This window comes from Boleophthalmus pectinirostris, unplaced genomic scaffold, assembly GCF_026225935.1.
Source record: "Boleophthalmus pectinirostris isolate CB_2022bp ecotype Guang Dong unplaced genomic scaffold, ASM2622593v1 HiC_scaffold_20, whole genome shotgun sequence".
In the NCBI taxonomy this organism is placed as follows: Eukaryota; Metazoa; Chordata; class Actinopteri; order Gobiiformes; family Gobiidae; genus Boleophthalmus; species Boleophthalmus pectinirostris.
This window is the reverse complement of record NW_026571153.1, coordinates 20,655,958-20,728,046: the sequence shown is the minus strand read 5'-3', so window position 1 is coordinate 20,728,046 and position 72,089 is coordinate 20,655,958. Positions and strand designations below refer to the sequence as shown.

The following is a 72,089-nucleotide window of genomic DNA, read 5'->3' as shown; positions in this document are numbered from 1 at the left end:
TCCATTTGAGAAAAGAACTCTGAATTTGCTGGATTTGTGTGTTAAACATGTGTGAATCATAAAAAGTATACACACATCAAAGCTACTATAGTGAACATAGAAAGTGAGACAAAGCTTATACTTACTTCCAAAATGCTTTTAATGGATGACGTTTTGATTAGTGGATCTTGTCAGGTCATCAGGTTCTCTCTGTCACTCCCAAATATACCTTCTGCCAATCCAAAAGTGAGCCATAGGAGATGTCCATACAACACAATAATATAACACAGTATACATTGCACACCATATAACATAAATAACCATTGTTACTCAAAGACCGGGTTGAGACCTTCAGGTGGGTCGCAAGAGATTATTTTTTGGGGTCGCCTTGTCACAATCTGCATGTAGGTCTGCAATATACAGTTATATGTGTGTTGCACTCTCCTCCTGCACCCCGGACTGGAACACGCTATAAAAACGCAGAAAAGGTCCATCTATCTCACTAAAAATGTTGAAATGTTAAGACGTGTTTTGTATAAATTTCTAATCTTTCTGTAATTACTTTATTGACTATTTTGTTCCAATGTTGCTGGTTCAGTTATTGTTTTTCATTGTTTAAAACTTGAGCAATACTAATTGTTCAGAGAGACAAGATCACTGAGTTAACAATAAAATATCCTCATTAATGTTCAATAATGCTCAAATCCACCTTTATTTTGTGATTTACCAAAAATGTCTATTGACTTGGGTCGCAAAGGTTTGTGACTTTTAAAATATCGGTCCCCAGAAAAATTTTGGGAAACACTGACATAAACTATCACCCAAGTCCATCAATCATATGTTATCATCAGGCAAGTAAATCACATTAGAAATAAATATAACATTATAAGAAGTGTTTAATGTCATATTCTTGATTGAGGCAAATAGGGTCCAGCGTTTTTAAAGCAGAGAGGAGAGGGATAATGGTCTTTCTCTTTGTAGGCGCAGCCTGTTAATATTCCCTCCTCTTCTTAGGAGCTTCAGCCGCTCTAACCCAATATATTTAAGGGAGGAAATGGGTGCTGCGCTTGTGTGAATGAAACAAAACACACACACACTTCACATATGTTTTTCGTGAGGAACCAACATCTGAAAATAGTGTTATATGGGCCCTTTAAAGGTGCAATGTGTAACTTTCTGGTAAAGGGTCCATCATCTGTTTGCCTTCATGGACATATTATTGCTTTATCTGGAATGTCCTACAGTATGGCATTAAACTTATCTTATTTCCATGGAGACAAGCCCAGTGCCTCCAGGCCAAGTTACACTTCAGCTCTGTGGAAAGACGAGCTCACTCACTGTAGTAAGGTATGTTTTTGGTAGTATTTTTCAGCATTAAAACACCTGTAACTGAATAAATGCAACATCGATGCCATACTGTGAAACATTTCAGGCAGAGCAATAATATCTCCACGGAAACTTGATTGTTGCGGACCCCCTACTAGAAAAGTTACACATTGCACCTTTTAAATGAAAATAGCTCAGTTTAATTTGGTTTTCGATTATAGTTTAAGACAACCTATTTCAATCTGTTTCTTCTATTGTAGCAGAAAGTTTATACTAATTTAAACCCAGTAGGGGATTCCATACAATTTTCTATTCTCCAAACACAATTACCCAGTACTGTATACCCATTATAGCCATTGCCACAGACACACGTTCATATCTCAGGTACTATGAGCTATGTCCCTTCACCAGGTGTAGAATAACTGCTCTAGCCCTGCGCTTGTAATGACCGGTCTCCACAGCCCTCTGCCCACCTTTGACTGATTGTTTTAATTTCAAAATAACCACTGTGAACTATTTATTTCTGCCTTATTTATTTCACTGAACAAGCTCGGGTCGGTGTCTGGCAGATCTCACAATTCCAATTTCCAGGAAGGCCCCAACAGCCAAAATGCAGAGAGGAGAGGGATAATGGTCTGGCCGTCTGCACGTAATGTACTTTTCACTTTACCCTTGGTGCTCTTTGTAGCGGAGGGGGAGGTTGTACACACAAGTGGTTGGCATTTAGTTTTTTGGGGGGGTGTTCAGAATCATTTAAGATTAGGATCAGTCTTTGAGTGATCACTGCTTCTGCCAAGGTAAGGGCCCCACACTGCGCTATTTTTTGATCTCTGTTATAATGTTGTCTCCTCATCACAAACATGCCAGGAGTTGTGTTTTGTTTCATTCACACATGTTTAACACACAGACTCTGCACGTTTAGGCTGAGTTTTCCTCTCACAGAAAACACTCTGTTATGTGGTAATTAGGAATGTAACAATAACCGAAATATTGTGATATCGTATCGTTAAAGTTCTCACAGTAATATCGTGGACCATCACAATATATTGAATTACAAGTCTCTTTGCTTAAATTAAGAGTTATGGTGCAGCAATAGCTAAAAAAAAAACTGCAAGAACTACATGGACGATGATTCTTTTTTCCATTTCAGTGCAGACTACAAGAAGAAATAACACTTCTAATCACTTTTAAGTCTTAGTTCTTTGGATTAAGTCTTGTCAATGCATTTTAAGAGGAAAAAGTAGCATATTCACAGTTTTGTTAGCTCCATAAAATATCGCGATAAATATCGTACACTGAGATGTATATCATGAAAATATTATTTCAAGAGATTTGAATATTACAGCCTCCCCACCATATCGTGAGTTTTCCCACGATATCGCAATAAATATCGTACCATGAGGTTCGTACCGTGATGATATCGTATCGTGAGACCTGGATATCATTACACCCCTAGTGGTAATACAGAAACTGCTCCACTGTCTCAGAGTTTGCTATTCGGATTCATGCAGCTAAAACCTGGAACAGTCTTCCTGAAGGTGTGAGACAGACCTCTACTTTGACACTGTTTAAATCCAGGCTCAAAACAGTTCTGTTTAGCTGTGCATATGACTGAAAGGTTTTCTTTTTCATTCTGCACTCTTCTCTCTAATTTAAGGCCCTCTCTTTTAGATTTTATGATGATTATTTATGTTTTGATTTGTTTGTATTGTGATTTTAATGTATTTCTTATTCTGTAAATCACTTTGAATTACTTTGTGTACGAATTGTGCTATACAAATAAACTTGTACACCTTCACCATACACCTTCACTAGAATCATTTGGATGATTACAGTTCTGGAAATGCAAATCATTACTGAACAAAAGGTAAAAGCTGTGGTTGTTAACATGAAAACTACCACTTCATGGCATCAAAAGGTGGATCAGAGCATCTTGAGCTTTGGTTATGTAGACAGACTCATAATAAAAGATTACTCAAATGTGTAAATGAAACCCAACACAACTCCAGGTATGTTTTTGAGGAGGTCACTTATAGAATGGTCAACAAACAAAATGCAACTGATTTCTTGTCAACACAAGAAATGAGCCGAAATCTAAAACTTGCTGTATGAATGATTACACAGAAACAATTGCAAGATTCTTCCTACGACTTGGTGCAGACTAGCAGTGTTTTACAGTCAGGAGGCAACCATATTAAAATCTAACTACATATGAATCATAAAGTTGTAATCACCATCATTTGGGGTTAAGGTTAAGGATGGACAGCAGGCTCAATTTCTGACTGCAGCAACTGCCATATGTTCCATGGCACTTGCTGCTATTTTCTGTCACCTGCCAATATTAGCTGCATCTGACGTGGCACCTGCCAGTATTTGTGGCACCTGACAAGGCACCTGCCAGATATTTTCACATTTTCTGTTGTAACCAGTCACAATTTCTGGGGGGATTAAGTCAATTTATTAGTTGTAGTTTTATTTAATCATCAGAACACGAGACACCAGAGCCTGAAGTCTCACGGGAATATGAGATACAATATTCGTCTGTATAGGCTCCTTTTCTACAGGAGGTTTCAAAACTCTCTCTTCTCTCTCTCTCCTGTCACTGCCACAGCTCAGCATCATCTCTGCTATAGGAGGATAGGATATGAAAACTTATATCTGCACTGTGAGACAGTGCTGGCTGGATTTCCTTATGTTTTGTGGAGATGCAAGTATAACTTTTGTATCTCTGTGAGTGTGGTCCTGAGGAGGGCCATTGGGCTAAACAACAGGTGCCCTAGTGACCAGATTTGTAATTCAGAACGATGGGTCTGAGTGCACTGATCCATGGCGGGACGTGCACATAACAATAAATCCTCAGACATGCGGTCACTAGGGGGCAGTAACAGTGACGCAAGAGGTTTGGACTGCAGAAGTCGTAAAATATAAATAGTGCAGCGTTGGTAGGCAACAAAATTCAGTGACCAAGAGATAAAAGTAAAAACTGGGGGAAATTATAGAAAGCTTTGACTAGATCTGCTGCTCCCATGCATCGAAAGTTGCCAGTTGAATTTTGATGGTTTTAAGTTTCTTTTTGCCAACATTTTGAATATTTTTTTCTGTATTTTTCTGTATTAATAATGAATGGATTGTTAAAAGTTTCTAAATACTAAGCGGTGGACAAAGTTGTAAAAGTATGTACTGTATTTTAATGACAGAATTTAATGAAAACGTAAACATTCACACTTTACAATGCGAATCAAATTAAAAAAATACCATGCATGTTTCCCAGCACGCAGTTTCACATAAGTGTCCTTGTATATTTTCAGATATACCATTATTACATCTCATGGAGCTGAACTCTCCCCAGGACCAGGCTGGAGTCATTTCCTGAAAGCCCCTTGAGTCTGGGGGTATAAACACACATACACAGTGCTGAGTCCCTAGGCCCCACATACAACGCACAGGCTAAGTGAGTGAGCAGAGCAGCCCATCAGGCATGAAACAGGAGTCTGGAGGAAAAGGCTAAGAGCTGGAGAGGGAACGGTCTATGTAATGGGAAAGAGAGGGACACTGGAGGAAAGGGACTAACAGTGTTTACAGTATCCACAAGCTCTTTTTAGCTCAGGAGTGGCACTGGGAGCGTTAGGTGTTGAGTGTATGGATGAGTTTAATTTAAAATAATAACACTCATTTGCAATACAGCTTGTATTAAAAGTGGCTTTATTAATAGTTTTCTAAATCCTTATGACCACTCTAAGTCTGCTTGCCCAACAGATGAATGCTGTTGTTGTGCCTTTGGGCTAGACACTTAACCCTCCTCGCCTCCAGTGTCTGCGTACACTGGTGTATGAATGTTTGTGTGAGGGTGTGAGTGCTTTCTTGAAGTAATGAAACTATATAAAAATGTGAGCATTTACCAAATAAATAAATAAATAATGCAGATGACAATGACAGGGTTCACATTTACCAGCCCTATATTGGCCTACTTCATCTGAGGTATAATACTCCCTACAATGGAAGCATAAGCAGACTGGACTGGATGTGACTTAACTAGAAGGTCTCTGGGTCTCATCCTGATGGTAAACAACAGAGGTGGGACGAAGTCCTTGTTTTACAAGTCTCAAGTAAGTCTTAAGTCTTTGACCTCAAGTCCAAGTCAAGTCCCAAATCAAAGACAGACAAGTCCAAGTCAAGTCTCGAGTCACTGGCCCATAACATTTTAAATAAATAATGTCTCTATAGCCTAGCTGTAGCCGGTGGGCCAGCTATGACTCGAGTCAAAGTCACAACTTGTAAGTCCCAACCTCTGGTAAACAAACTTCTCCTCACTTCAGCTACTTTGATTTTTCTACAACAGACACCAGGTCTTATACTGTACACCACAATAATACCTCCCCCTTGTGGCTGGAGTGAGTATCTTTGGCCCCATCTTACATAAAACCATGCAGAAAAAAATTTAAACATGTATATTACCTGCTTCCCTGAAAGCATTTTCTCTTTCTCTTTACCTGTTCCCTGCTGGTGCATGACCCAGGCATGAAATACAAAAAGAATCCACGATAAATGGCAGCGCGTGGCTCCTATACGGCTGACATTTCAAAGGTATTATCACACTAATGCTGTATCCTAACGTATGGAAATGCAATGACCTTCTCTTTTGTTATGCTTTAAATCCAAACAAGATAGCTCAAGGTAGAAATGTTTTTTGTATTTTTCCGACTATAGTTTTATTCCACTCACGCAAGTTGCATAGATGTGATGTGAATGTTTTAAAAGATCGTAGCAGAAATTAAGCTACTTTATCTGTAATTAGCATTTAATCAGCGCTCATTAAATGCAAAGTCTTTGACCGAAACCAATTAGTCGCTATATTTCATTTTTAATACACCATGTACTATTACATCTGTGAGTACCTCTGATCTTTATTTTATATTGTGTAGCAGGTGTAAAGGACAAAGTGGACCATTAAGTGTAACTATGGGTCAAAAAGGAAGGAGAAATACAGGCTTTAAGGTGCACTATGTAACTTTTTGGTTGGGGGTCCGTCATCTGCTTGTTTCTATGGATATGTCATTGCTCTGTCTGAAATGTTTCACAGTATGCCTTACATTTATTAAACTGCAGATCTGTGGAGAGTTGGCCCTATTCACACATCAGTCAATCTATAAAAGTGCTCCCTTTCCGTCCCCTCAGTCTCGGACCTCACGCTCTTACTTCTGGTTTCCCATTGTTGACACCGTTGGGTAATATTCCAGATTCAAAGTTTAAGATTCAATAAGGTCTGTAGCATTGATTACTTGCTTTTATTTAGTGCTTACTGCCATGGGCCAATATTGCTGCGGAGTCTGTTTACAGCCCATCTTGCCGGCTAGCGGGTGGCCTGGCTGTTTGGGTTCTGTCCTTTGCCGCCCTCATCCAGCGACTAATACAGGTGTGTGTGCGGAGTAACATCGGACCTTCAAAACTATCGCTTAGTTTTACAGTTGGGGGTAATGTGCATTTTACTTTATAGATCTTGAGCCGTGGAGTTGAGTGCACTGCCGCCTCCTTGCCTTTTCTTGCCATGTCTGTGTACCAGTGTTATCCGGAGATTTGAGCTCAGACTGGATTTAGAACAAACCGTCTTTGGAACCAAAAGTCATTGAGTGAACTGTGTACTGAATTGTCCTAACACCTGGAAACATTACTGTGACAATGAACAAATTTATGGAAAATTTATAAATAAACTGTATACTTTTGATAAATGTGAATTATGCCTCTGTTCATCAACAACAAACCTATGTGCCTTTTATATTAACTGGTCCTGGGCCAACTCCCAGGTGGTGTTTTTGGCTCTTTTCCTCTAGTTATGTGAGAAATTGTTAATGTAATTGTTAATTCTTGGTTCAGCCAGTAGTTACCGCAAGACATCAAGGTAGACCCGCTCACTCACCCGCCCATCAACATGCTTAGATGGATATTCACTGTCATACCATGGAACATTCCAGGCAAAGTGTTGCACTTGTCGTCCACTCCTGGTTTTGAAATACCTATACATATATATATATATATTTTTTTTTGTATGATTGAGTCAGACAGATGGCAACATTCCTGCTAAAATAGAACTTATCCTCTGAGCCTCTTATTGTTGTACCTTTGAGCTTGATAAATGCCACACACTACAGACACAAGTTCAAATCCTACCCCATTCTTCTTCTTCACTCCCTTGTGCGTCTAATCGTGATATGTGTATTTCTGTGGCCTACATTATTGTCTCCTCTCTCCTCTGCTCGGTGGACTAATGGTTCTGAGGTTAACGGTGCAATCTCTCTATGTCACTGCCCCATTTTTTAAAACAGCGTAGAAGTCTGAAATTGTATCTGCGATGCAACAAAACTGGCAAAATGCAAAGAGAGAATGTTTGTGTTCATGAAGAAGATGACTTTGATTTAATGGATTAATAAAACAACTGTGAATTAGACAAAAATACAACTCCAGGTATGTTTTTGATGAGGGGACAGTATAACATGATTAAACGTTTTAAAAGTCAATTTTGCAACTACACTCAGCACCAACCAGATGGCCACAATACTTACGAAGTACATAATGATCGCAATCAATTACAATTTCCAAAAGTCCTATATTACACAAAACTGACTCTTGTGCACATTAAGTCATGTTATAATGTTGTTACCTCATCAGAAACATACCTGGAGTTGTTTGAATAATTCTGCATTATTAATCTAAGACTACATTCAGACTGCAGGGCTTAATGCACAGTTCAGATTTTTTTTGTGAAATCAGATTTTATTGCAAAGTTGTTCACATTTCCAATCAAATGTGACTTGTATGTGCTCTCCATTGTGAAATTTAAACTTCCCAAAAGTGTCCCGCATGTGCATAGGAGGACACGTCGACGTCACACTCAGCGAGCGTGCTCAGCTTGTCTCTCAAAATACGGTCCAGTTCTTCGTAAAATGGAGAGGTTACACGTTCACAGCCGGTTCGTTTGTTTGAGTCTTTAGCCTCCTTGTCTTGCAGGCTTTTTTTTTTTTCATTTCAAAAATCACCCAGTTCCCTCCAATTTGACCTGAATACAGCGATCCGCCCAAATATTACTAAACTCACTAACCTCGTTTTCCCTCCATTGACTAGACTCCAAGCCTGACATGTAGGTGGGATGAATGCATTCAGACTGAAGTCGCATGTCAAAAAATCTGATATGTATCGGTTTTAGGAGGACATATTCAAGTGGCCTGGGTCACATTTGAAAAAATCAGATCTGTGTTGTTCAGACTGTCATTAAAAGATTAGATACAGGTTGTAGGGGTGAAAAAACTGGAAAAAAATAGGTCACTTCAGGCTGCAGTGTGAACATAGCCTAATTAGTCTACATCTCCAAAGCTCAAAATGTTTCGTTACACCTTGTGACATCATAAAGTGGTAGTTATCAAGTTAACGCCTTTCTTTTACATTTAGTTCAGTAGAGACAGGGAATTCCCGCGCTGAAATCATCCAAATAATTCTGCTGAACGTGTATGAAGTTTAAAACACAGTGGAGACTTCCTGTTTCACTACATGACATCACCAGGTGGATCAGAGAGAAGAACTCGGCCTAAATATGCAGGGTTTTTGTGTTAAACATGTGTGAATGAAACAAAACACAACTCCAGGTCTGTTTTTAACTGAAAACATTATCACAGCATAGTGTAATATGAGCCTTTTAAACAGCCTCTTGTACACTTTATCCAGCGTTGACATTTTCTCGCTTTGATTGTATTGTCAAATGTAGCGTCACATTCTCATTTGTCATCCGCTGCATTTGCACACGTGCACTCGGACTCGCTGTGTTATTGTGAACATGCTAACAGGCTAATCTACCGTGCTATTGCCTTAAATGGACACGCAGGAAGGACTAGAATGTAGATATCCTCATGGGTGGATACATGAGAGCTAAATGACCTCGGCACGGCACACTTCTGAAATTGAATAGGCCTCGTGAATGATTTAAGGGCCAGCGTTTATGGGAATAATGGAGAGAGAGAAAGGTAATATAGAGCAGAGGAGGAACAAGGGGCCTATGATAAACACGCGTGTGCAGATTGGTAAGAACATGAGTGTGAGTCAACACAACCAAAGCTTTGATATGGAGCTCTGTGGACATAATGAGTCTCCTATTCCGATCCTCTTGTCCTCTGCTCATCCTTCCTTCCTCCTCTCCTCCTCATCCTTCTCTCGTCATCTTCTCTCCTCCACTGTTCCTACACCTCTCTTCTTCTCCCCTCCGCCTCTCCTCCACCTTGCTCCTCTTCTCTCCTCTTCTGCTCCTCTTCTTTTCTCTTCTCCTCCACTCTATCCTCCTCTTCTTTTCTCTTCTCCTCCACTCTATCCTCCTCTTCTTTCCTCTTCTCCTTCTCTCCTCCTCTTCTCCTCATCTCTTCCTCCTCCTTTCCTCCTCCTCCTTGTCGCTTCCTTTTCTCTTCTCCTCCACTGCTCCTCCTTCTCTACTCCTCTTCTCTTCTGCGCCTCCTCTTTCTCTCCTTGTCTTCTTTCCTCCAACTTCTCTCTTTCTCTTCTCCTCTCTCCTCCTCTTCTCCTCATCTCACTCTCCTCCTCTCACTTATGGATCTGTATTCATGTTGACATTGGCTGCTGGTTTAAATGTGCTCTGTCAGAAATGATGGATATCAGGCAAAAGCAGGTCATTAGGTTTAAAGATGCAAGGTGTAACTTTTCTGGTGAAGTCTGTCACCGTGCAGCTTGTCTCCATGGAGATGATGTTGCTTTGCCTAGAATGGAGCCAAGCCACCATCACTCAGTGTTTGCACCCTCTGCAAATAAAATGAAATATATAAATAAATAAATAAATAAAGCTGCTGTAAATGCCCTTTTAAAATTCAAACTTTTACCTAAAAATATTCACAAAATTTCAGCTAAAAATTGCCTCTTGACCTTCTTTGGGCCTGAAAATTGCAACACAAAACCATATTAAACTAGGCTCTAAAGCTGATCATATGTACCGTATTTTCTGCACTATAGAGTGCACTTAAAAGCCTTTAATTTCATCAAAAAACGACTGCTCGGCTTATAATCCAGAGGACCTTGTATATGAATTTATTGGGGTGTCTTAGTACGAATTTAGTAAACTACAAAGCCGCACCACTTGCAGCATTATGGCTCCCGTAGTCAGGAGCATCAGGAGTAACACATACTGTGAGTCCTTTTAATATCAAAATGCACCTGTCAAGAGACACGCTTACAACGCCGACTTTAAACTCAAGGCTGTTATAAAGTTAAAGTGCGAGCTGCGTGGGAGCAGTGGATAAGAGAAGGCCGAGACACATTCACCAAGACAGGGAGACAGCGCCGAGCGACTTACACCACGATCTGCAGATGGATCGTGGACGCCTGGGCTAAGGATCAGTATCAACTGTGGTCCGAGCTTTCACCAAGACCAGAATCATCACTGAACTGCCAGGGAACAGTAACCACACTGACTCGGATAATGATGAGAGGGATGTGGCCGTGCTGGACGCCGTAATTGCCCAACTGTTTGAACAATTATGAGTTATTGTGAATACGCAACAATTTAGCCTCTCAGACAGTTTTTTTTACACGTTACAATTGAACAAAGTTGAGAGTTACTGTGAACACGTTAAATAAAGTTTGACTGACTTATCTAACTGTTGTGTTTCGTTTAATGCGCCTGATAGTCCGGTGCAGTTTATATGTGAAAAAAGTTTGAAAATAGACCATTCAATGACAGTGCGCCTTATAATCCAGTGCTTCTATAGTGCGCAAAATACAGATAATCGTTCAGTACGATCTGTTCAGTGCTGTTTTCTTATCAAAACACATGTGAACCATTCATATTTTGGCTCAGATGGAAAACACAGAGCATTTTGAGCTTTGGAGATGAAAACTGACTAACAATAAAGAATAATTCAAACACGTGTGAATGAAACAAAACACAACTCTGGATATGTTTTTTATGAGGTAACAATATTATAATATGACTTAAAAATCACAACAATCCTTTTTGCGTGTAGGTTTAGGGCCTGAGGTACAGTCAGAGTTGGCCCTCTCTCCCCCACACTCTCCTGTTATAACTTATATACCTTTAATTTGGAGCCAACCTGCAGTTTGGTCATAACTGCGCACTTTCTTTCTGCAGAGAATTTAATTGGAGATTTAAATTGGTCTTATTATCATCTTTCAGTTTTCAAAAGCCTATTCCATTGGCCTGGCGTCAACTCCTTACACTTTTTTTCACCCCTTTATTTTGTTAACAGTCTGTACAACTACCCATGTTTCAATTGTTCATTTCACCGTTACCTGCAGTGGAATAAACCCCATGAAACATCGCGTTTGAAATGTTCCAACTTAAAGAATATAATAAGTTTTTATTTCTGAGCAGTTCAAACTTTTTCCATGGGGATAACAACATGGTGGATTGCAGTTACAGTCAAAAGAACTGCTGTAATTGGTGACAAGCTGTGAAAGTGTAATTTTAAATATGTCAAACCTGTCTCAATTAGAGCTGCAAAAATATATCACAAACATGATTTTTTCAAAACTAAATGCAAAGCTTCTCCATCTGACAGAAATCTACCATTATAATTTAAATATACAAAACAAGGCAGATATTAGTCATGATTTAGTTGTAAAGGAGCTACGATTGTTTGAAAATGAGATAACACCTAAACTCCGCCCACCACATTTCAAATAGAGCTAAACTGTGACCTGAAGAAAACAGTGAGAAGAGAGAAGGGGCGGGGTCTGTGGGTATAAGGGACAATGTGATTGGTCCAACAAGTCTCAACACTCCAAACTCCACCCCAGGTCTCTGTGATCAGAAACAGCTGGCTTTCATCATTGCAGTCCTGTGTGATGTCACATAGTACTTAAAACTGCAGTGGTCACTGAAGGAAAGTTACCTAGTTTGCACTGAAATTGCAAAAAAAAATTACTAGAAACAGTAGACAATGCTATTTACAGGTTTAGCAGCAAAACAGAAGTAGATGCTGTGTTTAATGCCACTTTAATGTACATGAACGCATGGTCAGGGTGTGTCAAGGGGTATTACACTTCTTTGGGGGTATGTTAACACACAACATATTTAGATCACCATATTACTTTTACCGTATTTTCCGGGCTATTAGACGCGCTCTTAAGCCTCTAACCTCATCAAAAAATGACCACGCGCCCCACAATCCAGAGTGCCCTATACACGAATACACTCGGGCGTCCCAGTACGACTTCAGTAAACTACAAAGCCACATCACCCGCAGCGCACGCAAACAGGCACAGAGCAGACAGCGACCGCACAGCGAAAAACACCCACAGTCACACTCATCACTCCACACAGACGAGGAATGGAACGGAGGAATGAATCGAAAAAGTGAGTGCAATGTGCCACTTCTAGACACAACTGAACAACTGAGTCACTGTGAACAATCCAGCGGCCCCAGACAGCACCCTCCCTACACGCCACAACTGAACAAAGCCCAGAGTCACCGTGAACGCGCCAAACAAAGTCCCACTGACATATCAAACTGTTGTGTTTCGTTTAAAGTCCGGTGTGGTTTATTTGTGAAAAAAGTTCAAAAATAGACATTTAATGACAGTGCGTCTTTTAATCCAGAGCGCCTAATAGCCCGGAAAATACAGTAATTGTTTTGAAAAGGCTATATTCACCCAAAACAACACTGATATTTTTGATGCTACTCACTTTGCTCTCCTCACTTTGTCAATGTATTGTGGTATTTGTATATCGGGGTGTGTGCACATGTGCGTGCATTCGTGCGTGCATGTGTGTGTGCGTGTGTTTTCTTAGTTTGTGTGTTTTGTTTGTTTGTTTCACTTTTATCTGAAGCACTTTGGTCAGCTGAAGTTGTTTTAACGTCATATCTCGTCCAAGCCTGATTTCGTCAGAGCTCAGAAGTTAACTTGGATCTGGTTAATACTTGAATTGGAGACCTCTTGGAAAATCTGTTGCCGCAGTGAGGCGCCAGTCACAAAAACGTTGTGTTGTTGTGTCCTTAGGCAAGGCATTTCACCCACATTGCCTAATATGAATGTGGTGTGAGCGTGAATGTTGGTGGTGGTCGGAAGGAATGGTGGTGCAGATTGGCAGCCTCGCTTCCATTAGTTTGCCCCAGGGCAGCTGTGTCTACAATATTACCTTACCACCACCAGGTATGAACTGAATGAATAATGCTCTGTAAAGCTTTGAGTGTCCAGAAAAGTGCTATATAAAACTGTTGTGTTGTGTGCTGTTGTTTTAAATGTGCTATATCAATAAAGAATTACATTGATAATATATAATAATTGCTATTATCTCCTCAGTTCTTTCTGGTTTTCTTTAAAAGTAAACCCATTTAATATTTGACATTTACATCACCACATCTTTGACTTTGATTTGTTATGCCTTATTGCATAGTTAGTATTTTCTGTTTAGGAAAAGTAAACTATACTGAACAATAAACATGTAATACATAGTTTGTCTAGTGGTTAGAGTTGAACAGTTGTGGATACATTCAAGTTTAAATTGTTCTCAGTACATATTTTTGGACCAGGACTGTGACCAGGCTGTTGCTACTGCATATTTTATGACTAGACCTCATGATTTCCACATATTTATCTTGCACAGACTGTTCATTCACTCACGTATGCGCTGGTGAACTGATATGAGAGGGAAACAGAGGAGCAATACTGCCATCTAGTGGACAATGTGAGATGACAATGATGAAAATGTTGAGGTTTTGAGATTCATCAGTGGGGACTGGGGTTGTAAAAAAGTATCGAAAATGAGATACTAATACTAAAAACTAATTTGAGAATGTATCAATATAAAAAAGTCACATTCACAGGACAAAAATGAACCTTTCCAGAATAGCTTTAGAATGATCTTGAGTTGCATTAGAACAAGTAAAAAGAAAGTACTATGATTTCATGTTGAAAGTCTAAAAAAGATGATTGTGGTATCTGAATCGGTATCAAGTCTATTCCTTAGTATCAAAAGCTGGTTGAAATATTAGTATTGTGACAGCGCTAATAGGGACCACCTTAAATATTACAAAAAGTGGGAGTTATTGAATGTGATGGGACATGGAGAGATAAACCCATTAAATTTAAAGACGATATGCTGTATAAAATCCACTTTTATGAGCTTTTAACCATTTAATTAGCTCATTGTAGTTTGATTGATTCATGCATGTTTGAGTAATCCAGTATTGTGTTACATTTGAGGCTTGAGTGCTCAAAAGTTTCACGATTTCACCTAAGCCCTATCTCTGCCCACAATATTGTACTAAATTACAATTATTTAAAAATGTAAGACTCTGAGTCATACATGTAGTTTTAACATTTCAGGTATATTTTAAATGTTTAAAAAAAAGTCTAAATCTAAATCATGACCAAATTAGACTAAATCAGGACTAAACTGGGACTAACCCAAAGCTCAAAATGTTCCAACTTATGATGTTATGTAGTGGTAGTTTTCAAATGAACAGCTCTTTTTAGCTTTAGTTCAGCAGAGGTTGGCAATTCCAGGGTTGAAATTATCCAAATGACTCTAGTGCAACTGTATGGAGTTTAAAAAACACAGAGCACTTCCTTTGTTACCACAAGTTGGAACCAAGGGTGTAGGTTTGCACAGGGACAGTGGGGACATGTCACAACCAATATTTGCGGAAGACAAAATTTTATTTTAATAAACAAAAATATGAATTTATTCTGATATTTTTCCAAACTCAATAGTATTAATTTAACATGTTTTAGTTCACATTTTGTTTATTCGACGTTCTGAGATGTATTCAATGATATCCAACGCTATTTCATTGGCTGCAACAGAGTGATGTCATTATTGGAGCCAGGAGCCTAAATTGGGGAAGCGGCAGGACAGGGCCAACACCTGAAGATAGCTGCATCTTCAGCCAAACTTGCCTTATAATGCGTCGCTGTGGAAAAAGAGCAACTATCACCACAAGGACACCTCCCAAACAGAGCCCTACTCATGCACTGTTAGCAGCCCGACTCTACTGACAATATTCCATGGAAAAATGTCTGGACATATCTGGACATCTGGATATTTGTGAGGACAAATATCTCATCACCAACAAGCAAAGGGGAATCTGCTACGAACTTCTACATCGCTGTTATCCGCTCAAGAATCATCTTAGAAGGGCAATAGACACAGACTGTACATTTTGCGAACTGAAAAATTAAACCATCTCTCACTTTATTTTGGACCTGCCCAAACTCTGTGTTTTTGGAAATAACTCATAAAACATCTACGCAACTTCTTATCACATTTTACCCTTTCTTATAAATATGTGTTGTTTGGTTTTTGCAGTGTGCATCATACAAAAAGTAAACAATATTATATAATTAATCTGTTAATCAAGTATCAGTTAGTTTCATTTGAACTCAGTTGTGTTAAACATGTGTGAATGAAACAAAACACGATGATTTTGATGAGGAAACATTATAACACAGATCAGAAAATAATACTGGCTGCATTACCCATGAGCACTAGAGTAAAAGACAGTGATGACTAACGGAGGGATCTTATATTAAAGTCTATATATTTTCTTCCATGACTTTACCACCTGCTTATGTAACAGTTCTTAAAGATCTCAAAAACAGTGCACTGGAAAACCCCATGTCTCCGGCTAATTTAACCCTGGGAGTCCTATTATAATGAAATATGCATGACTCCTGGATTAGTCTATATGGATACGCTATAGCTCCTACACTGGTCTCACAATCCTGTATCCAATTCCACACATGGCAATGGGCATGTTGGACCAAATTGAAAAACCACCATCTCTTCTCTAGTTCTCAATAGTTTTAACTTTTTCATTACGGTGAGCTTCATACCTGGGTCTATCTTTAAAAGTAAAAGATATAGTATAGCGGGTTTGAGCTGGACTTTTCTCTCAAAGGGAATACGTCGCTTGATAAGTCCAACATCAGGGGCGGCCATCTTTTATTCATGGGAACAAAGCTGCGGTGTTCTTTGTCTGAAGGATCACTATGGCACATGCTGTAGAGGGATGGATAATAAAAGAGTATGAAGGAGCCTCTGCCGGGGTTAAAGGTGAAATATGAAATTAAAAGTTCGGAGTAGTTTGTTAAAAGTTTCAAACTGGATTTTTTTTTTTTTCTTTGAGGTACTTATGGGTCAGTCTTGTGTCTTGATTATAATTTAAACTTAAGGTGCACTTTCTGACTTGTTGAATGGAAGTGTGCCACCTGCTTGTCTCTTGAGATGTGTCTTGCTAAAAACCTGTAGGAATAAATGCAAAGTGAGTTTAACATCATACAGTGGAACAATCAGATCATAGAGAGAAGCAGGGAGTGGATCTGCTGTCCTAAAAGCAAAATAGACTTGTCAAAGCTTTTAACCATTTTATAAGAGTTGAAGTTGTACTTGGAGTGATTCGTGCACGTTTCAACATTCTTTAATCGCTTATTTTCAAGATGCCGTACTGCAGATCAACCATCATTTTTCACCTGTACTTCAATTTTGTTTTCTTAATCGGTATACATCAGCCAGTTTCACTTCATGGAAACCGCCTGACCTCGTAACATTAGTTCACTCGACAGTAGGCAGGTACTTTTTTTATTTACCGAATTGCTGCTATTTGGTCGTGATATATGTAAAGCACCACTAATGGGGCTAACTGGTATATTAAGCCAAATCCTGCAGGAAGAAGAGCAACAACGTCTTTCCCCTTGTAAAAATTCACCAAACATTCTCTTTGTTCTAGCGTTAAATCCTCGATCTCGGGAATCCTTGCCAAAACATAAAATGTATGACTCTTCGCTGATTGGCTGGTGCCCGAACTCGCACTTCCGAGGTTTTTGTGAACCGTCTAGTGTATTCTGATTCCTGATCTAGTCGCTGGAGAAAAATTAAATTTAGAAGAGACATTAGGTGGCACCAGCCTGACTATAGTCATTGTGCTACAAATGTAAAAAAATCAAATCAAATCATGTGATCATGTTTATGTCAGACTTGTTTCTTTTATTGAGTCATTTTAGATCAGTATTTCAATTTATAATGTGCAAATTATAACACACTGATCCATGGATGTCATAGATAATAGCACAGTAGGGTTTCTTTAAATAAAAACAATGTATTTAGTTGATACAGTATGAAAAATGAACGAGAGTTGGTTGGCTGTATGCACATCACCAGCACATCACCATTTTAAGAATATTAAACTAATTTATGAAATCATTGTTGATTTAACATGATAGATTATTTCATATCAAAACATTCTTAAAAGGAAAATGTTCAATCTATATCTCTTATAGACTCATTTTAAAGATGGAGTACCTGAGTTTCAACTGGGGAAAGGTAGGTTGTTTTCTCACCTTTCCTATATGTGACATGAAATGCATCAGCACATGCTACAGAAGTTTAAAAAAAAACTTTTTTGATAAAAATCTGATACAGGCTTTTTATAAAAGATGAAAAAGATGAAAGGTTATGTTTTATTCATGTAATATTGTTCATAAGACTGTATTGTAAGTCTGCTCTTCTGGATCCTGTCTTTTCACAATGTAATGTTTTCCACCCAAACAATACATTTTTGATGGAAAACATTTTTGGCACACTTTTATATATTTTTCTTTTTTTTAAATCCCAATTCCACATTTTCAGTGTCTCCCGGCTCTCCTCATAGCACTGACCTTGGCCTCCTGCTGCGTCTCTCGTTTTGTTGTCACTCCGTTGTCTTTCTTCCTCTGATCTCCCACTGTCACGGGAATACTGATGTGTGATTCCGAAGAGGAGAAGAAGACTGCGGATCACATCTGTTTTGCAAATTTGAAAATGTTTTGGGATGAAATTTTGACACAATTAGATATTCTCCTTCCATCATCTTGTCATTTTTTTTGTCCTTGTTTTTTCTTCTCTCACTGCAGTGTGCTTGAGATGATTATGTGTTATGAATTCTTTTGGTAAATTCAGGAAATGAAAAATAAATTGAATTGTGAATAGTGAATAGTGTGCGTAACTCAAGGAAATCTGATGTTTGTGTCACTATTTTTAGCCTTTTATTATTTGGGTATTATTGAGTCAAGAAACAAATTTTTTGTGATAAATACATCTCTTTTTTATTTGGAGGAGAAAAGAGAGATGTATTTATTTATTTATTTAGACACTTTGCTAGATCACTTGTACGCAAAATGACTTTACAACAGCTGTATTGACTCCATATTTTTATTAATTTTATTACAGTATTACAAATATATCCACACACACAATGACAAAACCTATGAGTCGTAAACATTCACTGTCTCCACTTCTTCTGTGGTGTCCTTCATTGTGTGCTGTTCTCTTCAGGCAGAGCCCTCGTGTCTCGTTACGCTGCACTGCCCCCTGGTGGCAGTGTGGTACGAGGCCGGTCCAGATGAAGCAGAAGGATTTGGCAGGATCACAGTGAAGCAGAGCTCTGACATCAGGCCGAGAGCTGCCCACGGGAGCGGATATTGCACGGGTCAGCTCCAGCGTAGTGTGAGGGGGCAAGCTCAGTGTTACAAGAAGGGTGGTCAAAGTATAAAAAATCTGATACCAAAACTAGCATCAAAACTAGATACTCATTTGAACAAGTATCAACACTCAAAAATATTACATAAAGGTGCATTGTGTAACTTCTAAGGTCTGCTAATTGCTTGTCTCCATGGAGATTATTTCTTTGCCTGGAATGTTCCACAGCAGGGCATTAAACCTTGCATTCATTCAATTTCTAATAGCTCAATAACACCTTAAAAACATGAATCCTTAGCTTGATTCTTCATAGATCTGACCATTAACCTGTCTTCTTTATTTCCATACTGTGCAATAATCAAGGCATAACAATATCTCCATGGAGACCAGTAGGTGGCGGAAAAGTTACACAGTGCACCTTCAAGCTGTCTTATACTAGCGTTATCAAAACTAGTATAAGACCACATGGTAATTATTATTTTGTGTTGGAAATTCATTTCTATTGCCTAGAAAGAGTCATACTGTTATCATTGTGGTATGGAAATCTGTATCAAGTATCGAGCCTTATTCCTTAGTATCGAAATCGAGTTTTAGTATCATGAGAGGCCTAGTTACAAGCACCATTTTAGGATATCTACGTCTTACTATTTTAGATCTATGGTATGTTCAAAAGTAAGAACTGACAACTCTTACAGAAAATACACTTGCTTTCCTTGTGTACACAACTATTCAAAAACATGGAAGTCCGTGGTGCTGTTCTGACCTAAATCGTAACAACCTCAGTACTCACCTCACTATGTACTACAAGGACAGTTTTTTTTTTTGTTTTTTTTTGCATTTGTTTAATTTGCTGTCTCAGTTGCAGAGTTGCCACTTACTGTCACAGCACCAAGCCCAGAGTCAGATACAGTGGTTTTAACAACTTTTTACTGTGATTGCATCAATAAAATGTATTACGTTCCCCCTCGAGCACTGAACAAAGACACAGCTTTTATCTAGTGCTTGATTTTAAATGTAATTCCTTATTGTGTGAACATTTGTCCAGACTCTGGTTGTAACACTGAGTTTGAAGGGAATAGGAGCTTAAGACAAAAATGGAGGAGATATGGCTACAGGATGCAGTTAATCAAGTAGTAAAGGTCAGCTCGATTACATTGGACGTAATGTACTCACTGATTGGTAAAATCTGCATATTCAACAACCTTTAGCTCATCACCAATAAAAATCTATGTAAAACATCTAAGAACAAAATGTAGTGAAAACAAAGTCACTAGAAGTCTACAGAGAGGAGGAGAGGGCAGGGGGCTCCTGTCAGCTCCTCCAAACTTCAACTTTCCCAGAAATCTGGGATAGCAGTAGTGCAACAGACCTTTGTTTCAAAGAAATGAGTCAAGTACATGAAGGCCACGGCGAAACACTGGACAATACAGATCATTGAAAAAGGGTGAAGAATAACTTAGTAAAATAATTCGTCATCTTTAAATCTTTAACAAACAACTCCCCACTCATCCACAGTCTCTGCAGTAAACACCATTCGACCCAACACAGTGGCTTTTGGTTCAAACTAAATCAACTGAACGTGTCTTGTGCAAATGTGACCCTTGACCTTTCTTTGACACTAGTTTGACCTTTGCAGGCTCTCCCTGTGAGGCTGAATGAACGTAATCAAAGGCAATATTAAATAAGGCCGTGAGTGTGGGGCTGCTCCACTCTGAGCTACATTCATCTCTGATAACCAAGAGAGCATGTTGAGTTTTACAGTGACCGCGTCCCTCAAACATCAGTGCTAACACCTCCGCCCTGTGAGCGCCGTTATTTCTTCTTTTTAAATAAAGATTTGATTTTGGATGAGGAGCGCTTGATTTTGTCCCCGTTGTCGCAGGAGTCCTGGGAGGAGGTGCTGGGGAGCTTGTACTCTCGGCCCACACTGCGGCCCTCTGAGTCCAGAGAGGTGAGGGAGGGGTAGCGGCCCACGGGGGGCAGCATGCTGGGGGGGAGCTGGCTGAAGCTGTACGACTTCTCCAGCATGCCGTTGTACAGGCCCTTCCCGCTCTGGGTGGGAGGAGCACTGTGGGACTCTGGGATGATGCAGGTGAGGTCGGGGGTGGGGCTCTGTGCAAAGGGGTGGTGCTCAAGAGCGGGGGAGGGGCTGGTGGAGGGGGGGCCGGAGGGGCTGGTGGCGGGAGGGGGGGTGGAGTCCCTGCTGCTGCTGGACGTGGGGCTGGACGCTACAGGCTCCTGGCTCTGAGTGTACAAGAGCAGCTCCTCACGGGAGATCTTCCTGTATGGGGTCTCCGAGCCCATAGAGCAGGGGCACTGGTACGGCTTACGTCCCATAGAGCTCAGGGAGTCTGTGTCCGAGCTGCACTCTGGAAGTGCCTCCCTGTACACAGAGGAACAAGGGTTACTATGGACGCAGAAACCACAAAACCAAAGTCAATTTTATAGCTAGTCTCAGAATCAAAGACACAAGAAAGAATTAATATCCTCTTTAAATTGTTAAACATTTAAATAAAACATATGCTGAAGACACAAGGCTGTAGAGCAGGGGGCTTCAACCTGTAGCTCAGGAGCTACAACCTCCTTCCAAGTAGCTTGCCAAAGGGACTTCTGAATCATACGTATTGTGCTGAATAACTCAAATTTGATTAATTATCAAATTTATGAATCCCTTTGGTGCCTAATGTTGTGCAAGAATAAATGAATAATGGTTTGTGTTTTATAGGTATTTAACTGTACCCCATCTAAGGCTGTGGCTCTTATATCAACTCATTTTCTTGCAACTGCTAAAATGAGTAGCTCTATAACATATTGGTAAAGGAGCTCACTGGGAGAAAGAGGTTGGAGACCCCTGCTGTAGAACAGTGATTGCAGTTAAGAAACCATTTCCACAGACAAAGAGTTTTTCATTTTATCAATAAATAACCATAAAAGTAAAATTTGTCTCTCATTTTAACTCTTTACACTGTATTATGAACTGCTGCTGGAACACTAGTCCATTTATTTTAGTAGTTAATATGAAATTAATAACTGTATTAAATCTAAATCCCTTAAACTGAGCTAACGATTGCACTTGTAGACACTAGCTTTAAGTTCATCAACAAGAGCACTGTCACAACAGTAGACCAAGCCTTAATAAGTGGCACCCTCTCAGACCAAATATTCAGCAAATGCTGAAATACTTTAGAATATGTTCATCCCCAAATCCCTTCCAAAGATGTCCATCTCATACCACCACCACCAGAGTGGTCACCACATGTCACCACAGCACAGGCTTCTGCCACCTGTGTGTGATCCAGTGAGAAAAAGCATAGGACCTGGGTTTGGAGGACGAGGAGGGAGCTACATACCCTCTCCTATCTGTGCTGAACATGATGTGCTCGTCTTCGGTCTCAGGGTGATAGGAGAGAGTGGAGCCGGCCATGGAGAGGAGGTCGGGGTCGGGGGAGAGGAGGGAGGACTGCTGTGAGGAGAGAAGACTGCGACGTGAGCGACACACACTGCTGTTACGGGTCAGAGGAGGGCGCATCATACTGGGAGCTGCAACACATAAAGGTACAATTAGACTTAGACTTATGTTATAAAGTTGTTTCCTCATCACAAATACACCTGGTGTTGGAGTGTTTTGTTTCATTCACACATGTTTAACACACAAATCCTGCATAATTAGGTTAAGTTCTTCTCTTAAACAGAAAACACTCCATACACCTTCATTAGAATCATTTGGATAATTTCTGCCAATCTCCACTGAACTAAAGGTAAAAGGTAGCTGCTAACATGAGACTACAACTACCACTTCATGACATCACAAGGTAGAACAGAGCATACTGAGCATTGGAGATGTAGACAAACTAATAAAGGATTACTCAAATGTGTGTGACTGAAACAAAACACAACTCCAGGTCTGTTTTTAATGAGGTAACAACTTTCTAACATGGCTTAATGCTCACAGGTGTCAATTTTGTGTAAGATGGGACCATTAAACTAATTTCAAACTGGATAAAAGTGTGAGGTCATTCTGATGCTACAGTATATGGATGCTTAAAAACAGCAGATTTTTTAAATTGAATTGAATTTGAGCAACAGTAAAAATGATAAATATACTGAAGAAAGTATATTATCAACACCAACTTTTAGGCCTGTCACGATAATTTCTATATCGACTTATCGTTCAATACATGATAGATGGAGCAGTTATTTTTGGGGTCAATATTTATCGTGGCTGCCTTTTCTTTGTACTTTCTGTACTGATAATATTTGAGTTGTGTAAGGTTGAATAAATCACTTCTATGACTCAATAAGTGTTGCAAATCAGATTAATGAACAATACTGTACATAGAGAATCGTTTTGGGGGAAAATTCTACTTTAGGGTTGTCAAGTCAGTGGCATAATAGCATTCAGTATTATCATTTATAGTCTATATTTTCTTCAGGAATATATCATACTTACCAACCATCACTATTATTATCTGACCCGAAAATGGTGCATCTGTTAAGTTAGTTTACCCAGAGTTCAGCAGGTTTGAGACTAATTTTAGAAGACGCAGCATTTTAACTGAGTTAGAAAAGGTTTCACAAAGAGGTATCTGGATGTTTTTGAAGAAGTTTCAGATAGAATTTCTACAGCCTTAAGAAAAGGACAGCTGGTTTAATACTGCCATAGGGAAGAGGTTTACCCGGAAACTTGCCTTGGATTTATTTTATTGATGCAGATGAAGTGTCTTGATTTCAAAAACACTGTTCAGATCACTTCCTTTGAAACCTTTTCCATCATGGATACTGTAGGACAAATGAGGGATTACATTGACCAGTATGTTATGTTAGCACTTCCACCATCAGCAGGTTAGGGTTAGTTGGGATTAGATTAATGTCACTACTATTGTTACTGCTCTAGATTAATTCAGAAAGATAATAAGAAGCCTCCACCAGATTAAAATATAATGTTTTTAACTATCAGTGTTAGCTGGAGAAAAAGGGACTCACAACATTGCCTCTGCTCCTTTTTTTGCTCCTTTTTTTGCTCCTTTTTGTCATTGACTTTGTCTGTTGAATGTATAAATAAATAAATTGTAGTATTTATGTAATAAGATGTTTTAGCATTATATTTTCAATAATTGTATGGAAACATTACAAAGCAAATTGTGAATGAAGCTTAACCACACAGTGCATGATTAGAATACAGTTGTGTCCCTGTGACTCACAAGTGAACTGCTGCATGATGGGGGGCGTGTCTTCGTCCAGATCATCCACACCGCCTGCAATAGGATAGGGTGGCACAGACACACGGGGCATTACCACCCAGCTGTGCTCCGAGTACAGGCTGGCCGTCAGACTAGGCAGACCTGAGTTATTCACCACAGGAAACCCACACAGCTTCTCTATCTGCTGCCAGCGATGGAGACGCTCACGGAGACAGGCTGTGACCTCAGACAGGGCCTTCCTGCAATGTGCAGTTCACATTCAGTGCCTTATTCATTCTTATTCATAAAAGCCCCCCCCACGAAAAACTTTCTGGGGGTGGAAAGTCACCTGCTTCCATGAAAATAGAAAGTTAAACCACACTTCAGAACATTCTCTGTGAAAATAAACAAGTTTTATGTCATATTGCGGAATATTATAACCAATGGAACAATATTTGTTGTCCAAGGCCCTCCTTCAGGCCACGTCCAAGTCCATTTTGTGGAGATGCAAGCCCACTCAGAGTAAACATGCATGTTTTTCAGCGTAATAAAAATATCTATAATGGGGAAAAAAAAAATCTTTTATTTTAGTCTATGTAACTTTTCTGGTGGGGGGTCCATCACCTGCACCCAAAATGTTCTAGTGTGGCATTAATCTTATCTATCTCCATGGAGACAAATAGGTGACATCACTAGGTCAAATTACAGGTCATATCTGTGTTGAGGCATCCATTAGGTAAGTGAGTAAGTATGTTTTTCACAGTATTTTTGAGTAATAAAAACACCCATAATTGAATAAAGTTACAATCAAAACTCCATAAAGACAGAAACTTACTTTGCTTCTAAAATCTTATGATCGACTTCATCCAGGGATGAACTGTGCGCCACGTGAAGAGTCCCAAACACTGAACCTCTTTTCTTTTTAATTTTCTCTGCCTGAAAATGGAAACACATTGGTCATACAATGGATTAAGAGTCATCCATGATTCATAGTTTTAAAAGCCTTTTTAATTTCACTCCACAGTCGGTGGTGGTAAGCTACTAATGTAGCCACAGCCAATTCAGATTTTTATGAGTACTCTGTTCCCATATTATTTTTGTGTGAGCATAAAGCAGCACTGAACGGAAAAGCTATGACAATTTCCCCCCAAAACAGCAGATTGTTAAAGGATCCAATTAAACGTTATAAGACTGTTAACTAAATAGTCCAGTGAAAGCCTCCAGACAGTACCTCGTCTTTGGCCACACAAAGCTGGAACTCCGCACTCTGTTTCTTGATGTTGTAGTACTGCACTTCCACCTCGTGTGTGAGCTGGAGCCACTTCTGCAGAGCTTCTGGGACTGAGCGCTCAGACTGCATCTCCTTCTCCGCGCGCTTTAGAGCCTTCCGCACCTTCACAGCACCAAGACCACATGTTAGACTCTAGTGTGGGTACACAGTGACACACAGTCAAGCCATGCACCAGCACAAGGAGCTCTAAAAATGTAGAGTTTTGAATTCATGAAGCAGCAGCAGTAGGTCTAGAGCAAAGTCTCAGCAAAGTTGTTCACTTGAGTTTGACCTCAATATAAGGTTTCTTTGTCAAGATCCCTACAAATTATTTTAGAATCCAGTAATCCATAAAGAGTATTTTATTGAAACTGGGTCTTAAGAGCGGTGCTATTTGAATCCGTACACTCAGTCGTAAAAGTGTGTGAAGTTTATAATGTGAGTGGTTTTGGACAGAGCCCTCTTGAATCTTCCAGTTTGTGGCTCACCTGGACGAGCTCTTCTTCTGCGTACTTCAATCGGCTAAGCTCACACTCGGCGCCCTCTCTCAGCTCTCTCAGACGGTGCGCTTCTTTTTTCGCTCCTGTGATCTCGTCCCTCATCTTCTGCTCCAGGTTCTGCTTCTCCACAGCCACAGTGCGATTCTCCTCCTGGGCCTTCTCCAGCCTGTACCACCACACACACAGTTCAACTAAGAAACTAAACTACTGTCTAATAAAGAGCTGAGATGTTAATTCAATCAGAAAGTAGGGCTGGAAATATGGTAAAAAGGAAGGAGCCTCCCACTGATCATTCATCATTGAAGGTGCATTGTGTAACTTCTTTAGTGGAGGGTCTGCCATTTGCTTATCTCCATGGAGATATTACTGCTTTGTCTGAAATGTTTCACAGTATGGCATAAACCTTTCTATCAGCATGGACACCAAACCAGACCAAGTTACAGGTCAGATCTGTGGAGAAGCAGTCCCACTCACAGTCAGAATGGCTTAAATTTTGAGCAATAATGCCACCGGTAATTGAATAAACGTAAGGTAGATCTGTTTAACATTCAAAGAAGAGCAATAGAAACAAGGCGATGCAACCGAAAATCAACTTCAGATTTTTAAAAAATTTTTTAATAACCCTATTTATCCCTTGAAAGTCCAAACATTGCACCAAACTACTGTACATGTTTTCACTGACAGACGAATGACCTAAATCTGGATCTAAAATTGTATTAACTGCACAGCACTACCAGAAAGCATAAGCTATACCACCACTACCTCATAAATACTCTCCCTTCATTGGCTCAGACTTTTCTACCTACAGATCCATTTTATAAACTCTCCCCTCATTAGTCTGTCTTATTTTAGTCTTTCCTGTTTCAATCCTCTATGACACAATAACACATTTTGAAGTAGGATAACTGCTGAAGGAAATATAGACAATAAATGATAATACTGAAACTAATTTAAGTACAATTATCCCCCAAAAGTTTCTAAAACAGTAAATTAAAATAAATAATAAAAAATAAATGGCAGAACAAAACATATATTTAGTCATAGTACTTATTTATTCAACACTCCACAGCTCAAATCTAATAGTAGTACAGAATAATAACTAAAGGTTCTCTACCTCTACAAAGAAAATCACCACAATAAATATCAAACCCCCAAAAATTATTGTTCCATCTAAGATATACTAAACGATAACTATTTATGTATGTATTTATTTGACAGGGACAAATAAATCTGGTCTGTAGTCCCAAAGTGACAGTATGTAGGTATGTCATAAAATATCCCATGTAACATTTAAAATACAGCTAAAAAACACACACCAGTAATTATTGTGACAGGCCTGCTTTTATCATCTGAATAGTAAATGTGAATAGCTCGTGTCCATACCGACTCTGGAGATCGAGGAGGCTCTGCTCGGCGTGCTGCAGGCTCTCCAGGTCCTTCATCATCTGAAAAATGTGCACTTTACTGGACTTGTTTTGCACATAGGCGAACCAGCACCCGCCCACTCCGATCACAATGGAAAACATCAAGATAAAGTCCTTCATCCAGTTGTGTTGTGGGCCTACAAGGAGTACACAGAAAAGGCAGTTAAATTAGGAATGATGTAACTGACAAACTGGACTAGAAGCTGTGGAGTACTTACGTTGAGGGGGACCAAAAAGCACAGCATCCAGCGCTTTTAAAACTAACTTTTGTTTATGCCGTTGGTCTATTATCTTCAACTGCATCGATAAAAAGGACGGTTCATTTGCTGCTAATCTACAATAATGACAAAACACATTAAGCGTAGAATTAGTATTATGTAAGAGATATAAAAAGGTACATCAATGTTATTTATGGAGAAAAAAATCCATGTTTTTACTGTCCGGTTGCTGGTGTTTTGTTGCTCATTTTTATTGTTTTTTTAGAACCAACATAATAAAATAACTCCCAGATAACATTGTCAACCATCCTGCTATTCTCCATGGAAATGTCATGGGTCTACCTACAGTATTCCACAGTATGACATTAAAGTTATCTGTATGTCACCATGAGGATAAGCATGTTAGTCTATGGGCCAGACAAATTTTCAGTATCACTCTGATGACAAAGTTCCATATCTAAGCTTTATATTTTGATGTGATAGACTTCCCTGAGCTTTTACAGTATTGGAGTTATCAACCTTTGAAGTGTACAATCTCTGTGTCAAAAAATGCACTTTCACATTTGGGGTTTGGCCCATGGACTATGTGGCAGTTCGAGGCCAAGACCAAGGCCTGTTTATCTTATTGAACATTCCATTCAAAACAATCTCCATGGAAAAAAGCAAGTGTTTCCCCCCTTAACAGAAAAGTTACACATTACATTTTGGCCATATAAAATCCAATTCACTAGTATGTAGGCCTGTCATGATTACAAACTTTGAAGCAGAATATACTGCTGTAAAGTAAGTAAATATAGACGATAAAATAAAATATTATTTTAAAAAAAAAAAGTTTATGCAAGTTAAAGGAATAACCCAAGAGCAGATTTAAACCACAGAAAATATGCAAAATCTACAATATGGTCTGTATTGGGTCTTAGAAATTATTAACTGAAACTTCTTCAGCTCAAATTTTATCATATAGCCAAAAAAGAACCACAAATGTCAACTATTGCAAAGAAAATTTCAAATAATAATAAAAACTGATTTGACCCCCAAAAAATATTGCTCCAGCTTTCATATATCAAATGATAAGTCACTTTAATCATTATCGTGACAGACCTAATAGTATGAAGGTCAGCTTGGTGCATGTAATACACTTATTGTCCAGCAGTGGGAAGCATTGTACAGACTACTGAAGCACAGACGAGAGGATGACGAGAGGTACAGACCGAGGTAAGGTGTTCCCAGTCACTCTGAAGTCCCTGAAGTTCTTCTCATATTGAGGCAGCTCCACACACTCCTTCAGCCACTGCACTGTGTCCTGATTCGTCCAGTTATGCACTAAAAGAAAATAAAGATTAACGTTATACTAGCATAAAATGAGCACTACAGCTAAAATAGTGTAAAAGTGGCAATATTATTTATTTGAAAACTTAACTCAACCAAGTGATTTTTTGGATATCTCAACTTAAAGGTCCTATATTACATAAAATTGACTCTTGTGAGCTTCAAGCCATGTTATAGCGCTGTTTCCTCATCAGAAGCATACCCAGTGTTGTGTTTTGTTTCATTCACACTCATCTTAAACACAGCCTATTTGTGTGTTAAATATGTGTGAATGAAACAAGACACAACACCAGGCATGTTTCTGAAGAGAAAATAATATATTATAACACAGATTAGTATATAGGCCCTTTAACAAATGTACAAACCCACACAATAAATTACATAAATAAACTACTATGTATTAATAATGTCCTTTGCAGTCCATAAGGTCTTATATAGACATAACCTGTTTACCCTGTAGTTTAGACCTATACAAATCAGATGTGAGATGCATGTGATTCTTAGTTTAGCTATTAAAGCTCCTACATTACACAAAACTGACTCTTGTAGGCTTTATACCATGTTATAATGCTGTTACTTTATTAAAAACATGCCCAGAGTTGTTTTTTGGTGCATTCACACATGTTTGAGTAATCCTTTATTATCAGTCTGTCAACATCTCCAAAGCTCAAAATGAAAATGAAAACACAACAGAGTTCTCCTTTTACTACCACATGACATCACAATGTGTAACAGAGTGATTTCTGTTTTCAGAAAATAAATACGCAGGATTTGTGTGTTAACCATGTGTGAATGAAACAACATTATAACATGGATAAGAAAACAGTGTATTATGGGCCCTTTAATATAGCAGTAAAATATCAAATCTTTAAATGTGATCCCAGTCCTTGCAAAAAGTCAGAACAACATTATTTTCCAAAACAGTTCAGCCCAACCCGCTTTAGTTAAAAAGCAGTGACCTGAGCAGATCTTATTTAATAACAAAGCGTGGATGCAAAACAGCATTTTGGACCAGCTTGCATTAACCAGCCAGGTGTACCTTCCTTTGTGCATTTCAATAGAACCACAGGATCTACTGTACACAAACCGTAAAGATAACAAATAATGGATTATACCAAAAACCAAAGAGATAGGAGAGGTTTGCAACATATGTGGGTGTTGACGGCCAATCCCTAAAAAAATAATCCGGTTCTTTCATTATTATATAATTTAAGACGTACCACACCTGAATCTTGTGACCCTGTTTTATTACGCAACGTTGGCTAATGTTGCTGAATACTTACAATGGCTGTCATAACAATTGGCCTGATTGTTTTTGGGATTTGCAGCGGCAGAGTGGGCGACAGTAGATCAGTTGGTTGAGTGTTCTCCGCTGATCCAAGGTTGATGGTTCAAACCCTGCTCTGCTTTCTTAAGGATTGACCGTGAACACCCATATATGTTGCAAACTTCTCCTATCTCCTTGTTTTTTGTCATAATGCATTATTTGTTTTCTTCACAGTCCATGCACATGTAAATGTTGTTGTTCTATTGAATTTGACTCACAGGTTGGCAGTGCGATTCCAGCTCCCATAGATGAATGTTGTTGTTGTGTCCTTGGACAAGACACTTACAGGGTATCCCCAGGTTTGACTACCCCAAATTTAAGAGTTTTTAAGACCTTTTTAAGACCACTTCAATGAAAATTAAGACCAACATTGCACCCATTATGTGAGTGAAAAACACCAGATCCAACAAATCAACTGCTATTTCTAGAATCTAAGAGCCGCTGTGGATTAAACCTATACTTCCCCATGATCCATCCAACATCTTCCACTCTACAGATTGTTTACTCATTGCCACTGGTGCCAGAAACCAAAGTATTGCTTGCCCTTACTTCAAATGAGACGTTCATTCACATTTAACATTGTGGGTTTTTTCCTTCCTCCATTTAACATTGCACTGCAGCCCGTTGAGTATACAAAAAAAAAGGCTAAAGAAATTTAAGACCTTTGTGAAAAAACAAGACTTGGACAACATAATTTAAGTCTTAATTTAGGAACATGAAATTTAAGATATTTTTAAGGCTTTTAAGACCCCGCGGTTACCCTAACTTAAAAAGCCTATGACAGGTTAGACTACTTATTTGACTAAAACACACTTAACAACATATTTCAGATTTCACGAAAAATGCCAAAGAGCCTTGAGGTGCCTTGAAGCTGGAAAAATGCTAAATATAAATATGCGACCATTTACCTTCTGATATCTTCCAAGCTCTCCACAGCTCCTCCACCGTGATGTGCTGATCCTCTCGGTGAAGGACGCTATGCTTGTTGGTTTGCTGTTGCTTCATGTCTTCTCTAATGAACTGGAAAACAAAACATCACAACATACTAAATAAGTGTGTCATATATGATAACTGTGAATCTTTTCCGTTTTTATTTACTGGTATTTTTGCTCTCATTTGATTTGACAAGTTATTTTCTTAACAAGGGCTTGAACTTTATTTTATATCCCTATTGTATGTTTTAATATGTACTGTGCAGCACTTTGGAAACTGTTTTATTTATGAAATGTACTATATAAATAAAGTGGATGAGAATGGAAAACAATGAGATTATATAATGACCCACACATAGATCAATATTTGTACTTATGGGGGTTGAGTCTTGAAATGTTTGCTGTGACCAATAAAAATATATAATCCTTTGTTTACTTTGTTTTAAAACAATTCATGAAGATTAAAATAACATTAAAGAAGAGGTATGTTACTTCTATGGGGTATTAATTGCAAAGTTTTAACATATTTAGATCATCATGTTACCTTTTATGGTGTTGAAAATGCTATAATTGCCAAAAACAACATATTCAAATGTTTTACTAGTTTGTCGACCCCCCGAAATCCCTTCCCCTTGCAGTCATTGTCCATTCTGCTAATGAAGCTTCTGCACACTGGATCAGGTTTGTCCAGTTATTGTGTATTGTTATATATCCTGCTTGTGTTGATGAAAAATTGCTGTGCAGGAGCATGGGTGACGTGGGCTTGTGGGAGGAGCGTTGAAGAAGATCATACAGCTAACAGCAAGGAGGGCTCAAATAGCAAGAATACTCAAACGTGCATGGATGACATCTAAAACCTCTTCAGGCATGGTCTTATTGTAACATGGTAGAAAGCTCCAAAAAGCTGATTTTGCATAATACTCTCTCTTTAAATGTTTTGAATATCTGAATTTAAATTATAACTAGCTTTGCAATAAAAAGTAAATGATTGCATTAGCCCAAACTGCAATAAAAAACAACAGTACAATTTATGGTGAAGCCCCAGTTTCAGGATTAGCATTTTCCTTTGAGTCCAAACTTGTGAAAGCCGAGAGAACTGGCTTTGAGGTGACACGCACACTCTTCTTTTCTTCCTTTTAGGGACTTTTTGAAAAGAGGAACAGAGAAATGGAGGGGGCACCACTTCCACCTGTGAGAGTTGTTTGCACTCACCCTCCTTCCCCTCGCTCCCCGCCCTCTCTCCCCCTTCCCCTGTCCTCCCTCTCTCCCCCCTTCGTCCTAGAACTCGGAGCCAGAGAGAAATCCCCCTCCACCGCAGCCACATGAGTGAGACAGAGCTGGATCGATGGCTGACCACCAAACGCTTTCAGAGAGGCCTGGGCATAAACTAGAGGCCTGTCCAAGTCTACACTCAAAAGCCATTCCCACCAAACCAGGTCAGCCTGCCATAGCAATTGGGGAAGCTGTACACAGGGTTTTCTTTGTGCGTTTGGTGCTAACAAAAAGTAATACATCTCTTTAATTTAAGGTGCTTTACAGACCTTCCTGTAGCGTAATGGTGGCACAAAGAAAGCACAAGACATCTTCTTTCATTGGTGAATTGCTTTTTTTTTCTTTTTTTAATAAAGTAAAAAAAAAAAAAGGCCAGTGAAATTACGTATTCAACAACAACAAATAGAGATGCTCATTAGATTATCCTTGTTAATAAGTAAATAACGAGTTTAAAGGTGCACTGTGCAACTTTTTTAATGACATATGCTTGTTTCTATGGAGATGTTATTTCTTTGAGTGGAATGTTTCACAGTATGACAATGAATGCATCCAACTTGCATTTAATCAATTAAGAATAACTAAATGAATGAGCAGCAGCGCAGACGCTCTGGGCACCAGGCAACAACTGGACAAACATCCTCTGACACTTCTTCATCAGAAAATGGAGGGAAAAAAATCCACTGTTTTAAGTTGGAAGTCTTGCAAAATATGTATTACTGTGAAAAGTGTTTCTTCTCCGCGGATTTGACTGGTAACTTGACCTGGTGGCGTCGCCTGCTTGAATCCATGGAGAAGGAAAAGTTTAGAAGCATATTGTGGAAGATTCCATGTAAAGCAATCATAACTCCACAGAGACCAGCAGCTGGCCTACCCCAAGTTACATAGTGCTACTAGTGTTCATTTCTCTCCAGCGACTAGGTCAGGAATCAGAACACACTGGACGGTTCGCAAAAACCCCGGAAGTGCAAGTTCGGGCACCAGCCAACCAGCGAAGAGTCATACATTCAGTGCTGTCAACGATTCCCGAGATCAAGGATTTAAAGCCAGAACAAAGAGAATGTTTGGTGAATTTCATCAAGGGAAAGACGACATTGCCCTTCTTCCTACGGGATTTGGGAAAACCTTAATATACCAGTTAGCCCCGTTAGCAATGCATTACATAGGTCACGAACAAATAGCAGCAATTAGTTAAATGATAAAAAGTACCCGCCTGCTGTCAAGCGAATGAATCCTAACACTGCAAGTTCAGACGGTTTCTACAAAGTGAAACCTGCTGATGAATCAGGCTAACATAGTGCACCTTTAAAAACAAATATATTCTGCCAGCCTACATCTAAATGGAGAAATTTCAGTGACACAATGCACATTGCAGCTTGTCTTTAAACTGTTTAGTTGGTGATTAAGTGAAAAAACTATTGGTTGATAGTATCTGGCTCGTGACTGTGATGTTATTTGAGAGAGACTTGTTTAAGAGCACAAATCGGGTCAACTGTTGTAGCTCCAACTAAGTCAGCTCTGTCTGCTCAGATTGTGTTAAAAGCACAGATTAAAGTGTAATTTGAGTAACAGAGCTTCAGACAGAGCAGTGCCTACAGTTAGCATCACACCTCTAGGGAACGTTGATGACATCAGCTGCAAAGTATCAAGAGATTTATCATGTATACAAGCGTGACAATACACTGTGTTAATGTGATTACTGCTAGTTCTTTAGTCATTCTTGCAAGTAGCTGATTTGATAAAGCTCTAAGAAGTGGACTGATAGACAAAGTAACAATGAAAAGTTGTTTAAATCTACATTGACATTATTTCCTGGTCTGAACAACAGCTCGATGTCAGTGTGGATGAGCTCACTGGGCACATGCCATATGATAGCATTGTTTTCCTGATAAAACAATAGTAGCATTGACAGAGGCAGGGGAGGGGATGTTGCTAACTTACAATTGTCACTTTTTGCTGCGAATGCATTGAAATAATAGATAATACGAACAATCAAGTGTAAGCAAAGTGTAGCACGGTGTGGTTGAGTAGTGTTCAATGTTCAAAGTGCTAAGGCTGGCTACTACTAACTGTCTTTTGTCTGTCATACAAAGATCTTTCATTGATCAATATGGCATTTGAAAAAGTCCTTGGAGAAAATAATTGCGCTTCATAAAATAACACATAATATCTCATTCACTGTCAATGTCACTGTCACAATGGGAGATTCAAGAGCAAGCTGCCCTGGTTTCTACCTTCTTACACGGAATCCTTTTCTGTATAATTTTCTTCGCTATGACGGACACAAGAGCAACATTTCTGAGGAAGACTACAACTACAGCGACAGAAAAGTCATTACTAAAGTCAAAGTATGTCAAAATAGGCAGGTGCTACCAGGTGAGCAGGGACTATTTCACAATTCAGTCTGCAAAAGCTTATATGGATAAAGAATGTTTGCAGAAGCATCAAAAGGTCATACATGAATACAGGTAGGACTTTGCGACATGGAGAAAAAAAAAAGTATTCATAATATTTTCACTCAAATTGGCCGATATGATTTTTCAGTTCACTTTTTACTTTTCAAAAATAAAATTAAAATGGTTGTCATGATTGATTTCATTATCATAATCAGTACAATTTAAAGGTCCAAGATTACGCAAAATGTACTCTTGTGAGCTTAATGTAATTTTACGATGTTACCTCCTCAAAAACATGCCAGGAGTTGTATTTTGATTCATTCACACACGTATAAGTTATCCTTTATCATCAGTCTGCCTACATCTCCAAAGCTCACAATGTTCTGTTCCACCTTGTGATGTCATGTAGTGGTAGTTTTCAAGTTAACAACTACCTTTTACCTTTAGTTCAGTGGTGAAATCATCCATCTGATTCTAATGAAGGTGTATGGAGTTTAAAAACACAGTGGAGCACTTCCTGTACTCTCACATGGCATCACAACGTGGAACAGAGTATGTTTTGTTTGAGAGAAGAACTCAGCCTAAATATGCAGGGATTGCGTGTTAAGCATGTACAAATGAAACAAAACACAACATGTATGTTTGTAAAGAGGAAAAAACAGCAAGCGGTGTAATATGGTTCCTTTAACACACACACACACACACACAAAAAGAAAAAAACTAATTTCTTCCTCTAAAGTCTGAACTCTGCTCTTAACCACAAGCTTTTACTGACAGGGGACTGGCTGAAGATCTCTCCATTAAAAAGACTCAAATAAATCAAATCTACACCACTAGTTTCTATAAATTGTGTTCTCTCTCATAAACTGTGTATCATGTTAACGGCATCCATTAAAGGATTACGGATTAAAGGAGCATTAATATTATGCTATTCTCTGATCTCTGTTGTAGTGTTGTTCCTTATCAAAAACAGGAAGGGCTCCACTGTGTTTTTAAACTCCATACCTCTTCACTAGAATCATTTGGATAATTTCAGCCACTGAATTGCCAATCTCCACTGAACAAAAACTAAAAAGCAGCTGTTAACTTGAAAACTACCACTTCATGACATCACAAGGTGGAACAGTGCATTTTGATCTTAGGGGATTGTGTGAATGAAACAAAACTAAACAAATGTATGTGAGGAGGTAACAACATTCAAACATGGCTATAATCTCACAAGAGTCAATTTTGCATAATACGGGACCTTTAAACACTGCTTTTCTACACAAACCTCGTAGATTTGAATTTCTAAACACTTACTCAGCACGTAATAGTTCTTGGTACGTGACATATTCGCTTTCCGGACCATATAGCCCATTTGAAGGTCTACTGAACCCGGACAAAGCGCTGCTAATCGCCGTAACACACCGGGACTCCTCTGACACAATGCTAATGCTAATGAGGCTTGGGGCTGACGTGAAGCCAAGAGCCCAGTGTCTGCTGAGTCACTGGAGGGACCACAGCGCCCGCTCAAGTATGCCAAGTCCTGCCTGCACAAAAGGCAGCTTCAAGGACGTTCACAGTGAAAGTATAGTGCATATTTTCAGGTTTAATTTGATTTGACTTCTGTTTTTTACACATTATCAGAAGAGATAGCTGAACTTTGTGCTGTAAAATCTCACTGTACAATATTCTGTTCATTTCTTATCATTGTAAAACTGTATACAGAGATGTGATAATGTTAGGGTATGTTTTCATTATTAAAGGGTCAGTCTGGAATTTTGGACATCATTTCCTAGTTAGCCAGAGTGTTGGAGACGTATAGAGACACTTTTTTAAATATTGCATCCAGTCCTTAAATTTGCAGAGGTCGCTGGTGCTAGGCTAGTGCATGTCAATGGCCATAGTTAGTCTGCCACTAAAAACAGTCTTACCCACTCTGCAAAACACCCGAAACAAATCTAATATTACACCAGACTGTCGATGTAAATGTCTGTGTTGATAGAATAATGTTTGAAATAAAACTAACCTCACATCGCATGAATCGTCGCATGTTGAGGGACTATTTTCTCGTATATCAGTCCGCCACTGCCAATCTTTCTATCAGGAAGTACAACTCACTGCTGCTGCTCAGATTCAGGTTTTACTTCTAATATTATTCTATCAACACAGGCATTTATATCGACAGTCTGGCGTAATAATAGATTTGCTTCGGGTGTTTTGTGGAGTGGGTAAGACTGTTTTTAGTGGCAGGATAACTATAGCCATTGACATGCACTAGCCTAGCACCAGTGACCTCTGCAAATATGACTGGATGGACTATTTAAAAAAGTGTCTCCACACATCTCCAACACTTAACTAGGCAATTGGTCTTATGTCCAAAATTCCAGACGGTATATTTAATGTTAAAGATTGGATATTACACAAAATTGACTCTTGTAAGCTTTTGGCCATGTTAGAATGTTTTTACCTCCTCAAAAATATACCTGGAGTTGTGTTTTGATTTAATCCCACTTGCTTGAGTAACCCTTTATTGTTACTCTGTCTACATCTCCAAAGCTCAAAACGCTCTGTCCCACATTGTGATGTCATGAAGTGGTAGAACATTTCAGGAAAATGAACATCTACATGGACTCAAGCTAATTTTGGATCCTCTAACAGAAAAGTTACACATTACACCTTTACGCATTAAATATATTAACACGAGTGATATGTATAAGTAGCTGTAAAGTATATCTAATGTATAACATGAGGGACAGAAACATGAGAAGTACATGATGCTCGGTTACACTCTGACAGCAGTCAACAAAGAGCCGCTTGTTCACTTGTGATTTCAGATAGAGGATTATTTCCCATGATCCTCTGCTCTACAGTGTATGTATTCAAGCCTGGCATTTACAGCATCTGTCCATCTGTTCACAGTTTTTTCTCGGTCCCAGACTTATTAAATTTTTTCCATAATTTTAAGGGCAGCCACATATACAGTCACTTGATCTCTGTGGACTGAAAATATACCAAAGAGTGAATAGTTTAAAGGGCCACAGTTAACAATTATTATTATTATTATTTTTTTTTTCAATTTGTTGAAAAATCAAGCTGTTATATCTTTTGTACACTGAATTATTCTAACAACTCTATGCACCAAATAAATATGGTGACTGAAGGCTTCTAAATCGAGAATATTATAAAAGTTTAATATTGATGAAAAGCTGAAATTTGTTTGATTTAATAATTCCTTTTGGCATGTGACTTCGGTTCAGATAACAGCAATTATCAAAATACAATTATGACTATTTTAATAGTCCATTTGTCACAATTATTCTGATGAGCTGTTATGGCCTTAATCATTTAGAATTAGCTTTGCAAGAAAATGACATCGCAAATAACATTTAAGAAAAAGAAGGTCATATTTGGTTATAAAATGCAACTATGTCAAAATGGATTTCTATAAATGGATTTTAATAAATCTGCAAAGATTTATCCTGGTCATAAAAAGGAGACGGATGGAACCCAAAATAAAGAAGCCTGTTGTATGAGCAAAATAGAGAACAGGAGAACAGAAGCAACAAACATAAGGTCATAGGGTCATATTGTTTAAAACTATGCAAAGGCTGAAAAACCTACAAAATGGTATTATTTATGCAAGTGGGTCAAACATTCAATTTATATTCTCAGTTGTGTTAATAAAATAATAACCTTTCAAAGCAAGAGGGATTTTCAAAATATTTATGAGTGAGCCAATTTGAACCAAAACAAACATGGAGACGCCGACATACTTCAGCCTATTTTAGCATCAATAAGGAGTATTTTAGTTGGTGAAAAACACGCAGAAGATAAGAGCTTTGTGCTTTGTGGATAGGGAAGATGCCTGTACTTTTGTCTCAACTGGAATTAACTAAAGTTTGATTTTTCAGCTTGTTCCGATATTGTGACACTTTGACCAATCAGATTCACATAATTGTCATGACGTTTTGCAATTTCCTGTCGTTTTTGAAGAGGGCCATGCCAGATTGTTGTGTCAAACACCCTGTTCTTTGTCCCCCCAAAAAATGCAGACTGCAAAGTCAAAACAGAAAAAGCAAAAAAAATATGCAATACATATTACCCTATACTGAAAATCCATGATGTGGTTAAAAACAACACCATGAACATTTCATATCACAAGAAAAGTCACAAATAATCAGCTAACAGCTCACTGATGATGGGAATCGTTGCCTGGACCTGATCACAGCTTTATGTAACATTTGGGGAACTGACACCTCCATGACGCTCCTTTAAGAACATTTCCAGACCCCCACGCAGACCTCTCAGGATTCTTTTCTTTCTATAGACGAGCAGAGAGACCCATGTGCCTGCTCGGGTTACCCTGTCCATGCCAGGCAGAGGTCTCCTCACACAGATGTGCCGCTCACATGCACAACCTCTCTTTACACTCAAACAGTCCAACCACAGCCTTGTTTCAAACCTGGAGCTGCTTCTAGCTTCCCAAAGCCATGCAACCTGATCTAACGTCTTCTTGGCAGCGAACAGCTCCTGAGAGGACACCTGCTGTCCCCCGCGACCGTGATTTGCAGAAGAGGCACAAGCGCGTCACTCAAAACTCCCTGACGATGAACAGGCTCGCCAACCCACACAAGATTAGTTTTGTCACGATACTGAAACTTCATACTCGATTTCAATACTAAGGAATACACTTGATACTCAATACCGATTCTGACACCACAATGAAAAAATAATAATTTCCACATTATGACATAAAATAGCTCTGCCTTAATTTTTTTTTTAAAGCTCAAAAATACCTAGAAAAACAAGGCATTCTGATTGTAAGCGGGGTTGCCTCTCCACAGATCTGACATGTAACTTGGTCTGGTTTGGTCTTCATGAAGTTAAATATACTGTGAAACATTCCAAAGTGCATGGAGAAAAGCATTTGACGGACCCTCCACCAGAAAAGTTACATAATGCACCTTTAAATAATTGTACTTTATTTTTACAGCTCAAGATCATTCTTAAAGCTGCTCAGGAAAAGTTTGTTTCTCTCCTGTGAATGTGACTTTTTCAGTATCTGCTCAAATGATTATCTAGTTTCGATACTAGTTTCATTATCTGCTTTTTGTTTGCCAAACCTACCAACATTACGGCTAGATTGGCCCCTGTAATAAAATTCCTCATTGGTAGTCAAATTACAGGAGCTGAAGGGTGGATTGTAAAAAAGTGATCGTTTTAAAGACTGCAGAGCCAAAAATAGTTGTGCCTCCATTTCCCAAGAGGCCATGTTTATTCTCAGGGAAACTCATCTGACTGCAGAAGTACCTCCTGGCCTTTTGCTGTTTATCAACTCAATGATAAAGACTTGATGTGGCATATCAGAGAGGCACACAACTTTAAGTGAGTATGACAGATCTATAATTCCTAAATATTGACTTAATTTGGTGGGATTATAACTAAAAATATATATATAAATTATAGTTTTACACCAATCAAGAAGCAATTTGTGAAGAAAAGTTGAAAAATATATTGAAAATTACAGGAAGTAGAGTAAAAAAATATTAATGGCACCGCACTAATGAGAATTCTTATCCAAAATGTATATACATATATGATTTGACATGATCTCAACAAAATAAAGGTGTTTTCTTATATTTGTATTTGTCAGTAAATCATTTCTGTGTACATTAGAAGAATTTTGCTAGGTAGCAGGAAATTCACAATTTCAAATCAGGAAGTAAAATTTTAAACTAAAAAAATGGCCAAATTGAGAAAACAAGTGTGAAAACTTTTGCAAAAATCTTAAATATAATGATGTTATGTTTTATTATGCTTTAGCAAAATGAGAAGTCTAACCTGTCATAGGCGCTTTAAAGTGGCACCACAGCTTCCCTATTTGAGATGTTTACACGTGAGTTTAGTGTCTTGTAGTCTTTTATCCATGACGCACGCTCCAAATCGTATTCACCCAAAGGTAAACAAGAGGTATTTATAATTCATTTACAGCAGACATTTATTATGTTTACACTGTGTGTGAGGTGACGGACAAGGTGAGGGCGTGATGCACTTGTTGTCTGAGGACTTCCCCAGGGATCGATTCTTGCAGCATCACTGTGCGTCATTTCCTTTTTATTTTTTATTTTTACACAGAATAGATTAAATGTATCATGAGGGAGACAAGCAGGTTACAGCACTATGCTTTTTTTGCTTTTATTACAGTTCACTACTTTATGCTACTGACACAATTAAAATAAAGCAGGATAATCCCAGTAAATACATTTTGAAATAAACTGCATCATTTTAAGGAATAGTAGAGATATTGAGCCCTAAAATATATTGTTCCAGCATTCATATATTGAACAGCAAGTCAATATAGTAAGTATTGTGACAGGCCTAGTAATAGCCTTTTTTTTTTTTTTTTCAACTCAAAATGATGTAATATAAAATTGAAAAAATATCAAATGCAACCAGTGGTGGAATGTAACAAAGTAAAAGTAATAAATTATTGTGCTTAAGTATAAATTTTAAGTATTTGTACTTTACTTAAGTAAATTTTAAAGTAGACTTTTTTACTTTCTACTCCACTACATTTCCAAAATGGACTGAAAAACAAAAGTAGTTTTCATGATTGTGTGAAACTTTTTAACACAATTGTAGTTTGAGCAAACAAACTGTGTGAAATACTTTTAAAAAGACTTTTTAAGAAGTCCTTTAATACTTTAATTTCAGCATATTTTTATGTGATTCTTTTACTTTACTTGTTTTTTTTTTTCCAGTATTTGTATTTAGTTTTACTTAAGTAACAAAATTGAGTACTTCCTCCACCACTGAATGCCACTATACAAAAGACTAGTAAAAACATACACTGATTCTGTATCATTAAAATTGGGTCCCACAATCCAATCAGTCGGAGTCATCATCTATTTCCTGGAGAGTATGTCTGACATGTACACAACATTGTTGAGTGGCAGACCTTATGTCATCTTTTATCAACCACCAAACAATCTCTGCAATGTCTGTCATGAAAAACAAGATGGCTGTAACATGACGAATGAGAGTCACACTAAGCTCAACCATAAGCTACTGACTATTCATGTTCCAGTTCAGGATTACTCATACAATAAAGTGTCAAATACTTCACATACTTCAATTACACTGAAGCACTCTGCAAATCACGTGCATTGATATTTTGCAGCTGATGTCATCAACATTCCCTGGAGGTGTGAGGCTAACAGAAAGCACTGCTCTGTTAGAAGCTCTGTTACTCAAACTTTAATCTGAGTTTTATTTTAAAGGTACATTGTGTAACTTTTCTGGTGGAGGCTCTGTCACATGTTTTTCTCTGTGTCTGGAATGTTTCACAGCATGGCATTTCTTCCTTCATAGAGATAGCACCTGATCAAGTTACAGATTAGATCTGTGGAGAGGCATCAAACCACCTATAACTGAATAAATGTAAGGTAGAGATGTTTAATGTCATACTGTGGAACATTCCAGGCAGAGCAATGACATATCCATAGAAACAAGCAGGTGACGGACCCCAAACAAAAAAGCTACACAGTGCACCTTTAGCACAATCTGACCAGAAAGAGCTGGTGAGATGATTTGTGCTGTTAAACAAGACTCTCACAAATAAAATCACACTCACAAACCAGCCAGCATTAGCCAATAGTTTTTCAGTTAGTCATTCTCACCTTTTTCTTGAAAAACCAAACACCTAAACAGGACCAAGAATGATCACAGGCTCCTGAAAATGTGTTTAAATGCATTTTGTATTTTTTTTCTTGTTTTCAGACAATCATAATTTTCTGTCAGTGTTTGCTAATGTGTGCATTGTGTCTCCATGGAAACTGCTACATGTATCGCTAATGGTGAAATGTGGAGAACACCACCATGTCATTGTATCAGTATCAATAGAGAATGGTTTCGGTTTGTGTAGCAGTCTGTAAGACAAGATCAGATCAGGGTCGTGTTCCAGGCAGTGACCAGATGCAGGCCACGGGACACGACGGTGGAACTCCTTTCAAGTTGGTGCCAGGAAACGTCATTAAATCCACTGTGAATCCCTCATTATATGTGGAGCTGTGGTGCATCCATCAATCGACTAAAGGGGGCGGGTCTAGTTTGACTGAACTCCGGCCTATTCTCAACTCAAACAGGGCATTAAGTCCCCAGGGTCAGACTTAAACACTGAGGTGATGGGCCCAGACTCTGGAACAAACTGCCTTCTGATATCCCACTATCACCCTGTCTTATCTAAATAAAATAAAATGCTCAACTAATAAAACTTTGTTGACAAAACTTCATGTTCATTGTCATTCCTAATCTGGGGTCATTAAACAAATCTGGGTCCCCAAAGATTCTCGCTTGTTCTATAAAACCACAATAAAAAATTATATAGAAATAGATTGACATGTTGTTATAAATTATAGAGCATGACAAAAGGCTCATACCAACAGAAAACCCCTTAATCTGAAGGTAAATTTCCCTCTAAGAATGAAATCAGAAAGGAGCTGCAATGACTTTAACTGATTATTTTGAAGTCTCTGTATCAAAAAGCTGTGATATTTTGGGTTGTAGAGTTATAAACAGTGCTGTACACTGCCTAAGTATTATAAAAGAGTTTAGAGTTTGAGTTGAGAAAAGCTTTTATCTTATCAAACGATTGGATATATTATCTTTCATTCAGTTTCAGTTTATATATATATATATATATATATATATATATATATATATATATATATATATATATATATATATATATATATACAGAAGAAGTCAAATACATAAAGTAAGATATATTAATTATGTAATAAAGAAAAAAGGGTAAATAAGTCTAAATACTAAATATGTTTAATATATTTTATATTCAGATCCCCAAAGTAAGCCACCCTTTGCTTTTTCGAATATTTTTTTTTAAGTTACTGAAATTATTTTCTTTACCACATAATTCCATATATTTTGCTTCATATATTTGATGTCTCCATATGTATATAAAATGTAAAAAGTAGTAAAAATGGACGGTGTGTCCAAACTTTTGGCCAGCAGTGTATGATTTTAGCGCAAAAAGAACACAAATGCAAAACTAGCTAAAAAGTTAGATCCATCATAGTATTAAAGTCATATTAGCCAGAAAGGAAATATGAGCGCCAGCCAAAAACAACTCCCTCCCCAAGACACCGGAGTGGCTGGCCTTTTAAAGTCACCAGTATGGAGGACATGCAACAGTCCGTCCTGGACCTTCCTGGTTTGGGCTCAGAGCCAGGTCTCATGGGCTTTGGACTGGCCTCATACACAAACAGCGTCAGATCTTGATTGAGGCGCCACAGAAGGATCGCACGGTATACAAGTTTCTCACACCAGTTCTCAGATCTCAGTCAGTTAAAAATGAAACCAGCCAACAAATACAGAATGAGGTCGCTTCCGTGTGGAGGGGAAGATACTGGAGAGGATAGTCAGGGCACAGTGGGACAGGGCGGTCTCATGTGTCAAACTGTTGGCCCCTCAAGCCAATTATCTACAATCTAATGTTTTACTTTATCACAGATCTAACATTATCAGATGTGATTTTGCAATGTTAAAGTATTACTTATTCGTGAACTGATATCATGATATGTTTTAGGTTGGTGCAAATGACAAAGGATGGTCATAAATTAAATACAGATTTTTTTATTACTTACTTTTCTATTTTATTTTGACTTGTACATATACATGTATATAATCATGTCTTATTTGACACCTGTCTCTTGCTATTTTTGCTACTTATTTAGAATTTATTATTACCATTTATATGTTTTACTCTTTGTTATTATAATATATTGTGACATGTGAGCTATTGTGCCCAACTGTGTACTGTGTTCCTAATGGGGTACTGCAACACTGAGTTTCTCCGTAAAGGTCCTTTAGGACACAAAACTGACTCTTGAGAGAGCTTTAAGGCATGTTATAATGTTGATACCTCATCAAAAACTTACCTGGAGTTGTGTCTTGTTTCATTCACACATGCTTGAGTACATTATTAAGCTGTCTACATCTCCAGAGTTCAAAATGCTGCTTATGATATCATGAAGCTGTAGTTTTCAAGTTAACAGCTACCTTTTATCTTTTGTTTAGTAGAGATTTCAGGCCTGAAATTATCCAAATGATTCTAGTGAAATGTATGGAGTTTAAAAATAGTGGTGCATTTCCTGTATTAAAACAAGGTGTTTCCTGCTTGAGAACTCAGCCTAAATATGCAGGATTTGTGTGTTAAACTTGTGTGAATGAAACGAAACACAACTTCAGGTATGTTTTTGATGAGGGAACAACATTATAACATGGATCAGAGTGTAATATGGGCCCTTTAAAAATGAAATGCATTTTGTAGTGCAAGGTAATCCAAAAAATAACCATAGGATTGATAATGACCATTTTAATATTGATATGTTTCTTATCGTTTTAAATTTACAGTATCAGAAATGCTGAAACTCTTTAGAATATGCAAATTACTCAACTAGTTCCTGCATGATTGAATTGTAAATGCAGTTTATGATTAACTTCCAATGTATCTGTCCATGCAATGCTACATTTTGCAGCGTGTGTAGACTTGGCACAGTAACAAATTCTGAAGTACAACAATAAACAATGACAATAAAGTAATAGAATCTCAAAAAATCATTTTTAAATAAACAATATTAGCTGCAACAGATAAAAAGCTGAATCAACCAATAATTAGCCATAAGAGTGACTTATTCAACCTTTTGCAGCTCAAATCTTTTTGTATTACAACAAAATACCCAAATTCTAAAGAAATTGTATACACAATACATATTGAGCCCCAAAATATGGATACAGATGGAAATGAGCATTCTTGCTATAATCTGTCATATTTACACTGCAGTGTTGAAGATGTTCATTAATATGCACTATTAAATAAATAAATAAATAAATAAAAATAAATAATAAATAAATAAATAAAATATATTGTTCAACTTTCATATATTGAACAATAAGTATTGAACAATAAGTAATTTTCATGACCTACAGGCCTTAATGTTTACAGATGTACTTAGTGATTCGTCTTTGTAGCAGGACATCCCACAAACCTTCCTTCTTACCTCCACACTCTCGTTGACTTCTATCCCTCCGTCATTGTCATCATCCAGCTGTTTGTGGATGTGGCGGAGGGCCTCCAGACTGAAGCGGTCTGCTTCGCCCATACATGGTGGCATCACTATAAGGCAGGGATCTGTGGGAAAAAGACACCATATTCAAACAGAGTAGTACAAGACATTTGCATACTGGGGGTTTCTCTAAACACCTCGAAGGAACTCAAACCAAATACTCTCGGAGCTACATTTAAATTCACCTATTTCCATTTGGGCAAACATTACAAGGAGGCATCAGCCACAGGACAGAACACACCCTCCTTTGGCTATCCCTATTACTATTCAAATGAAGATCAGCAGACCATACCCACACTACTTAAACAACACATTTTGCTTAGTCATAGTCCAATAAAATTAAATTACAGAAATAAACAGTTAAAGGTGCACTATGTAACTTTTTGGTTGGTGGTCTGTCACCTGCTTGTGTCTATGGATATGCCATAGCTCTGTCTGGAATGTTCCACAGTATGAAATTCAACAGCTCTACCTGACATTTATTCAATTACAGATGGTGTTATAGTCCAAAAATGTCAAAAAAAAACAAGCATTCTGACTGTAAGTGGGGATTGCCTTTCCACAGTTTTGATCTGTAACTCGGTCTAGTTTGGTCTCCATTAAGATAGAAAGGTTTAATACCATACTGTGAAACATTCCAGACAAAACAAGTATTCGGCAGACCTTCCACCAGAAAAGTAACACAGAAGTAATGCACCTTTAAATCTAAACACTTGTGGAATGCAAAAGATAAGATCCTTGTTTTATGTAGCTGCTGGGCCTGCAGTGTGTGTTGTCATTCCCAGAGCGTGTCACTTCTTTTACTCAGGCTCCTTTGGGGAAAAGAGTCCATTATTACAGCTTCTGAAGCACTGGCCCGGCGCCACTGTCACAGAGGAGACGCACATAGCCGTGTATAAACAGATCAAAACACTGGTCACACCAAAACTGTACAAACTCTGAAATTAGGTGCTAAAATACACAATTTAAAGACTGACCATCATTTGAACTTCGTTATGATTATTCTGATGCTGCCAACCATTTAGCGAGCTTAAAGGGCCCATACTGATCCATGTTGTTGCCTCATCAAAAACAGACCTGGACTTGTGTTTTGTTTCATTCACACGTGTTTAACACATAAACCCTGAATATTTAGGCTCTTCTCACATATAGAAAACACTCCACCATCATGTGGCAATACAGGAAGTGCTCCACTGTACTTTTGAACTCTATACATAATTCTATAATAATAAATGATTACTCAAACATGTCTGAATGAAACAAAACAAAACTTCAGGTGTGTTTTTGAGGAGGTAAAAAGAGTCAATTTTGCGTAATATGGGACCTTTAAAATTAATGTGGTTTAACATCTATTCATTACAGGTTGTATATCAGATTATCTGTTTCTGTGTCTTTGCTTGATGGAAGACACAAAGACTACATTAGCTTTTTAACCTTTGAGGCCAGGCTTTTTTGCCAGCTTGAATGCTTTGAATGCAGGAGGCAACAGCCTGTTTTGACATATAAAAAGACATCCTAGCAGCTTTCATTGACAATTTAATTAGTAAAATGTTATGTAACCTAATGTTGCTGCCTTCATCAACATAATCTGCTCACAGTTCAAACCAGCTGGATTTCTGCCACTAAATACTAATTTAATTTAAAATTTTGTAATATAGATGACTGGCAAAGAGGTAGAAAGGTGTAGGGCTGTCCTGATAATAGATTCTGAAGTGTGATATGATCCAAATGATAATGCATTCTGAATGTACAATATTGTAAAAAAAAAACAAAAAAACAAAACAAACTGCAATAAATACATAACAGAATGCAACACGTTAGTTGTTAGTTTGTATCTATAATGAGCCATCGAACATGGTGCAGAAAAATAACCAAAATTTCCCCACTACTAGTAGTAGATTAATTGTACATAGAAAATCATGAACAATAAAGGCAAGATAAATGAAAAAGTGTGTCCAAACTTTTGACTAGTAATATACAACCTGCTGCTGTGCTAACTTCTCTCAGGAAATACTAAATAAAAAGGTTGTACAGTTGCGGAAAATGTGTCTGGTTTGAAGAAAAAAACTGTTTATATTGGCTTGTCAGTAAAGTAAAACATTGCACAGACATTGGAGTAGATCTAGACAATACTATAATTCATAAAAGGAATAGCTAGGCCTGTCATGATAAATACTATATTGACTTACAATATCAATATATGAAAGATGGAACAATATTTTTGGGGTCAGTATTTATCGTGTGTACATTTTGTTTGCACTACTGGCAAATGTTTTTGATTATGTGATAAGATTTAAATTGTACAAGGTTGAAGAATTACTCCTATGACTCATTACAGATGCACATTTTTTAAATAGAATTGTAGATTTAGAATAGTTTTTGTGGTTTAAAGGTGCTTCGAGTAACTTTTCTGGTGGAAGATCAGTCAAATACTCCTCTACATGTAAATGTTCTTACTTTATCTGGAATGTTTCACAGTATGACATTAAACCTTTCTACCTTCACAGAGACCAAACCAGACCAAGTTACAGGTCAGATCTGTGGAGAGGCAGCCCTGCTCACAATCAGAACGGCTGTTTTTCTTGATATTTTTGAGCTATACACTCACCTGTAATTGAATAAATATAAAGTAGAGCTGTTTAATGTTATACTCTGGAACAGGAGTGTCAAACTCAAATTCACAGAGGCCAAAATTAAAAACTGGGACTAAGTCGTGGGCCAACCTAAATATTTATTTAAAAATTTCAACAGCATCTGCACGTTTTCTCTTCTTTCGAGATATGTAATGTTAAACCTTTTCTTATTAAAATAAATGTTTAATAAAAGTTTTGCTTAAACAATGAATCCAAAACAAGCATAATATAAAATAATAACACAGTTTTAAATACATAATGTCTCTATAGCCTATCTGTAGCCAGCCAGCCAGCTCTAATATATATTTGATATGATCTTGCAGGCCAAATATAATTATATCGCGGGCCAAATTTGGTCCCTGGGCCTGCGTTTGAGTTTGACATGTCTGCTCTGGAACATTCTAAGCAGAGCAATGACATATCCATAGAAACAAGCAGGTGATGGACCCCCAACCAAAAAAAATACATAGTGCGCCCATAAATCTGCTTTAGACTTAACATAAATTAGTTTCAATATTATCGTTTATTGCCTATATTTACTTCAGCAATGCATATCGTAATTCAAAATGTGTTATTCAGTGTGTTGTTCATTCCTTCATTCATTCATTATCGTGACAGAAATAGCAATGTGATGGGGCATATCCAGCAGACCATAAGTGTCCATCGCTCCAGAGCAGGTTACATAACACATTTGCTTAGCCTGCCAGAGTTTACATAGGGTGCTGTTTGCATAGGCATATCTATTTGACTGTTTACTCATTTAAAAATGGCTCAGAGCATCCACTTCCCTTGTGTGCCGTGCCATCTTGATGAAGGTTCCATTTATAACTTTAACAAACTGGCTTTTTTTCTTCCGATGCCGCTGGCCTCATTCTGTTCCGACTTTGTTCACTATTTAATATTTATTTCACCATCATTCTGAGATAAAACACTGTCATTTACCTGTTGTGAAATTAACTAAAGTGACAGCCCCAGCGTTCCCACTCCAGACATGTTTTTAAGCACGTTTTGGACAAGTTCTGTGACAGGAAGTGACCCCTGCTGACCCCGGCGCGTACCAGGGGGAGTCGCTGTGATTTGAAATAGCAGTGTGACAAAATTGGAAAGCTCAAAGTTATTTTTAACTCATCAAGACGCGCAGTTGTCAGGATGTAAAGGCTTAACAATGGCACCGGTCTCCCTTGTTCTCACACACATACACACACACACATGTTGGGTTTGCATGCTTTTCAGGGACATAACATTGGCATTTCTACTGAGATATTCTGCAATAAACTATTATATTGAAACTACTTTATGCCTCTGACACAATAACAATAAAACAAGACAATCCCAGTAAACCATTTTTAAATACACAATATCAGTTAAAGGTCTGAGCTGCAACATATATATATATAAAAAAAAGCTAGTGGTTAATAATTAGCCATAGAAGTCACTTATTCAAGCTTTTATAGTTCAAATGTAATTGTATTAAAACAAAAATACCACAAATCTCCCCATTTTAAGGAAATGTACATATGATAAAGCCCCAAAAGGTATTGCTCCAACTTTCATATATTGAAATATAAGTTGGTATGTATCATATCGTAATAGGCCTAGGAAAACACCAAACTAGCTTTTCCTATACAGATATCGATACTTTGACTTTAAATATCTGCCGATATCCTATATGAGCCAATACCAGTAGGAAGAGAAAATGGCATTTATTTTAAACAGAGTTAACTTATTACACAATAGATCTAATTGTAGCACGCAACTGTTATTCATCCTTCAAACAACCACTGAAGAACTTTGTATGAATAAAGGCTCAGACTTTATGAGACGTTCTGGGCCAAAATCAGCCCGTAAATAGTCTGACTACATACAATTAAAGGATCAACCAGGATATTGGGAAAACTGATATCAACAGAGCTGATATCATGGAACTGATACCAGTATCTGCACCAATATTTGCATCCTTAACCTTAAGCATAACCTTTCCAAATTCAACCCACATCTGAACTTAGAAACATGTTGTTGATAATAATAAGTTATTTATAATATGGGGACCGGATTTTTGTCCCAAATAAGGAGAAACAGGTCCCCATATAGTGACTGTGTATGTACAAGTCCCCACACTGCAATAAATCCCCCTCCACACACACACAGATGTTAAGTACACACATGTGGCATGCAAATACAAGCAGGAAGTCATTTTACAATAACACAATATGAAAGGCTGTCTCTTGGGCTGAAGGCCGGTTTCAAAAGATTCTGATAGCAAAAGCATTGAGCTGTCAAATGCATACTTAAAAGTGAATAGTAGTAACTAAATATAGTACTTTAAAACAGTAAATATGTGTCAGTAGGAGAACAGGAGGTATTGTTAAAGCTGTTTAGGAGAAGACGGGAGCTGCTATGCGCCCTGTGTGGTGTTTATGGTGACCCAGACCTTTGGGATAAGAGGCCAATCGGAGACGGTTAAAGCCCACAGAGAATAAAGGAGGATACACACAGGACTTCCCTTTTGCAAAATGCAGGTGTGCCTGATGTGAGTTAATCCAATTATAAGCTGGTTGGGTAAGTCATGACAATTACTATGATTGCAAAAACATATAGATATTTAAGAGCCCCAACATGTCACATGTATTATATATGTGCAATACATGCAATATGTTAGGACTGTTAAATATCTATATTATTCATAATAATTATATACATTATCAAATTATTCATCTGTAATCTGTACTAATCATTTAAGTATTGATACTGAAAAAAATCACATTCACAGGACAAATATGGTCAAATATAGTTTTACAATGGTCTTGCTCTATATCAGGACTAGAACCATCTGCCAGTTTATTTGATTAGATTTTTTTTTTTTTTTTTTACCAGCAGATTGCAGAAACCTGTCACCTCCTCACCTGGCCTCTGTTCAGGTTCACCTGTGCTCTCTGGTCTTCTGTTAGGCCAAAACTGGCACACTGTCAGACAGCAGTAACATAGATAGCATCTAGTGGTGATATGAGAAAATAAAACAGGGGTGGGTCGGTCAACCATTGCAAATGGTAGCTTCAATTTTTCCAGTGGCTTTTGTTGTAAAATTCATATTAATGCATTTTAATGTATTGATTAAAATGCAGTGATTAAAATTTCCTATGTTTGTTATGCAGAGTGTAATATGCAGTGTTGAACAGATGTTATGAAGGATACACCAGACGCAGGTTTAAAATGTTTACCTGAGTCATGCCAAAGACAGCAGGTATAGGTGTGCCCAGTCCAAAACAAAATAAAACAAAACAAAACAGGTTATACAAATATTTGAAACATGCAGAGTGAAAAGGTTAAATGGTTCACAGCAAATATTTGAAATGATTCTCAAGGTGCTCCTTCAAACTGTACAGATATCACAGCTTAAAGTGTGATCAAAACAATACCTGAACCTTTGTTTTTCTGAAACAAGGGCAATATTTTTCACATCATATTATAACAAGACTTGCATGGGTGCAATCATTCTCAAACAAACTACTGATTTATAGGTTTTGTTATTTAAAGGTGCCCTGTGTATCTTTCAGGTGGAGGGCCCGCTACCTGCTTCCCTTTGTAAAAACTACAAGTTTTGCTTTGCATTGTTTCATAGTATGGCATTAAACTTACCCATCTTGCATTTATTCAATTACAGGTTATTTTACTTCTCCAAAATACTTGAAAAACCTCCTGACATCACATGTTTGTCTTCAGCATAGTTACACAATGCACCTTTTTCACTTCCTTTAAACAATAATACCTTTTAATCAGTCAAGTGAAGCTACAGGCGATGTTGACAGAACTTCTTGTTTTGACTCATTTGCGTATAAAAAAAACTGAAGTAGAAAAGGAAATAAAAGGCCTTCCTCTGTTTAGATTTACTGTCCACTCTCTATTAGGTGTAATTGTTGTTCCCTCTGTACCAATATTTTAGTTAATTACAGATGTAGCAATTTTCTGAAACTGAATTGATTGATAGCGAGGAATAAGGTGAACATTCCCCATATGGTAGTGTTTTCAATTTACAGTGTCAGAATTAAAGTCAAGTAAAGTCAATAAAACTTGCAGATAGGGTTGACAAAAGTATCTATAATCAGATACTAATCAATATTAAAATTAGTATTGAAACTACTTATTCAATTGAAGCATTAATACTAAAAAAAGTCACACTTTCAGAACAGAAATGAACTGTTCCTGAATAGCTTTAGAATGATCTTGAGCTGCATCAGAACAAGTATAGACTAGTATACTGCTGGACCACTATAGAACCTAACTAGAAGACTCAGATAAAACTCTGCATGGTAATATGAAATAAAACTTAATGTTGAGTCTTTTCCTTTGTATTGAAATCAAGTTTGAAATTTTAGTATTGTGACAACAGTACGTGCAGAGTGTACCACTGCAGCTCAACATCAACATGATTAGCCTTCTGTAAATGATACGCTAACATCAGAGCTGACAGGAACAGAGTCAACGTCAAGGAAACAAGTTACAGAAAGTGTTGGGGTGGTATTCTCAGCTTGCATGAGCTGCTAAATAACAATGCTGTGAGCAAACGCACACTATCATATTTGAAGGTTCCTGTCCTGATGCCCTAATGAAACAAAAGTCATTGAAGGCTTTGAGGTTTGGTGATAATTCTCAGCTATGTCAGTAAGATAATACACAAGTGAACACCAGCAGGCATGTGGAATATAGGGACTGTGCCAAAGATACAAAGAAAGATGTCTCAGCCAAGTCAGGCAGTAATTGATTAACTGAATGAGGTGTCTGTTATAATAAAATGTTTCTAGTAGCACTTTACAGCACAGTAAAGGGAAAAATGGAAAAAGCTTGGTAACTAAAAGTGTAACTACTGACATCGGGGGTAGCGTCACAATACTAAGATAAGATCTGACACTCAAAACTATGTATGGAACGTAATCCCGTGCCACAAGATCTCGTGAGACAAAAATGCCACAAAACTGTGCACACATGAGAAAAATAATCCTGTGACATTTTTTCCCCATTTTGATTGGACAAAAAAAAGTTAAGTGCTGATGTGTTGCATCTTTTGAGAAGCCAAAGTTCCAGAAAGTATGGCCGTTGACAACAAAAATATTAAATGAAGCAAATACAAATTCTGAAGCCAACTTTGGGAACTAAATTGGACTATTTACATCTTAAGTCTGGCGTACATTGTGCGATTTTTGGCCCTTGAGCCGATTTTCACTCTTTTTTGGGATCGGGCCAAGTTTTGGCTTAATCATGTGTTGTGTTTGTATAGTATACGGGGGTAAAGAGAACCAATTAATGCCTCACGACCAGCTCCCAATTGGCAATTGTAGGTCACAAAAATATCAAACTAGTTTGCAATCCATTCGCCTCTCATGAGGGTTTAGCACTGAGCATCAGTCGTATAGTGTGAGAACATGAATCGTGAGCTGTGAACTTTTAAACCCTGCAATTTTGGTCGTACAGTTTGAGCTGGGGCTGAGTGAAATGATCAAAAATATCGTACAGCGTATGTCCGGCATTATAAATTATGTCAAAATCTCATCTTGTCTCGTTCTCATGGAGTCAGTCTCGTGTCTCATCATGTCTAGTGGAAATTGTGACCTGTCCCACCCCTACTCAAAACCGATTCCGATACCACGATGATCTTTCTTTAGACATTTTCAAAATTAAATCATAGTATTTTTTTTTTCCATGTAGGCTTATATCTACAAGTAGAATTGCCGTGTACACACACAAACACGCAGTGAAACATTCGGGTGAAGCCGCATTAGACGTGTGACGCGCTGTTCGCAATGTCAGGTGTGTAAACTAGGCCATACACACTACTTAGAGTACACATGCACATATACATATGCTTGATGCGCCCGAAATGCTGAAAACTCTTTGCGATGCCCACAAGACACGTGCCGCAGTGCTTTGTTGTGTGTGAACGTACCTTTACATAGGGTTAACACTGGAATCACTTGCACAATTCATGTGTTCCATGTCCGGTGTGAATGTACCTTACAGCTATTAAGAAGAGATTCATTTCCTGCTCAGATTATTAGTATCTAGTTTAGTATCGATTAATATCAGATTTTTGATACTCGATCTTAATCCCAATAGACCAGATGATATTTCAAAAATATATAAAGAATTTTCCTGTAAATGTCTTGGTTGGGATTTAAGTAGCACACAAATGGACCATAAAATTTAATACAAATAACTGCCAACTGGAACTGCCAAAGAGTACTGAACAAAAAGGTTAAATGTAGCTGTTAACTTCGTGACATCACAAGGTGGAACAGAGCATTGTGAGTACATTTTTTTTCAGCCTTTAAGTGTAACTACGGGAATTATTCATGGATCATTTACTCTCCTTTATTTAATTTATCTTTTTATGATTAATATAGTGCTGTACAGTGGGTGTGAGTAAATAAAGTTGTGTTATACTGTTTGCCAGTGCAGCTATGAGACAATAGGCCTCTGTGAGTATTTGAACAGTACACACTCAAGACTCTATATATGTATTATAATAGTGTTTCTTTTCATGGCGTCTAGAAAAAAAAGCGATTCAATATTGCTCAAGCATGCATGAACCACTACAAATACAACTTTGGGTGAGTAAATAGTGATGGGAAACAACTCTAGCATGATTAAAAACTCAGGAAAGACAATTTTGCATAATAGGTCTGTTTTAACAGGGACATCTCAAACAGAAAATTGAATAGATGAATAGCAAAGTTCAGTCGCCTGAATAGCACAGACTCCCTGATCTGAAAAAAACAAAAAACAAATCACTGCAATGAACAGTTTAGTAAAAAGTCTTATCTGAATGTAAAGTTTAGTTTGGAATTAAACCACATGCAAAGTTTCAAATGTCAGCCACAAAGAAGTTCAAATACCAAACAGATACGGCCTTTTATCTCGCTTGGTTTGATCCACCATTGAAAAGAGCTCCCATTCTATCTGACCTACAGCTATTTCCACAGCTACAAGAGCTCCCTCCTCCTTAATGGGCAAATGTAATCCTCTGCTTAGGCCACAAATTCAGAAAAGAGAAGACAAGTGGAGCAAAGCGCGTAGAGGCCCACCAACTCGGAATCCTAAAAACTTCCAGAAAAGGAGACACTTCGTATGCCCCGGCTTCATTGGAATGTCTCAATAACAGAACAGAACAGAAGATTTGTGATGGATGTGGCTGGAAGTGGATGAAAATAGGTACAATAATGCTTTGATGTGCTCCAGTAGATAAACGGAGTAAGAGTCTATGGAGAATGGGGGGAGAGGTCACATGCTAGACTTGTTAGCATGTAAGCCCAGTTATACAATCAGATTTACAATGTCTATCTGCATATAGAGGAGAAGTCACTTATGTGTGATGGTAGGACTAAGAGCCCATAAGTGAGGAATGGACACACACGAGGGGTAGGAAAATTTTTTTTTTTTTTACTTCCACACACTTTTTGAGCACCTCAGCTATGTACTGAAATCTTAATGCATTTTCTGTAATGTATGGAAAATGATGCTCAAATAAATAAGACAATACATCCACTCTAAAGCAAGTGTGCAGGATGAAAAGAGGTAACACAAAACGTTGGTCTTCGCAACTTGTATGCTCCTAAAAATGTGTTTTATTATTATATACATCTCACCATTGAGGCACACTGTCTTCAACAGTTGTCACAGCTGAAAACAATATTAAAAAACTAACTTTTTGGCAGCATACAACATTTGTACAAGCCAACTTTTCTTGCAGTTTTTGGGTATAGACTAGAGCCCGAAAAGGAAAAAAAAAAAAAAAAAAAACATGCAAAAGAAAAAACTGATCAAATTCTTTGGAGCTCCCAAATTTTTATTTTAATGACACCACAATGTGATGTTTTGGGGTCAGAGTCTGAAGAAGCGCTTGACCTCGAAAATTCACAATGTGGTGTCATTAAAATTAAAATTTGGGAGCTCCAAAGAACTGTAGTGTGGATCTGTTTTGTTTTTTTTTTTCTTTTGCACAGTTTTTGTCTTTGGACCCAGCGTGCAGTCGCAACTTTTATTGGATGTGCATGTCTCTACCAGTATAGACTAGAGCGCCTCATCATCATTGTCAGAATAAGCAAGACGTTACCCAGCTTTCACACTCAGAAATTGCTCATGGAAGAGTGAGCCTCAGTCAGTATTCAACCTTGAAAAACTGTACAGTAGATCCATTACTGTCCAAATCCAGCTCTTTTCACACTTGGTTACTTCACATAGCTCCACAGTTGACAAAAAACGTGACTACTGACACCTATAGCATACAGTAATGTACATCTGTATATGCATGCAGGACAGCTGGTGAAGTATCTGACTTTGTCATCACAGTGTCAAATAAGGTAATGTATGTTTAAAAGTGCACTATTTAACTTTTTGGTTGGGGGTCCGTCACCTGCTTGTTTCTATGAATATGTAATTTATTCAATTACAGTTGCTTTTATTGCTCAAGAATACCTAGAAAAACAGGCATTCTGATGGTGAGCAGGGTCGCCTCTCCATAGAGCTGACACTCCACCAAAAAAGTTGCACCTTTAATGTTTTTAACAAAAGAGAAAAGGACAATAGACCAACGCTAGAATAAAAACAAATACATAAAAATTAAGAAATAAGCTCTGAAACAATGTAGGTTCTTTCTAAACAGACAATGGTACTTTTTGAGCAGTTCCTCAGTTTGATTTTGAAAGTGGAAGAGAGATAAACAGAATGCCATTGGCTGTTCCTCTCTCTGTGTTTGCATAGAAGTGTCTTGCTGACAGACTTTGTAAATGAGACAGGATTACACACCGGAGTCCCTGCCAACTTCCTGCATGTGTCTTCCACCTTCCTCCTTGACAGGACGCTTTTGTTTTTATAAATATAACCAGCAGCAGTTAAGAATAACACAGAGACAGTAGTAAGGTAGATACCAAGATTTGTGGCTCCTATAAACACAAATCATCCATCAGGTTTGCAATAATATTACATTTGGACAGTCTGACAAAGTAGAACATGGTGAAGTAGTGTACTAAATTAGAGTGAAACTAAATTACATTCAGAACTTGGAGTCGAAAGTGGGCCACTTTAAATCAGCCAAAGCCTTCCTTATTAGAAAACTACAAACATATTACCACTCATGACCATAAAGCCACCAACTCATAGCTACAGGGTAAATTATACTCAAGCAAACTGCATTAGACTTTGTTAATTAATGCATGCATCACTTCTGTTGGCCTATTGCTGTCTAAATTAAATAGTTATGTCAATTTTATGGAGAACGTTACCTCCCAGAGCCTCTATTCTGATTGGATTTGGCTGTGTCTCAAAAAACTGCAACAGTTACGACATTCTAGCTAAGAGAATTAACAACTTCACTTTCTACAGTAAAGCATTCTTTATATGTTAAATAATAGTTATAGTGTACTTGATGATGTGAAAGCTTATATCATGCATTGCAGTGGTGGGAGGGTAATGAAGTACAATAGTAAAAGTACAATATTTATGTACAAATTTTAGGTATACTGTATGTACCAAGTCAATTTTACCGTGGATACTTTTGACTTTTACTTCACTACATTTGAGAGCGTGTATCTGTACTTTCTACTCCACTAACTTTTACATCTGGACTGAAAAGTAAAAAGTACTTTTTATGGTTTGAGAAATGCTGAAATGGCTGACACTTATTTTCAGCACATTTACAAAAATACCTAGAAAAAATCGGAAATCAATTGAATCACTTAAAATCAGCCAAATTCTTTATCAAAATCACTACATTTCATCCTTAAATTCTTCTGAAAATCTCTGAAAAATACTTTTACATTTTACTCTTAAAGTACATTTTTAAACTAGTACTTCAATACTTTTACTTATGTAGATCTTCTCAAGTGAATATTTTTACTTGCTTACTTTACTTAACATTTTGCCACTGTATCTGTACATATCTGTACTTAAGTAACAAAATTAAGTACGTCATCTACCACTGTGCATTGGTCAAGACAAGGTTTTTAGACCATCAAACAAGAGTTCAACCTATTAGTATTAGCAAAAACACTGACGAGCTTACAATACTAGACACGAGGGCGAATAGTTCAAGTGCCAAAGTGGCCACATCTCAGGTTTCTTCAGGGACCTTTTAAATGCCGGTTAAAAGAAAATCAAGCAACACATATGTAGTCCAAGAGCATGCATCAGTACATAGGCCTATTCCCTGATAACGTAGGTAATCCTGTGCTTACTTGTTACTTATAAATTAGTTTGTTACAGTCTCCTGACAGAATAAAATTGTCAGTGACAGAGTTGAGACGAGACTACATACCAAAGAAATCCAAGACTCTGCTGCCCAGGCCAAACCATCACGTGAACTCAGCGAGGGAAAGTCCCAGAATCAAAGGATCTACAGGTCCAAACTCCATTTAAACTACCAAAACAGCACGACATATTTGCTTTCCTGTATTTAATGAAGCATTGTGTTGGTATAATCTTTTTATTATTAGGGATTATCAAAGTAGAAAAACTGTCTGGTGGTAAATTATGGGTAATTTATTGGACGGTTGGATCATGGCATGTCAATATTGTCAACAGTGAATCATGGCAACCCAGAAACTAAACATAGACCAACATTGGCAATGCGTTTAATGAGGTACAGCTAATCCAAGAGTGACTATTAACTTAATGTGCTACTAATCTTTTGTTTTCTGTCGCGCTTCCAACTAGCCAACTAGCTAATTTTATTCATATCAAAGTCTTCACAGATGATTATCACCATAGCCCTAAACATGTTTTTTCATGGTAGAGTCTATCTTAATAGGATAATGCACCGTTGAACATTGTAAGTTCCACTGTTTACTGAAAATTAAAAGGCTCATATTATGCTTTTCTGGCCTGTTATAATGTTGTTTCCTCATCACAAACAAACCTGGAGTTGTGTTTTGTGTCATTCACACGTCTAACACACAAACCCTGCATATTTAAAGTTTAAGAGTTCTTCTCTCAAACAGAAAACACCCTTTTCCTCTTTGTGATGTCATGTGGTAATGCACAAAGTGCTCCACTGTGTTTTTAAACTCCATGTATGGAAGATAATTTGTTCCATCAGATTCTGAATTTTAATTACTGCTGAATTTTTTTAATCTGAAAAAATATGTTTGAATTATTTTTATACAGAATTTTAGTTGCTGAAATTTTAAGTATACTTTTTCAGTGTTTCAAATTCAAAATGAAAATTTCACCACTTATATTTTCAAGCCCTCAAATTCAAAATTTAGAGTGCAAAATTCGCTGTGAAAATTTTCACAGCAAAGATCCAAGATGCCAAAGCAATTGATCATGTGAGAGAAGAGGACAGGAGGCTGTTTCCTCTTGGTTGTTCTCATCTGTGGGCGGTGCGAACACTTAAGAAATCAAAGAGAGAATTTTCTGAGGAGGCAAATTCTGACCAATCAGATCGCCTCACTGCACCATTTCCTGCTTGTTTGGATCGGATCACTTTGGATTGATTGCTTCACTCTGAATTTGGACTGTTGAATTTGAGAACTTGAAAATATCTGTGCTGAATATTTAAAAGGTGACATTTTTATTTTGAATGCTAAAAACTCTGAAAATGTACACTTAAAATCTCAACAACTAAAATTCAGAATAAAAATATTTCAAGCATGTTTTTTTAGAGTAAAAAAATGTGAGAAATTCAATGGCATTTAAAATTCAAAATCTAATGAAACAAATTATCTTCCACACCACGCACCTTCACTAGAATCATTTGATGATTTTAGCCCTGAAATTGCCAGTCTCTACTGAACTAAAGGTAAAAAGTAGTCATTAACTTTGAAACTACCGCTTCATGACATCACAAGGTGGAACAGATTCATAGCAAGTTGAGCTTTGAGGAAGATAGACTATAAAGGATTACTCAGACTACTCAAAATGTGTGAATGAAACTAAACAAGTCCAGGTATGTTTTAGATGAGATAACAATACATGGCTTAACATGTCTTAAAGCTCACAAGAGTCAATTTTGTGTAATATGGGACCTTTAAACCTTCCTCAAACATTGACTGCTGTGAAAAGAAATTTGAATATTAATTGTCACTTTAGCTACCACATGGCTTAATTTGGTCATACCTCACACACCAAATGAAATTCATGAGCTGTGCAGCTTAGAGGATCCTGATGGCTGGCAAACACGTGTAATTATTGGGGAAATGAGATGCAAAGTGCCAAAGCCTGAGTCATAATTTTAGGCTGCAGTGAAGGGCACAGCACTGGCTCTTCCTGTGTTAAGGTGACAAGTATTATCAAGAGGCCACTCTCCCCATAACAGCACAAGGTCACGACCCCTGGGTGCCCTGGATAATATGGTGGACATGTCTGGCTCAAAGTTGCTATGTGTCCTACAAGTGCATTTAATTATTTGCTAATACATACATAATAAGGATGTTCACAGGACAAAAAACTCACACATAGTCCTATCACGATAAATAATATATGGATTTATCACTCAGTATATGAAAGCTGGAGCAATATTTTTTTTTCTGATCAGTATTTATTGTCTTTTTCTTTGCACCACTGGAAGATTTTTTGTAATTTTTTTAGCTATATGATAAGATTTAAGTTGTAACAGGTTTAATTAATAACTTCTGTGACTCATTACAGATGCAAAAGAAGCACTAAAGTGTTTCATTCTGTTGTTTATTTATTGCAGCTCATAATTCAGTATTGCACATTTAGAATACTTTTTGTGTTTTAAATCTGCTCTTGAATTTTTGTGTCAGCGGCATAATTACTTTCCTCGAAGGGTTGACACACCCTGTGAGTGTGGGTGTGTGTGTCTGTCCACCCGCGATAATTCCGCCATTTATGGACCAATTGTCACCAAATTTGGTACGTGGGTCAAGCCCCTGTGTCCGATGCTGCAAAAAAAAAAAAAGTTTGGTGACGATCCGAGGTCATCTGAGGTCACACGGGTCAATTGAAAGATCATGCCATTATAAAGGATCGGCAATTTCTGAACCATCTGCGGGCTAAAATATTCACAAAATCATTGCAAAAGTTGGCACACACATAACCGGGGTACACTGGATGTTACAGGTTGAAACCGGTCAAGGTCACATGAAGGTCAAGGTACCAAGGTCAAACATGCATTTTTGGTCATAACTCCGCAAAGAACAGAGCTAGAGCAGCGGGAGTGGTCTCAAAATCTCATAAAAAGTAAACACAGACATTCTCATGTGTGACCAATATGACACACATGTTCATGGGCACTGTACAGATACACACATTGCTTGCATTGTGGACATAACGATCATGTAATATGGGCTGGACTCATAAGCTGCTTCCTCGGTGATGAACTGCCCTCACCAATGGCTCATGGGTGACCAGGTTGCTATCTCCGATTGCACTTGTTTATCATCTATTTTTACTTCAGCAATATATGGTACTTCAAAATGTGTTATTGTGACAGGTCTACTCACACGCATGCCTCACACCTTTAACATCCCCATGTCACAAACACATATTCACCTAACCATCTCAGTCTGACCTCTCCTCATTTGGTTGAGCATGGTCTAGTCAAAACAATGTGAATTCAGTTCAGTTCAATTTTGTTTAAATATCACATTTAAAACAAGTTCAGCTGACCAAAGTGTGTCACATAAGTCAACAAATAACAAATGTACAGATAACAATGACAGAAGTACAATAAGACACCAACATATCCTGTGTGGATAGTATTAAATGCCAGGGAGAAGAAATGGGTTTTCAGTCTAGTCTTAAACTCTGGTAAAGGGCCCAAATTATGTTGTTTCTATTATTTGTTTTAATGTTGTTTCCTCATTAAAATCATACCTGGAGTTGTGTTTTGTTTCATTCACACATGTTTAACACATAAATTCTGCATATATTCTTTCAAACAGAAAACTCTATTCCACCTTGTGATGTAATGCAGTTATACAGGAACCGCTCCACTGTGTTTTTAAAATCCACACACCTTCACTAGACTTAGATCATTTCAGCCCTGGAATTGCCAATCTCTACTAAACAAAAGTTCAAAGTTAAAAAGCTGTTAACTAGAAAACTCCCACTACATGACATCACAAGGTGGAACAGAGCATTCTGAGCTTTGGAGATGTAGACAGCCTATAAATGTAAGATTCCTCAACACGTGTGAATAACACAAATGACAACTCCTGTATGTTTTTGATAAGGTAACACCATTCTAACATGGCTTAACAAGAATAAATTGTGTGTAATATGGGACCTGCAAAAGCAAAAGAATGAGCAGGTGTATATGCATGCAGATCATTTCATTCACAATTTGCTTAAATATGTGAACAGCAGTATAGTTGACATACAAAATGCCAGTTATGTGTCATGCTGCCTGCACAGGGATCAACACCTTCAAATGCCCGGGCACGGTGGGCACGACAACAATAGGCTCAGAGTGGGTGGGGTCTCGGGGCTTTCACAGTGGGCCCTCAAAGCAGGCACCAGAGCACAGCACACTGACCTACATCTACACAGGCATTCTGCTCCACTGATCCAGCCTGGTGCCAGTGCTCCTCATTATGAATGAATGATCTGGGACACACGCATGGACCGCACGCATGAACCACTAGAGACAGCGAGGGGAGACAAAGAGACTGTCTCATGTAAGAAAAAAACTGTATTTAATTTTACAACAATCTTAGACCAATGACACTACTCAGTTCACTCATCACTAGGCCTGTCACCATAATTACTATACTGACTTATTGTTCAGTAAATGGTTTTTGGAGTTTTTCTTTGTACTAGCGAGAAACCGTTTGGTATTTTTCTCAACTATAAGAAAAATTACTACTAAAGTGATTAATTCTGCTATTTATTTATTGGAGTTTGTTTTTGTTTTGTTTTTTACTATATTATACATTTAGAATAGTTTGGGGGATAACCCTGTTGTAGAGATATTCTGTCAGTCTATATTTACTTCAGTACTATATCATACTTCAAGATTTGTTATCGTGACAGGCCTACTCGTTACTGACACACAAAATATCAGAGTAGTCAATGGATAATATAAACAAATTTGATTGATCCAAGGAAGGAAAATGACTTGGATACAGAGCTCACAAAGCAAAATGAATGGAGTTTACATTTACAGTGTGTTGTATAATAGTAAGCCTGTTAGGATAATTACTATATCGAGTTATCATTCAATATATGTCAGATGAAAAAATACATTTTTGGGGTAAATATTTATCATGACTTTATCATAACTTTTCAATGTAGTGAGAAAATGTCAATACAGACTACTACAGCTTACTACTGTAAACTACTAATGTTTATTTATGTTTAACCATATTTGATTTAATCCTTATTATGGCATAAACTAGATTCAGTATTATCGTTTATCATCTAGGTTTTCTTCAGCAATGTATCGCACTTCAAAATGTGTTATAGTGACAGGCCTATATAATAATCACATAATGATCATTTACATCTCCCCTCTCCCCATCTAACACTCACAAGAGCCATTACTCCATCACTAATACATCCTAAATACACATGCCTTTGGTTCAGCCTGGTCACTGATACTCTCATGGCCTGTTAGACTCTTTAATCCAATCTGTGCTTTGTGCCCTGGTGTGACAATGGGCAAATGGAAGAAACCATTACATAAATCTTATTACATCCCCAGAGAAAGACGTGTGGAGCAACCTCGTGAACACTGTATCCTCCTGTCACCCTGAGGTCAACCACAGCCATGGCAGACACGATGGAGACCGCACATGGAAAAGTGTAGCAGATATTTAAAAATACATTAGTAGTTTGTTGTGTTTGGGGTTTGCCGATATTGTAGGAGGATCACAGCGCTAAAGCTCTGGTGGAGATCACAGCAGCTGTCCACATTCGGCGTCGACATGGTCAAAGGACAGACTGTGGTGTTGTTCATATGTGTTCATCTGGAGCTGGTATGGCTGTAGCTCTTGCATCAGGGTTTTGGTCCAGGTAACTTTCAATTAACTAATTTCAAACTCTATTTCGATACTAAGGAATAGACTCACTATTCAATACTTATTCCAATACCACGATAATAAAAAAAAAAAACACTCTTTAATTGGGTAATAGAATGGGATTTTCAACATTAAATTGTAATACTTTCTTTTATATTACCATGTTTTCTTATATTTGTGTAATCCCTCAGTCATCCAGGTAGGTTCCTTAGGCATATACTAGTCATTGTGCTTTTATACTTGTTTTGATTCATAATCATTCTAAAGCTATTCAGTATGAGAGACAGAAATTCTGCTCCATAAACCTGTACCAGCTTAAATACTGGAAGACATATTTTCTCTCACTCTCATTGTAATAGTTCTTACATCATTGTTACCTATAAACTATTAAGCTGTTATATAGAATACTGTATTAATTTTTAATCTAATGACTCACACAGTTACTAGATTTCAAATGACATCACACCATTTTATGGGCTAATAATATTTAATACAGATGGGGCAGCAAATTAGCCAGGCTGGCGCCACCTACTCCCTCCACTCAATTTCATTTCTCTCCAGCTACTAGGTCAGGAATCAGAATACACTAGATGGTTTGCAAGAACCTTGGAAGTGCAAGTCCGGGCACCAGCCAATCAGCGAAGAGTCATACATTCTGTGTTGCAGCGATTCCCGAGATTGAGCATTTAAAGCCGGAAAATAGAGAATGTTTGGTGAATTGTATCAAAGGGAAAGACGTTATTGCCCTTCTTCCTGCGGGATTTGGGAAAAGCTGAATATACCAGCAGGCTCCATTAGCGGCGCATTACATACGTCATGAGCAGCGATTGGTTCATTTAAAAAAGTACCCGCTTACCATTGAGGGAACAAATCCTAATGCTGCGAGGTCAGACAGTTTCCAGGAAAAGAAACCGGCTAATGAGTCATCTAACAACAAATATAAACATAGTTCAAATGCAAATTTCTGTTGAAACTTTCAACAGAACTTTCTGTTGAAAATTTCTGAAAAACTGGCTCTTGCCCCGCCACCTGAGAGTTACATTCTAAACTCGGAAAACCATCAGTAGACCTGGGTATGTTAAAAAAAAAATCAGCAAAGAATTGGAATTTAAGTTTTGTTTTTTTCTCTCAGGTTTTTCCAAATTTTATGCATTTACTGTATATCTGAAAATTCTGTGTATCCAACAGCTTTTCATCTTTTATCAGGTTTCTGTCATTTGAAGCAGAGCCAATAGATTTCTGGTCACCTTTGAGACAGAATGGATTAACCATACTGTTATAGTGTCGATGTATTGTGTCAATGGAGAGCTCGGAGTTCATAATGATGAATATAAGCACATATTAGCCGCTTGTGCATTAGCGTTGATTTTTCTTTAGACTACTGAAGCAACAAACCGTAAATGCTGGTTTATAATGTCAATGTTGCTAAAGGTCAACACAGCATTTACATCATTATTTATCATGTCTACATTTTCTTTGCACCACTGGGACATGTTTGGTTATTTTTGAATGATTTAAGATACATATGCAAACTAACTATTAAAATATTTCATGTTCAAGGTTATTTATTACAGCTCATGAATTTTTAACAATATTGTAGATTTAGAATTGGTTTTGTGGTTTAAATCTGCTTTAGAGTTATCATAAATTTGTTTCAATATTATCATTTATTGCGTAAATTTACTTCAGCAAAATATAGCGCTTCAAAATGTGTTATTCTGACTGGCCCGACCACTGTGACAAGTGTTTTTGGTTTTGGACATTTTTTGAGGGGCAACTTTCAAAGTTTTTCCCAGAACTTCTTATTGTAGGAAAAAAAAAGGGGGAAAAAAAGTCTAGCAGGGGAAAGACTGGCTGCTTAAACTTGTGTGCTACTCTGAGGAAAATAAGCAGATGACAGAAGCCTATAGATTTCATGTATCATAGTTAAAGGTGCACTGTGTAACATTTTTGGTGGAGGGTCCATCAAATGCTGTTCTCCATGGAGATGTGATTCCTTTGTCTGGAATGCTTCACAATGTGGCATTAAACCTTTCTATCATCAGGAAGACCAGACCAAGTTACAGGTCAGATCTGTGGAGAGGCGACCCCGCTCACAGTCAGAATGCCTGTTTTTCTGTGTATTTTTGAACCGTCTGTAATTGAATAAATGTAAAGTGTTTACTGCCATAATTCAGAACATTCCAAGCAGGGCAGTGACATCTCCATAGAAACAAGAAAGTGACTGACCCACAAGCAAAAAGTTACACAGTGCACCTTTAAATAAATAAATACATGGCATATTTTAAATCTACATAGACCACATCACTATCTTGCATGCGTGTTTGCATGGGAATAGAGTTCTTTGCAGCCAAAAGGGAAGAGTCTGTTTGTTGAAATGATAACAAGCTAAACACACAACACCATTAAAATAGGCTCAGATCACGTCCACATGTCAGCCAAGATACTTCTCCAGATACACTTGATTAGATATACAGCAAATGGTAACATGTAGTTCATGTGATAGTGGCCAAAACTCTCATGTCAGTTAATTCACTGAACTGAACAACTGAACTGAACAAAATGGATTCTTGTGAGCTTTAAGTCATGTTGTTAATTAATCAAAGACATACCCAGAATTGTGTTTTGTTTCTGTCACACATGTTTGAGTAACATTTTATTGTTAGTTTGCTTACATTTCCAAAGTGCAGAATGCTCTGTTCCACCTCGTGATGTCATGTAAAGGCAGTTTTCAAGTGAACAGCTACCTTTTATGTTTACTTCAGTAGAGATTGATATTTCCACAGTTGAAAACATCCAAATGATTCTAGTTGGAGGAGAGTGTTTTCTATTTGAGAGAATGGAACAAAACACAACTCCAGGTATGTTTGTGATGAGGAAAGAACATTATAACATAGGTCAGAAAATAGTAGCAACAAGGCCTGTCACAATAATCATAACATCCACTTATTGTTCAGTATTTGAAAGCTAGAACAATATATTTATGGGCTCAATATTTATCGTGAGTATTTTTTATTTGCAAAAGTGTGGAGAATTTGTTACTCAAACTTCTACATCTCAAATATTACATAGCATAACACATTAGCATATTACAACATAAATGACTTCTGTGGCTAATTATAGCTTTGTTTGGCTTTGTATTTGTTAATTTATTTATCTGTTGCAGTCCATGCCCTTTTAATGATACTGTATATTTATAGGTGCACTGTGTAACTTTTCTGTTGAAGGGTCTGTCAAATGCTTTTCTCCATGGAGATATTAGATTATACTTTGTTTGGAATGTTTCACAGTGTGGCATTAAACCTTTCTATCTTCATGGAGATCAAACCAGACCAGTTACAGGTTTTCGAGGCAGTTTTGAGCAATAAAACCACCTGTAACTGAATAAATGTAAGGTAGAGCTGTTTAATGCCATACTGTGAAACATTACGGACAGAACAATGACATTTATTTATTGGGAGTTTCAATATCATCGTTTATCGCAATATATCTTTATAGCAATCTATCGTGCTTCAAAATTTTTTATCGTGCCATGCCTATCCACCTCCAAAAGCACCAGGGGACTTCCAGGTCTCCCAAATGCTAATGTTAACCCTGAGCCCACAGCGTATTCCCTGGGCTGCTCTCATTGTGGGATATGACAGCTTTGAACTTTCCAAGAGTCCAGGTAATAACAGGCCGTAGTTAAGGTTAACTACTGGGCAGAAGGAAACAAAATGTCCTGTAATGACAGTGAGAGCATCTGAGGCCATCTGAGACAATAATCCATAGTGTAAAAAGGCTAAAAGTTGGTTTATTTCTTAGTAGCAAAGAAATAGGCAGTGATGCTTTTGAACAAACATCTAAAGCCCTGAAAGGACACACTCTTTTTACTTTCATGGAGACCAAATCACTAGTCAATCAAGCATCAATTTAAGGCAAAACTATTTAATGTCATACTGTGAAACATTCCAGGTGGAGCAATGAAACAAGGAGGTGACAGACATACCAAAACATTACATAGTGCTTTGTTAATAATAAACAATAAACAAGTCAAATTAACCATATTGAAAATTTGATTCAAAAAATAACATTCAATGAAATAAAGTGTACAGTATAGTAGAGATTTTTTCCAACTTCTGCAAACACTATATTTACTAACAACTCTGATCTTAGTATAGCACTTTCAATAGTTATTATATTACTGTACACACTGACTAAGGCACAGTCCAAGGAAGAGGCAGCTGACCTTTTGCGTGGACTCAACAGGGAAATGTGTAATGCAGTGTTGGTGAACAGAACATAAGTCATAACAACCTACGCATGTGTTATTATTGAACTGTTTCTTGTTCATATTAATCAATACTGACCAACTCTGATCTATTTAAAACACAGGAAATAAACATGACACTTTATCCAGGACTAAAATAGGCCTAATACTTGCTTCAGAAGTTGACTACACATTATTTGTCTTACAGAGTTAGATTTTACTCCAGGTTGCAAACAAACGAGTGAAACTGAATTTCAGGAGTTGTTATGCTCTGTTGTCATAGAGAATATTGGGTAATAGTTAAATGTTTTTCATTCAAGGATTTAGTGATGGTCATGTGGGCGGTCTCCATGACAACCCAGCAAAGGCTGTTGCATGATGAAGTTGGTCACCTGTAGAATACTATCAATTTTCCTTATGGGCCTATTGGCACCTATGTCTACCAGTCATTTCAACAGTATTGATAAAGGCAGCCCTGGTGCACAGAAGTCAATCAATAGTGACGGCTGAGCGGGATGCAGATGGGAATCCTACTGTCATTGGGTGTTATCAATAGTAGACTGCCATGGGGAGTCCCCTGCGTCCTTTCCCTTTATGTAAATACGAGTAAAATACATACGCAGTAAGATAACCTCTAACTATTGTTGGCATAGAACATGCGTCAAGCATGTACATCCGATTTGTTTGACAAAGCTTCACTGGCGACACAACAAAATGCGCCTATCCTCATCCTGCATTCCTTTCGTGTCACGCATTTAGAGAAAGGTGTTTGTCGACAAAAACACATCAGCTGCCATTAAACCATGCGCAGGGCAATCCTCGGCTTTCCCCGAGAAAGCCACAGGGGACACGGAGGGGGAGTCGGAGAGGGAGATGGAGGGGGAGACAGGGCTAAACGCTGTACATGCGTAAATACAGTAAATGGGGAGACACTCCGGATGGGGCTTACCTGTGACGGCCACATTCGCAGCTTCAGACGAATGGCTGGGTAGATCATTCGAGTAAGTGCACTCCAAGCCCAGTACCGCATAGATGACGAGTCCACGTAGCAGTATGTTCACCACCGTGTGGATGTAACTCATGATGGAAAAGAACAAAAATCTAGAAAAATCCAATCCGTGGAGGTGGGGAGATGGGTTCTGGGCACCCACGAATAATATGATTGTGTCAGTCTTCTCAGCAAGTCAAAAATGTCTTACTGGGCAAAGATTATGAAATACTAGCGAACAAATAATGCAGCAACTTAAAAACGCAGTTACAATTAAATGATTAGAAATAAATCTTGGCACAAAACCGCACAGGAGCGTGAAAGATGCCTACGAAATAATAGTTCATCGTGGGTCATTGGCAAGGCAAACTAGTTTGAAAGAAGACCCCGGTATAAAAACTAATAGCTTCTAATCAGCATTGCTGGCTATTTGAAAGGGGCGCCTGCTGCTAGATGATGGACAAATCCCCCATGCCGCTTATCTACCGCGTTAGAAATAAGAAACGACAAATATATATGTGGAGGAAAACACAAGCTACGTGTGATGAATGCAAACGGCTTGGCAAGAATGCAGCCCGGTGTAGAGGAATTCCCTGTCCAAAACAAAGCATACAAAAACGACACTAAAATCCCTTGACGCGCTTCAAAATTGAACAAGTGCGCTGTTAAATCCTTACGTAGGCCTGTTTGCTGGCTGGGAACTGTCTCTGTACTTCCACGTACAGTGTACAAACACACACCACAGCCTCAGCATATTGAAGAAGTGTCTCCTCGGTCCGCCTCCTCTTCACATGATAGTAACAAATCCAGTCGCTTCATGAAAGAAAAAAACACGTCTTCCACAGTTCCCTCTTAATCCTTCTGCGACCTACATGAGTCAGACGGCACATCGGCGTACTTTCTAAATGAAGTTAGGGGAGAGGGGCAGCTCGGGGTGATACAGGATCCTCATGTCGTATCAGCTGCTCTTGCCCCGGCTGATGCAGACTGGCTGAAGAAAAAAAGCTACCGGGGGCGGAAGTCACTATGCAAAATGCTTTGACACCGGGAGGGGGACCGCCGAGGCTCTCGCTGCTCGTTCACCGACTTTCCCAGCGGGGTTTGTTGTGTCATGCTTTCAGGGTACACTCGTACATCGGCGGGGGATGCTTTTTGCTTCCACCCCAGTTAAGGGCTTCATGCTACACTTCTTCTTCCTTGAATTGTTTTACGCACGGCCAGACGTGCCACGATATTGCGCGTCGGAACACACAAAAGCTATTTCAAGAATACTGAAATTTAATATAAATACGTTTTTATGACAACGAAGATGTGATCATATGCATTGTTGTCTGCTTCCTCACTCTGTGGTACGTCTAAGTTTCTCCCCAAATCGGATTGGTCAGCCGGTCCCAACATGGCACCATATGATTGGTGGAATGACGCATCGCTCACTTTTGGTTTTAAAAGGACAAAGGCGCGAATATTCACGTTACACTGGGTTTGTTACCGTGTAACATAGGACCAGTATAACTGAAAAATTATTTAGTAGCCAGGGTCGGGTCGCGGGGGCAGCAGCCGCAACCCGGCCCCGGATAAGCGGAAGAAAATGGATGGATTTATTAGCCTTACATGCAGAACAAATAACGGAGAGTACAGAATTGATCAGAGATTAAATTTTAAAAGTGTCATTTGTAATAAAGAGGGAGGGGCAGGCATGTACAGTACATACAAATGCAAGGGTTAAACAGTTGTACTGGTATAAAACTTGAATTGGTTAAAATTTATATAATGAATACAGTATTGAAACTCAGTGAAATTTGGAAAGAAAAAAAAAAAGTTATTTTGTTGAAATGCCAGATTTTAACTTGAGACATAAGAAATGTCACCTCATTAAAACAGAATACAGAAAAAATGTAAAAACTACAGTGTACTATAAATACAAATTCTTAGGAATGACTAATGTAATCCTTTTACATTCACACATAAAAGTCTATTCCTTCTTGAAGGGAGGTAAATAAGATGTAATCAACTGCATCATCGACATTGACATCTACATCATGAGTCAGTAATGAGTCAATACAACACTGATTCTAATGTGTTACGCATGGGTCAAATTCACTTAATGGACTGCATTTAATCTAGTATTTAAGATTTAATAAGACAGACTAATTAGAATAATCATAATAAAAAAATTAGTAGCAGCAATGGAAGAGGCAATAGCAGCAATATAAGTTGATTTCTGAAGACATTATGCTTTTATTTTATTTATTTATTTATTGTTTTAGTGCTAGTAATCTACAGCAGTTATACCTTTTGTTGTTTTGTCTGTACAGCACTTTAAAAAATGGTTTTGCTTTTAAAATGTGCTACATAAATAAGTGGATTTGGATTACATTTTTGCAGTTGACACTTTTTCAGACCATACCTTTTTTTTATTTTATTTTTTTTACATCTGGAATCAACTTAACAGCATTTGAGATGTTGGAGCCAATTGTAGGCTGAAACCCACAGTTGAGAGCA

General features: G+C 37.9%; 1 protein-coding gene across 5 annotated transcripts; it reads right to left on the bottom strand.

The window, feature by feature from the left end:
• Positions 1–18,486: 18,486 nt before the first annotated feature.
• On the bottom strand, positions 18,487–70,924 carry stim2b (stromal interaction molecule 2b). 5 transcript variants are annotated; one of them, XM_055156394.1, is made up of 14 exons: positions 69,549–70,924; positions 45,681–45,811; positions 30,926–31,037; positions 28,573–28,684; positions 27,362–27,477; positions 27,103–27,280; positions 25,708–25,885; positions 25,181–25,342; positions 24,785–24,885; positions 24,112–24,209; positions 23,971–24,024; positions 23,753–23,812; positions 22,120–22,309; positions 18,487–21,152 (listed from the first exon to the last, which is right to left on the bottom strand). In XM_055156394.1, the coding sequence occupies exons 1-14, from the start codon at positions 69,679–69,681 to the stop codon at positions 20,582–20,584; spliced, it is 2,196 nt and encodes a 731-aa protein (XP_055012369.1). In that variant the 5' UTR covers positions 69,682–70,924; the 3' UTR covers positions 18,487–20,581. The 5 variants fall into 5 exon arrangements, 4 of the variants coding, with proteins under 4 accessions (XP_055012369.1, XP_055012367.1, XP_055012370.1 ...); XM_055156392.1 differs by having other exon boundaries at positions 23,971–24,209; XM_055156395.1 differs by lacking the exon at positions 23,753–23,812.
• Positions 70,925–72,089: the final 1,165 nt, after the last annotated feature.

What these genes read in the sequence shown, in the direction of transcription:
- stim2b (XM_055156392.1), bottom strand. Translation starts at nt 69,681, where the DNA reads ATGAGTTACATCCACACGGTGGTGAACATACTGCTACGTGGACTCGTC. An exon ending in CAGAAGAAGAGCTCGTCCAG is followed by an intron (nt 25,343 to 25,707) that starts GTGAGCCACAAA and finishes GGTGCTGTGAAG; the next exon opens with GTGCGGAAGGCTCTAAAGCG. An exon ending in CATAAGATTTTAGAAGCAAA is followed by an intron (nt 24,210 to 24,784) that starts GTAAGTTTCTGT and finishes TGCACATTGCAG; the next exon opens with GAAGGCCCTGTCTGAGGTCA.